This window comes from Leuciscus leuciscus (assembly GCF_965113295.1).
Source record: "Leuciscus leuciscus genome assembly, chromosome: 4".
Taxonomy (NCBI): Eukaryota; Metazoa; Chordata; class Actinopteri; order Cypriniformes; family Leuciscidae; genus Leuciscus; species Leuciscus leuciscus.
The window spans coordinates 44,733,574-44,805,662 of NC_138728.1; the positions used below are offsets into that span (position 1 = coordinate 44,733,574).

At 38.3% G+C, this 72,089-nt stretch overlaps 4 protein-coding genes and 1 long non-coding RNA gene across 5 annotated transcripts in view; 3 read left to right on the forward strand and 2 right to left on the reverse strand.

Annotated features, from left to right (window-relative positions):
* Positions 1–1,173, reverse strand: part of LOC309497272 (uncharacterized protein) — a gene marked incomplete at its 3' end in the record, with an annotated part of 7,564 nt that extends 6,391 nt beyond the window's left edge. The window contains exon 1 of the mRNA XM_082167500.1: positions 955–1,173. Within this exon, the coding sequence (XP_082023626.1) occupies positions 955–993 (39 nt within the window). The 5' untranslated portion in view covers positions 994–1,173. The remainder of the gene's footprint in view (positions 1–954) is intronic.
* A 6,693-nt stretch (positions 1,174–7,866) lies between these two features.
* On the forward strand, positions 7,867–21,228 carry LOC309496039 (protein translocase subunit SecA-like). The gene is made up of 2 exons (XM_082165968.1): positions 7,867–7,907; positions 17,381–21,228. Exon 2 carries the CDS (start codon positions 17,434–17,436, stop codon positions 20,842–20,844), a length of 3,411 nt encoding a protein of 1,136 aa, XP_082022094.1. The 5' UTR covers positions 7,867–7,907; positions 17,381–17,433; the 3' UTR covers positions 20,845–21,228.
* An 8,702-nt stretch (positions 21,229–29,930) lies between these two features.
* On the forward strand, positions 29,931–31,181 carry LOC309496188. The gene is made up of 3 exons (XR_014205045.1): positions 29,931–30,176; positions 30,262–30,369; positions 31,113–31,181. It is a non-coding gene; the product is annotated as an uncharacterized lncRNA (long non-coding RNA).
* Positions 31,182–35,389: 4,208 nt separating this feature from the next.
* LOC309496102 (uncharacterized protein) lies at positions 35,390–39,152 on the forward strand. The gene is made up of 5 exons (XM_082166088.1): positions 35,390–35,449; positions 36,868–37,061; positions 37,147–37,294; positions 37,585–37,789; positions 38,066–39,152. The coding sequence occupies exons 1-5, from the start codon at positions 35,417–35,419 to the stop codon at positions 38,368–38,370; spliced, it is 885 nt and encodes a 294-aa protein (XP_082022214.1). The 5' UTR covers positions 35,390–35,416; the 3' UTR covers positions 38,371–39,152.
* A 21,111-nt stretch (positions 39,153–60,263) lies between these two features.
* Positions 60,264–67,876, reverse strand: LOC309496423 (uncharacterized protein; the record flags this gene model as incomplete). The annotated part of the gene is made up of 13 exons (XM_082166415.1): positions 67,353–67,876; positions 66,250–66,391; positions 65,853–66,072; positions 65,626–65,752; positions 65,045–65,343; positions 64,788–64,878; positions 64,444–64,560; positions 64,095–64,170; positions 63,768–64,019; positions 62,496–62,667; positions 62,207–62,355; positions 60,977–61,142; positions 60,264–60,276 (listed from the first exon to the last, which is right to left on the reverse strand). The coding sequence occupies exons 1-13, from the start codon at positions 67,704–67,706 to the stop codon at positions 60,264–60,266; spliced, it is 2,178 nt and encodes a 725-aa protein (XP_082022541.1). The 5' UTR covers positions 67,707–67,876.
* Between the last annotated feature and the right edge of the window lie 4,213 nt (positions 67,877–72,089).

Consider the following 72,089-nt stretch of genomic DNA (forward strand, 5'->3'; position numbering starts at 1 on the left):
TCCTGTATGAACAAAATGACGCAGTATGTTTTTATGTTTCCACTGTTCGATCGCGCCCGCGCCTCTCCCTCCCTCCCTCCCCTCTCCCTCCCTCCCTCCCCTCTCCCTCCCCTCTCCCTCCCTCTCCCTCCCTCTCTCCCTCCCTCCCTCTCTCTCCCTCCCTCCCTCCCTCCCTCCCTCCCTCCCTCTCTCTCCCTCCCTCCCTCTCTCCCTCTCTCCCTCCCTCCCTCCCTCCCTCCCTCCCTCTCCCTCCCTCCCTCTCCCTCCCTCTCCCTCCCTCCCTCCCTCTCCCTCCCTCCCTCTCTCTCCCCTCCCTCTCTCTCCCTCCCTCCCTCTCTCTCCCTCCCTCCCTCTCTCTCTCTCCCTCCCTCTCTCTCTCTCCCTCCCTCTCTCTCTCTCCCTCCCTCTCTCTCTCCCTCCCTCTCTCCCTCCCTCTCTCCCTCCCTCTCTCCTCCCTCTCTCTCTCTCCCTCCCTCTCTCTCCCTCCCTCTCTCTCTCTCCCTCCTCTCTCTCACACACACACACACACACACACACACACACACACACACACACACACACACACACACACACACATAACAAATTCCAGCATTGCAATCTTGACATCACAGTCTGTTCATTATAGCCACAGAGCTTCAGAGATAAGACAGCTTAGGTGTCCCTAAAGAACCCGCGTATCTAACAGTAGTTTCGCACTACATTAATTAATTTGCACGCGAGTTTTATTTATTTTTATACCTTGTATTCTCCGTGTAAATTCATGCACCGAACCGTGACGCCCGTACCGTTTCGGTTCAATACGAATACATGTAGCAGTACCGTTGCCTAGCTGACTTACCTACATAGAGAGACGAGTCACACAAACCATAGCTATGTGTTCCAAACATAATTAGCAACAACATACTTATGTTCTGTCGAGCCCTGAGTCCGATTGTACATAAACGGCAAACTTACCGGGGCGCCTTCGTTTTCCCTGGAACTTCTGGAAGTCATCTTTACAACATCCTCCGTGCCGATCGACTGCTTGGATCATTCACGACCATAGAGTTCACGACAGACAGGTGGTCGTGCTCTTCTTCTTCTTTCCGTTTCATGGCCGTTCACTCCTTAGGAGTATTACCGCCACCTACTGTAGGCCTATACCTTGCGCGCATGATCGTCGTGCTCTGATCGGCGCTCAACTGTTTTTCCTATCCTGGGTAGCCCGGATGTTACCATGCGAATATTTAACTTGAATTTTGTGATCTGAATTTGAGCAGTCGAATTAGACTGATGTTTTCTTTGAAAAATATTAACTTGAAATTTGAGATCTGAATTTGAGCAATCAAATTTGATCAACTTGAATCTATTTTATCTGAAATTCTGTACGTTGATTTTTTTTTTTTTTATCTGAATTTGTGAGCATTGAAAAATATTCATCGAAATTCAGGTTTTGAGAGGTAAATTCGAAACAAATAAATTCATTACATGGTTTCCAAATGTAAAATAATTTCAAAGGGGTGAATTCAGAGCAAATAAATTCAGATAAATGTTTTTCAAAATAAAATATTTCAAAACTAAGTATTCAGTAGCTGTTAAATTTCAAATAGTTCTGTCTCTTATTTGCTTCCATAGGGAACACATGACAGACAAGAACAAGACACAAAACCCACACCGTGACATATTGATTGTATTTAAAGGTTTTCCACACACAATTTCAATTTAGCAGATACAGAGCTCTATAATTCGCGACCCACCTCGTTTTATTGTAAGGTGAATTCAGCAAGGCATGTTGTATCTTTGAAGGAACAAAAGCTATTTGTTACAGTTTTTTCTTCGTGATTTGTGTGGATGACACACAGCGACATATACAGTATTATCAGCTGTATGGTGTTTTTTTACGCTGAAATGCTTAATTTCGAGAAAGACCCGCACGCGCAGTGAGGGAGACCAAACTTACTAAAAAAAATATCCAGCGCGAGAGAGGCAAAAAAAAAAACGTTTTTGCTTTGAAATGTTGCTTTGAACTTTATTCGTTTTGTACCGTTTAAATTTTTTAATTTAGCTGCAATTTCTTTGACAATAGAAATTTTAAATGTTGCAAGAATAAGATTCTGTGTTTCTTATTTTGCATCACAAAGGGAATAAACTCTATCGATGCAACCCTGTTTAAATAAATAAACTGTCCCGACACTTTATTCGTACCTTGAAATGTGCGATGGGTTTTCAAACTTAATTAATTTTCTTTTACATTTTCATTGTTTATTTTTTAATTGAAAGCAATACTGTATTGAAAGTTTTTTACTGATTTCTTCGATCTGTTTTGAAAAATGTCTTCCGTTGCTATGGCCGGGTATAACTGTCAGTCATCTCAATCTCGTGAATGATTCACACACACAAAACATTTTTTTTAGCAGATTAAAGACGAGCTTCATCATCTTCATTTTCTGGTGCGATCGGCTGACAGTCTTCCTTCATCAGATGTGTTGTCTTTGCAGCGGCTCAACTGGAATGTAGCAAATTTATGTTGTAATGTACAATTGATAATTAAACAAGATGATTGACTTTAATAAACAGATGCATATTTAAGCATCAAGAATGGAAAAACATAAACACTGTCGGCTACACTGAGATTCGATCTCAGATCGTTTGAAGCTCCGAGAGGCTATTGTTAATGCATTGACCACAGAGCTATCGTCTGAATAGCCTAGGTCTACTATTTTCTCTGTTTTAAAAGTTTGTTATATTCTTTTTATTTTTTTAACATTGGCAATTTACTGTCTCGAAATTATGTGTCGAAAAAAAAAAAGTGTTTTTACAAGACCTTGTGCTGTTTATTATTATTATGCAGATGTTAATTCAGCCATTCTGTTGGATAAAAATTGTCCCTAATGTAAAATGGAAATGAATGGTAATTTTATTTTATAAATATAAAATATTTAATATAGGCTATAGGAGGAAAAAAACAATATAGTGTAGCAATATTTTAGAACTATCAAAAGTTTGTTTTATTCTCTGCTTTGTTTGTTTATATTTTTACATATTCAATCAGTCTCATTTTTGTTCAAATAATGAAAAAAGTGTTGTTGTTTTTTTGTTTTTGTTTTTTACAAGATCTTGCGCCGTTTTTTTATTTATTTTTTATAAACAGATAGGAAACGTACCTTTTAAAATGCCGCAGTTGCTGCTGTTTTGCCGTCACTTGCGCCACCCGGTATAGCCTAGTCATTTCGCGAACGACTATGAAATTCGACTGGTTTATTTTTGCTGCGGCAGTAATAGGCATTGTGGTTGATTATTTATTAAAGAATTCAATTGATAATCATAACAACATGTAAGCCTATTTAATTCTGAATATAACAAAGAATGCTTAAACCGACTAACATCGGTTAGTAACTGCAAGTCCTGAAAATGTTTTAATTTTACGGTAAATTATTTTAATTTATTTCACTGTTATGTTTCAGTTAATAAATCTACAAACACATTAAAATAACATGAAGTAAATGACAAGTAACCTATTGACATAGCCTTTCTAAATTATAGAAAAACTGGGCACACAATGTTAACGTGTGTCTACTTTGTTTAAATTTAATGAATTTGAATTCGTTTAACCACAATATTTATCTTGAATTTATCTGTGACCTCAGCTCAGATTACTGCCGCGGCAGATTACGTCATAAAGAGAATAAACTGACACTTTTCAAAGTCTGTGATTACAGTGCCACTCAGCGGTAAAAGGCAGCAAATACACATCCCAATTTTAAAAGTCTCATTCTGGCTGTCCACCATCTGTATGGTCCAAGGTTGGCATGACGGTGGAGGACACCATGCATACTGGAGATGGCAGCGCACATTGTGATGTTCCCACCATGTTGGCCAGGAACATCTATAATGGCTCTGTGGCCAATGACGTTTCTCCCCCTTCTTCTGGTCTTTGCTAGGTTGAACCCAGCCTCATCTATAAAGATGAACTCATGTGGGATTGCATGAGCATCCATTTCCAGTACTCCCTGAAAACAAAGAAAAAAAATCAGTCAATATGGTGTTATCCAGTACACTGGGAAACAATGTTGCGTGTAGTGTACTGCAGTCAATATTGTACTTACATCCACATATGCTCGTCTGACCTCTTTGTTTCTTTGAGAGTTTCTCTCAAACGGCACCTTATAAAGTTGTTTCATTCTGATTTGGTTTCGCTTGAGAATGCGAGCCAATGTGGACAGACTGACTCGTTGAATGTTGTTGAATATGGTGTTGTCTTGGATGATGTGGCTTTGAATTTCTCGTAATCTGATTTCATTATTTTCCAAAACCAAGTTTACAATGCCAGCTTCCTGTACCCCGGTGAACATTTGGCCCCTTCCTCTACCATTGTTTCGTTTCTCAGTCCTTTAGAAAAAAAATAAAATAATTATATATATATATATATATATAGGGCTTGGACAATGTAGCCTAAAGATTTTCCCCCCACAGTAGAGTACATTGTACAGGATGTCATACACTAAGTAAACAGGTGTCACCCAACTGATACACTATGATATGGGGTGTACTACATGTGTACTACATGAAATTTTGGTTACATACCTGTTCTCCAGTCTAAATGTCTGGATGACAGAGGCCACAGTAAAACAGTTTGGCTGCACTCTCTGTCCAGCCTCTCGCATTGTCAGCCCATGGTTGATGACATGATCTACTAAGGTTGCTCTGATTTCATTTGAAAGTCGTTGTCTTCTTTGGCCATGAACTCCTCTACCAGCTCTACCCCTACCTCTCACTCTTCCTCTCCCTCTCATTCTCCCCCTTCCCCTTCCTCTCCCTCTCTCTCTCTCTGCAACTACTTCCATTGTTGTTGTAAAAAAAAGGTGCTCACCTGTGGTCTTTTCATAGTGCTTACATCCTGATTGAAGTGTTAACAATTAACCATTGAGGTGTTTGGCCAGGTGGCACATGTATTGGCCAGTTAGCTTGTGTAGTGTCATTTTGAATGGCAGTGTTTTGAAATGGCAAACATGTGACTTTATGTCAGATTGTTGTGTCTTATGCAAAGAACCGTGTTCAGTGCATTTAAAAAGTGCCATTTTGAATTGCAAAATGTGTGTAAAGCAGAAAATGTGTTTAGACTTTTGAAGACTTGAGAAGAGGTTTTGCTGTGTGTCAGTTTAAATAATTGTGCTGTCCATGTAATTTTAGTGTGTTAGCAATTGGAAAAAACTGTAAAGTCAATGGACTTGAACTTGAAAAAGGGTGTGTATTGATTTCTTTTTGCAGTTCTGATGTTAATTCTTGTTTAATTCGTGCTATAACTAGAAGAGATAATCAGTTCACATGTTGCTTGAACTGAGGCCTACACTTTAAAGCACCACAAAACAGTAATTATTGTTTGCATTTCATAAAAATTAAAACATTTGAAAGCTGAGACTTTATTTCATACCAAAAGTAGCCTGCTCTGTCTTGTCTGTTGGCGCATTGTCAGTGTCCTCTTTGCTCCGCAATATATTTTTCACTGTGTGAGAACATGTGGAGTGAGAGCGGAATGGCTTGTCGGATGTAGTAACAGTAACTAAGTGGGGCGGGTCTTTGTGAAAGGTCAATTTCAAATCATTTAAATCTTTGTGGACTCGGCCGGACTTGACTCGGACTTGGACTCGGACTTGGACTCGGTTGTTAAGGACTTGGACTCACTCGATTGTTAAGGACTTGGACTCGACTCGGACTCGACAAAGGTGGACTCGGAGAACACTAGAGAACACCCGGCCGTGATCAGAGTCAGTCAACACTGCTTGTGTGTTTTTTGTAACTTACAACTTGTAAAATTAGGATAAGAAAAGTGTGAGGCAGGAAATAAGGTTAAAAACACACAAATTACGCTAAAAGGCTCTTCAGGTTGCCATCTAAATTGCTATTAACAAGTCAATAATGGGGCAGTCATGACTTGTTAATAGCAATTTAGTGTAGAATATGTGACAATCGGGTCCAGTCGGGTCTGTGTCTTCTTCCTGCCGAGTTCAGGTCCAGCTTTCAAATAATAGACGGGTCCAGGTCGGGTCAGGCAGTACATTTATGGCGTTTCTCTGATATGCACGGGTCCGTTTCCAGCTTTTGAAATAACAGATGGGTCCGGGTTGGTTCTGTAAAGCCCGCTATATTGGTCCAATCTCCGGTTCGCCAATACACGGGGAAGGTATCACGTGTTCTGTCCTCACTCATGCAAAGTATTGGTTGGTTAAATTTGCAATACATTAATCATATATTTACTCGTTAATTCATCTGACTCCATAAATGAAAAGTTTTAATAATACCTGTGCCTCACTAAAAGTGAGCGAATGTTTGACTATTCCTTTTAACCATTAAATGAACAATGTCAAGATCAGTTAGAATAATCACATGTAAGAATTTATTATATCAGGTAAATGTATCATGCCAATTTCATAATCAATTCAAAGATAATCGATACAAAACATCAAATGCTCTGTGTTAGCGATCGCCCTTGCGATCAGAGGCATAATAAGACCAAGTGCGACAGGAAATCCCAATTGAGGTGAATTTATTGTGCAGACAGTGCAAATCCAATGACAAAACAAAAAAAAACAAAAATTATATAAAAAATAACATAAATATTTACACGTTTTTGTGGGAAGGTAGCCACAACAGCAGTTGTATCGTTTAGTTAATAAACTTTCTGGAACAATGTTCTATGGATTTGCTTCCACTTCACACAACCAACCAAAATTCTAGAGTAACATTTTATGTCTTATTAATAAATGGTTCCAATCGTACCTGCCTCAATGATCGACAACTGCTTGTAGTCGGATGGAGTGCCAGCCTTTCCTATTGTAGTAGTTTGATGCACTGTCTCTGGGGGATAAAATTGGGATATGGGTCCCATCTATCGCTCCAGCGCACTGAGGGAAGCCACTTCTCTCTTCAAACCCACGCGTCACCTCATTCAGTCTCTCTCCTGAGGGTATACTTATGTGCTGAGGAGCGAGCGATTTCTCATGCACACATTGCCAAACTACAGCTTTGCTGACACCGAAGAGAGGAGCAAGTGTGCGGAAGCAGTCACCTTTAGCAATCCATGTGTAATGTTTCTTTACAAAGTTGCCATCTCCTATCCTGCAAGCTTAATGCGGTCTTTTCAGTTGTTTTCATGGTTCCATGTAAATGGGGATCATTTTGCCATAGTTGCACATGAAACTTCCGTATTTAGTACATTGTTGTCAAGTAAACGTATCCTAAAACTCCTTGAACACTTGTTTCAGCAGTAGACCAACAGTTCTATTTAATACAAGTGTATTATTATTTAATAAAAACATGCAGGCTGATAAAAGAAGAATGTCAGACAAAGAAAACATGTGGAAATGAAACCTGCAAGGTAATCATGGCAGTCAAACCAGTCGGTGAAGGAACATATCACCACATCACACCACACCCGAAACAAAAAGAAACCTGTATACTCAAGCAATCTATTGTACCAACACCATTTGGTATTTTAGGTACTTACCAGCACTTAAAGTGAAAGAACACACTGAGGTGACGTCATCAGGATACGTGTCACAGTGTCTGTGTGTGAATAAACTGAGAAGGTTAAACAATATACAATAAATAGAAAGCTGACGGTATACATTCCTTCATGTAATGTACAAGTTTTGCATCCAAAAGCTCAAAATAATTTGTTTAGTTGACTAACAGCTGTGCATGATTCTACAGATTAGCATCAAGCGTGCCTTCTTAACACAAATAAAGGCATACAACTCATGTTCCTTTAAATCATGTGACAAACTAGAGACGATTAATATTCCTGTAAATTCCACAGCAGGAGAGACAGCCTCTTCTTATCAATATATAATGCAACTCACTTCAATCTTTTCACAATTGACTCAAGACATTTGCTGTGACAACTCTACAACAATATGGTCTCGAATGGTGTAAGTATTATAAATTAATGCTCTCTTAGAGGAAAGAGTCTGAATAAAACTCTTTGATTGCACATTTAAAATAAGCAAAACATAATTTTTTATTATATTGGTAGCACTTTACAATAAGGTTCATTAGTTAACATATTAACTAACATGAACTAACAATGAGCAATACATTTGTTACAGTATTTATTAATCTTTGTTAATGTTAGTTAATAGAAATACAGCTGTTCATTGTTTGTTCATGTTATTTCACAGTGCATTAACTAATGTTAACATATACAACCTTTGATTTTAATAACATATTAGTAAATGTTGAAATTAATATTAACTAAGATTAATAAATGTTGAAGAAATATTGTTCATTCTTACACTCTAAAAACTGCAGGGATAAAAAATAACCCAACCTTAACCACACCGCTGGGTCACTATTTTGTGAGAATTTTTTTTGCATTTTAATGTTAAATCCATCAATCTGGTGCACTTTGAGAGTTCAAAATTAAAAGCTCCAAACTATATTCAGTGTGCAAATTAAACAAAGAAAAATTTAAACCTCTTTTAGTTACAGTGTCTATTTACATTACACCTACTACATAATAATAGTTATAATATTAATCCTATGACCGTAATAGCCATATTTTGTAAAAACAAATGCACTAAAAAATAAAGGAAACTTTCATAATTAGATTTGTACCTATTTCTATACTTGAAAGAGATAAGCACATGATCTTTTATTTTGACGCAAACTGCATCAAGCTTTTATTTTGGCGGAAAACATGGTTTACAAACGCCTCTCATTAAATTTCTAGTGAATTGCGGTAATCGTCAAATATGCAGATATGGAAATAATCTGTAACTGGGTTATGGGTTCCTACACTCATGACATGGCCTAAGTGTTTTGAAAGTAGTTATGCTTACCGCGGATTACTCATCTCTCTCCTGATCCTCCTCACTATCATCATCATCACAGCACAGGAGCTGATGAAGGGCAGAAAACATACTGTATATTTTGACACAGTTTACAGTGTCTGCTTTTAGGGCCAGTTTCTATTGTTTCACGCTATTTCTCTGCACATTCCTTGCGTTTCTTCTCCATCTCGCTGAATATTTTGACAGATACACACTGACACTGCTGCACGCTCGCTCGTTTAAAGTTGTGATTGGGCCAGCCCAGTGTCAATCAAGAAAAGAACCAATGGGCCGCTGATCTACATATTTCATGGGCTGGTCTGTCAGAAAAAAAAAAACTACTTTTTTGACCAATGCATTACACCAGCACAAACCCAGCGCGTTCGCGCGATGTTGTTGGTTACCTAGTAACGAACGTACGGTGCGTGCACACTTTGTGTGCGTGCGCCTCGTACACAACGTTATAAAGCTTGCAGGACAACTTGGTTGGCATTGCCTTTTCAGCGTGAGAAATACATGGTGTGGCGTGTGAGCGTGTGAACTGGTTGAATTGCGTGTGTCTCACGGCCAATGCGTGAGACTTGAGAACCCTGTAATATGCAGCAATGCTCCAGTCATCTCATTTTGTGAATATTCAACCATGTTGGTCCCCACCTGTTGATTACACACAATCACTTAGGCCCCGTTTACACGTACATGGTTATTTTGAAAAACGGAGACATTTCCCTTCGTTTGCGCCCTTCGTTTACACGCAAACGGAGGATTCGCCAATGAAACCGATTCTTTCTAAAAACTCCGGCCAGAGTGGAGATTTTGAAAATCTTCGTTTGCACGTTTGCATGTAAACAGAGAAAACCGGAGTTTTAGGTAGCGACGTCACAGAATGTGACTATTTTCGGGATTCTGATTGGCTAAGGTGGGCTTGAGCTTCTCGTTACACTGACACCTACAGGTTTGGCATGCTCTTGACAGCATATACACAGGTTCGTGTGCACGATTTTATTTTTGAAAACGAAGAGGGGTGAAATGTCCGTTTATGAAAATAGCCACCTACGTGTAAACGTAGCCTTAGAGTGTTGCAATATAACTAACATGCAAGTTAAGCTTTTTTTTGTGGAAGTATCAAAAAAATAAAATTGCAAACATTACCAAATATGACTAAATGTGGCAAACAAACAAAATGTCTATTTAAATTCAGTATTTGCAAACTGAATTATAGTAATAAATGAGTACTTAGGACTAATATTGTAAACATTTAGGCAATAAAAGTCCAAATATTACTGTAATGTTGATAGTGTCTCACAAACCAACAAAGCTGCTCGTTAATCTCCTGACTGGCAGCGCTAATGATCACCACGCTTCTGTGATGCTGCAGCGGAGACAAGGAGAAAGCGGGATCCAAATGCAGTGTAATTTATTAAATAGACTCTAGCCTTTACAAACATAGATTCCAGGAACATGACAACCAGGGACATGACAACCAGGGACATGACAACCAGGGACATGACAACCAGGGACATGACAACCAGGGACATGACAACCAGGGACATGACAACCAGGGACATGACAACCAGGGACATGACAACCAGGGACATGACAACCAGGGACAGCACTCAACAATGAAACAAGAACTCACAAAGACTGAACTCAAACACAGGGCTTAAATACAAGGACAAACAAGCTAAACAAGATAACAAGGGGGCGTGGTCAATCTGAAACACCTGGGGAGACTAATCAACATAATGGGGAACAGATAAACACGGGACATGACAGAGGAACACAGACCTGGGGCCCGTTCTTCGTACGTCGCTAACTCAGTTAGCTGGATTTGATTTTTGGCGATTTTCATGTAAACAGGATTAGACTGCGGCTTCATAAGCGGAGCTGATACGGGAAGTCCAGCGCAGCGCGATATAGTGCACTTTCTGAGATTTATATTTTTTTCTCGTGACTCGTGAGATTGTCGTTTACATTATTAATTTGTTGGAAACGCACATTTATTTTCGACTTGTCGGAGTCAGGCTTTAACTTCAGCACAAACTGTTTGCATTGCCCTAAGATTATTTGCGAGTGGCTCTTTCCTTTACACTATTGGAGATGCGGAGAACTTGATGAAAAGTGCTGTCTGTCGTGTCATTCGGAGTTTACCTGGTGCTTTTAGGTTTAAAAAACAGTTTTAGGTTTTTTTGTGGCATTTCCAAGCCACTTAAGACCCAATGTTGTAAAGCAGTTTTTTTTAAAGCAGTTTTTTTAGGCTATCATAATTTTTTTTATGAAGATCATGCAATCATGACCATGCCGATTACAGTATGTGTCACTCAGGCTTCACTAACGTGACTGGTACCATAGACTAGATCAGGGGTCGGCAAGTAACTTTGGCCGCGGGCCAATATTTTTTTTAGCCAGTAGATGGCGGGCCAGCTACACAGAGTAGGCCTATGGATACAAATTAAATACTTTTATATAGGCCTATAATCGCGGAATATGATGGGTCCGTCACCGTCCGTGGATCATTCGTTCAATCGTTTTTTCAAATTAAAACCAAAAATAAAAAGATGAAAAACGACTTGTTTTTCCATTATTTATTTCCTGAACTAAAATGAAAAAAATGAATAACAATGGGTTTTCTGATTTTCTGATTGTGCTCAGATCAAAAATAGAAAAAAATAATTACTGGATTAGACAAACTTTAATTTTGATTTTTAATTTAACACCTTAGGCATATATCAAGGAAATCATTTTAAACAGATCAAGTACTATTGTGGTAACAGATTACAGCCATTTTAATAAAGGTGTGAATAGCAATCATACTAATTCGCTTACAGTCTGGCTTTTGAACTTTATTCCTTTTTTTTTTATTATTATTTATTTGGGACACACACATACACACCTAAGGTTTAAGGAGGTCTGCGCGGGACTGTTTTTTTTTTCCGTCCCGCTCCCACAAGGTTCTATTCAGCAACCGCTTAAAATACACTCGGTGGGATCTCGTTTCCATAATCTCACATTCAAATGTCTCTAACGGCAAGAATGAGCCTATAATAAATGCTATACAAAAATTGTGTTTGTGTCAATATAAATATTAGGCTATATTAACATTGTACTGTCAGCAAAGAAAAAAATGCCACAGAAAAAAATTATGAAATATAAATAGCCTAACATAAATTAAATAGGACAAAGCCTATCACTCAAATTTCTAAGCAACATAAACGAAAATCATATTGCCCTTCTGACAAATGAAGTAGGCTATTTTCTCCCGAACTATTTCAAACATCCTTGCAAAAAAAAGAATGTTGTTGACTGACAATGGTTTCAGTACCAAACAGCTCCTCAGAGCTAGGTGTACAGGCGGTCAGAATTAAGTGCGGATACGCTGTCAAAAGATGTCGGGAGTGCGAGTGGGCTATTGTCAGTCAGACCGCCCGCTCCGTCCAAAGTACACCAGAGTTCTGATCGCTACCGTCTTTTGACGCGCGAATGGACACAAAGTGGTCAAGCGTATAACTAGACGCGGCAGGCGCGAATTTGACGCGCTATTCGCGTCCGGTGTGAATGCACAGTTATACTTGATATACAGTTGTATACAGTTATACAGTTATGCACAGAAAATGTAATCCCGCGCCGCATGATTCCCTATGGGTGTTTCACACAGTATGCGGCGGTGAAATCGCCGCGCGACTACGGCTTTTCTCAAGTAGTGGAAGAGTTTTGTGCAGCATTTAGGACTTCCAAAATAATTCGGCGGGCCAGAAAATATTGCTGGCGGGCCAGTTTTGGCCCGTGGGCCGCCAGTTGTCGTTCCCTGGACTAGACCATAGACTGCCATCAAGGATAGTGAAGGGGATTATGTGAACAGAAAGGGGGTTCACAATGTAAATGTGCAGCCCAGTTACTATTGTGATTCTTAATATTCCAGATTAGTAATATTATATCAAATAAAAAAAAGGCAGTTGACTAAAATCTTCCATATCACAAATGTGAAAGCAAAATGGGCAGGATCTGTGCATGACTTATGAATGTTCAGAGAGTCACATTCATGCACATTATTTGAAAGTGGTAAGAAAAGTTCCACAATTAAATATCAAGCTCACTGTATTACATACACTTATGCTGATCCTAACAGAACTGCACATTTTTTCATAGGTGATTATGACATGTTCCTGCCTGCAGACAGGTGTTTATGACCCCATTCCCTGACCCAAACCAGTTACAATACAGCTCTAGCCAGGACAAGAGCACACAATGAAATGAACCCTGGCTAAAGGGAAGATTTCAGTGTCTGAAAAGTCTGAGGGGTTGCACACCTGACAGGGCCTGTGACATTGTTGCATGTGCCATATTACACAACATTGCCAAAAAAAAAAAACACTTCATTAAATGTTTAATATAATGCAAATATGCTTAGTTCCTTGTTTTATTTCAATTGTTCTTTGTAAAGAAAAGCCAGTGGTCAAGTGCCTGCAACAAGAGATATTAGACACATGCCTCATGCAACAAATAAAAAGGAAAAGTTGGCTATCCAATGCCCACCTGTAGGCCTATGTCTCCTCTGTCTGTGCAGACTCTTCTGTAGGCCTTTCTGTAGATGTGGAATCCTGCAACTTATATTGCAGCCATAAAGCATACACGTATAAATGAAGTAAAGTTATTTATGCACTTGCAGGTAGGCTAGTTCCTCCATATGACAGTCATCTGAGAGGGTTTATTCACTGTCCAGTGCAATGGAAACAAATGGACATTACAAAGTCTTATACTTTTTTTCCTCTGGAAAGTTAGAAAATGTCCACTTACTGCACATATTTCAGCCACCACTTTCTTGGGAACAGATACAAGTGTTGGTGTATTATGTAAAAGTGCACAAAAGAGGAAAACACAATGTCATGACAATGAACTACACTCGAGAAAAATGTGATCAATAACTCATGGCAAAATATATTTACATTAACATAAGTTTATCAGTTTTCACTTTCAAGTCAAAGCAATTCATCATTACTCAAGATTTAACAGTTGAAATGACTATACGGCCTTAATTTAATGCAGCAAAAATTATTTTACAGTGTAGGCTACTAAGATCTTTTCTTTTTTTTTTCTCAGCCTTTTTCTTGGTTGCTTTTATAAACAGACAATCATTTATTTAACAGTGCCTTTTATAAAAGAGACTATAATATAACTAAAAATTACCATTATGTAGAATATTTTTGTACTTCACTTTTATTTGTTCCCATGTTCTAGTGTGGTGACTCTGACATTACAATGAACAAAGTAATTATGCAATTATTAAAATACAAAAATATAGGCTAATAAGTGATAAAAACATCTAACATGGCCACTTCTAACGGATTTAAATTGTCTGCTACTTTTTACCAGCCCTCTCTCCTGGCTTTTGTAGACTTTGAGGTGTTCCCTGGCGTTTTGATTAAACATTAAAATTCCGAATAAACTTCGACTATTAGTTCTTGCTCTGCTGAGGAGAAAAACTGAGCGCGCTCTTTGGCCACGCTGAACAGCCAATAGCAGCGTTGCTGATCAATGTTTCTACTATCATACATATCCCCTTTTAACCAGCACATGAACGCGCAATTATCTCACTAACTCAATCCAGCGATACTAATCATAACCGGCAGGTGTGTTCGAAGAACCTAATTAGCCAGATCATGATTACCACAATGATATCATCTTGGATGTCTCATTAGATCTCGGATGTTTTAAGCAACGTACGAAGAACGGGCCCCTGAATCATTACAGCTTAGATAATGTTACACAATAAAATGAAAGATGACATGCATGGTAGGGTATCATGTAAGTCTACATTTTTAAAGTTTTAAATATTGACGATCATTCTTAATAATTTTCTTCTCAAAACTGGCGCCTATCCATTGACAATAATCCAGGCGGAAATTCCTTTACACTACTAACCAGATCACAATGTGACGGCGCGTGGCCTACTGTGATGTTATTCCTCAGTAAAAAAAATTCTGAACGATCCTGATTCCGACAGACATAACAGAAGACACACACAGGAGACTATGCTGGAACTTACCCCAGTCGCTTCTTCTGACAAGTATTTCTACAATATGCCAGCAGACTTTCCACACACATTAGCTACATTAACCTCGAGACTAATTTCCCGCAGATTTTACGTGCGAGCCCTGTGAGGGTCTAAAAACATACTGCGCTTGTATGGATTTCATTCAAAACGCTTTACTCACTTTTAAATACACAACGTCCACAATGAATACGATAATTACGGGCCTAGCTGGTTTACAATTAAGGATTTAACGATGCAGCATTTTGTCAAAAAATCTAACCGGCTAGCTGTGGCTATTTAGGTTTCACAGAATAAATACATTACCCCTCACACTTCCATATCAAAGACTGTATGTTGAACAGTGAAATTAGCTTGCTGTTACTTACCATAAAACACTGCCTGCTCCCGTGTGGCGTGCTCCTCGAGTCTGAAGTGAAGATCCAGAAAGTTCTGCAAAGAATAAACCAGTTGCTGGGTCAAAATAACCCAACCGTTTATTTGTGAATAACCCCCTTACAACTCATTTGACCCAGCATGAGCAACCTAATAATGTGTTTACAGTACCTCAAACAACCCAGCATTTTGACCCAGCACAATCAACCCAACAATTTGTTTACAGAAACCCAGCATTTTTTTAAATGTAGTTCATGTTAAGGTAGTTAACTAATGTTAAAGGAACACTCCGACTTTTTGAGACTTTAGCTTATTCACATTATCCCCCAGAGTTAGATAAGTCCATACATACCTTTTTCATTTCTGTGCGTTCTGTAAGTGTTATTTGACGCACCCACCGCTAGCCTAGCTTAGCACAAAGACTGGATGTAAATGGATAGTGTTAGCATAGTAATCCCAATAAGTGACAAAATAATTCAAACATTTTCCTATTTACATGTTGTGATCTGTATAGTCACAGCGTGTACAAAAAACAAGGCTATATGAGACAGAGACCATTTTTAATCGTATAAATACTGGGAACTATATTCTCACTCGGCGTAGGAGCACAGCTAGCGTTACTTGGGCGGAGTGGCTACTTGGGCGGAGTGATCAGCGCAGCACACGAGACGCCCTGTGGTGAGGAGCAGAGAGTTCGCTTAGAGTTGGAGTAATAGAGTCAGCAATTACTAGATAGTAAATTTATAGTTTACAGTCATGGGTGTTCGCTGTATTGTAAAGAGTTGCGACAATAAACAGGGGAGACCAGGTAATACTATGATATTTCATAGAATTCCATTTCCAACCAAAAACGCTGACCTGATGAATCGATGGCTACTTGTTCTGGGTATAGATCCAAACACACATGTAAACAGCATCAATAAGTATTTCGTTTGCTCTGAACATTTTACTATAGACGACTATTTTGAAAAAATGCAAGTTACCACACGGACCATGAAACGTGTGCTAAAGGATACAGCCATCCCATCGATAATAAAGACAGGACAAATTGGATCACCTGTTGCTGCGGTAAGTGTTCCGTTATGTTTTGAGATGACTAACATTAGCCATACTGTAACAGTGCCATGCTATTGTAATGTAACCTTAGTAGTGACACTATTACGCGAATAGAGGCTCCGTGTATCCCCTTTATTGTTATTATCACTGTACTATGAATGATCATTATAACAAAATCACTTACTTGGTGGACAGCTGACCATTAGGTTCACTCGGCATGGGGCGTTTCTTCCAGTTGATCTTCCGTGGTAGTGACGCAAATATTTTGATTGTCATCACTCATCAAGCCTTGACATTGATGGCAATAACCCGGTCCCATTCATTACAACAAAGGCACTCGGTTTCTGTCGGCATGTTCCACATTTACACCACCAGTCCGTGTTCGTTCTGATTCTCCCTTCGACATCAATCTGTTCGGCATCTTGTCTTACAGTTTCCAAAGTTTGTAACTCCTCGTCTGTGTATTCTGGCTCAAAACTATGTGGTTCTGGATCTTGGTTTGATACACAGTAAAATTCCTCTGACAATTCCTCAAAGTCAGCCATGATCACGAGTCGCGTTCGCTACTAGCTAGTCTGTCACGCTTGTTTTGTTTACGGAACCATCAATAGTCAGGGCGTCTCGTGTGCTGCGCTAATCACTCCGCCCAAGTAGCCACTCCGCCCAAGTAGCTGTGCTCCTACGCCTAGTGAGAATATAGTTCCCAGTATTTATACGATTAAAAATGGTCTCTGTCTCATATAGCCTTGTTTTTTGTACACTCTGTGACTATACAGATCACAACATGTAAATAGGAAAATGTTTGAATTATTTTGTCACTTATTGGGATTACTATGCTAACACTATCCATTTACATCCAGTCTTTGTGCTAAGCTAGGCTAGCGGTGGGTGCGTCAAATAACACTTACAGAACGCACAGAAATGAAAAAGGTATGTATGGACTTATCTAACTCTGGGGGATAATGTGAATAAGCTAAAGTCTCAAAAAGTCGGAGTGTTCCTTTAACTAATGAACCTTATTGTAAAGTGTTACCATTATATCTATCCTAATATATTTAGTTTATTTATCTTCTGTGTGAATTTCTTTAAACTACAGACAGTGATGCTGCATCGTGAAAAATATCCCTCTGAATTCCCAGAGTTTTGAAAATGGAGGCATCAAGGGAACTGCTATTTTCAAGACTGATTTCCCTGCTAAAGAACGGACAATGGGGAAAAGATGATGTTGTTAAGTTGTTTAAAGCCCTAGTGGAGCAATATAATGGCAGAAATGAACATTTTCACACATGGATGATGAGAATCCTTCATCAAGTTGAGATTCACAAAATAAGTGTGTCAGATTTGACAGCGAATGACAGTAAGATTGTGAATAATGTTGAGGCCAAAATTAATGAGATCAAAAACACTGATAAAACAGAGAAAACACTGAAAGATGTTGTGGAGGAAATTCAAAAACAAGGAAATATCAACGAAAAAATAATGGCACAAGTGCAAGATATTGTGACCTCTGTGTCCAAATGTCTATCAGCTTCTACAGCTCCACATTTAACTGGAATAGAGCAACTTTTGTTCAAGATCTGCAAAGCAGTGCAAAAGAAGAGTAAGAATAAAATAACACCTCGAGTGACACAGATGGTGAGCTGGTGCATTCTTGTCCTTTCTAAATCAAGCCGGCTCGTTCAGGTTTTAACAGGAGAAGGAAAGTCGTGCATCGTGGCGATGTTTGCAGCATATCAGTTCATGGAGGGAAAAAACCCTGATATCATCTCCAGTTCTCCTATTCTCGCTGAAAGAGACGCTAAAGAATGGACTCCATTTTATACAGAACTAGGTATCACTGTTGACGTCAACACCAACAAATCAGAAGAAAAAGAGCTGAAGAAGTGCTATGAATGTCAGGTGGTCTACGGTACAGCTGTCAGTTTTTCTGGTGATTTCCTGAGACAGCGTGTCCTTAGACAAGATGTGAGACCTAAGAGAGAGTTTCAGTGTGTTATAGTGGATGAGGTGGATTCTTTAATGCTGGACAAAGGTCATGAAGTGGTGTATTTGAGCAGTGAGATTCCTCTTATGGAATCGCTCAATGTAATACTGGTTAAAATTTGGTTTGTCGTCAATCAACTGAAGCGTTTAGAGACTGGAGAGATTTTAGGGCCCATTCAGCTCTTCTCTGAGGTTCTGTCTGAAATCATGCAGGAAAATAAAGATGTCGAACCACTTAGTATTATGCAGATTGCTGTGGACACAGGAATTATGCCTAAAAAACTTTCAAAGGGAATTCAAGAAAACATGACAAATGCTCTAAAAGAACCAGACAACACAAGTGTTGTGCAAATTGTGGGTTTTTTAACCATGTTTGTTCAAAACTTCCCTGAGTATTTCTTTAAACTTTACCAAGAAGGGCATGATGGAAATTTACAGAAACTGGATGAGATTGGTTCCACAAGTAAAAATAATAGAAAAGAAATATCACTTCTTCTCATGGGATGTGGACAGTGTCGTTTAGTGTACTATGAGGAAGACTCACTGGTTAAGTCACTGGGTAAAACGATTAAAAAGGGATATCAGTCTGAATCAGCAAAAGTACATGAATATTGTATCGCAGGCCGTCAAGACCTTATCAATGGAAAGATGCAAACTTGGATTGGAAATGCTCTGAAAGCCCAAAAAATGTCTGTGGGCCATGAATACGTCCTTCATGGAGATGGAGTCGCTCCTGTGGATTACAGTTCCACTGGTGTTGTGCAGAACAACATGAGTTGGGGGGATGGACTTCAGCAGTTCCTGGAGATGAAACACCAAACTAAGCTGTCCAACATGACTCTAATAGCAAACTTCATGTCAAATTTGGGCTTATTTAAGAAATACAGAAACCAGATCTATGGGATCACAGGAACTTTGGGGGATCAAACAGAGCTTGAGATACTGATGAAGGTCTATGAAGGCATCGAGACCTGTAAGATTCCCCCATTTAGACGAAGGAAACTTTATGAGCTGGAAGGCATGGTGTTAGCTGAAGAAGACGAGTGGATCAGCACCGTCCGTAATGTTGTTCAGCATCAAGTGACTTCTACAGTCTATCGAGGTCCACGAGCAGCTCTCGTCATCTGTGAAACAATCAATCGTGCCAAAATGTTTCACAACACCTTTGCAAACCCCAACTCAAAACACAAACTAAAACTCTATGTAAATAACAACATGGACAACTCAAAAATTGTAGATGAAGAACTACAAGCAGGAGACGTCATCGTTGCAACTAATCTAGCAGGTCGAGGTACAGACCTAAAGGTCAGTGAACGTGTAAATGAGGCAGGAGGTCTGTTTGTGGTGCAAACCTTCTTACCTCTGAATGTCCGTGTTGAACAGCAAGCGTTTGGACGAACGGCTCGCCAAGGGAGTCCAGGATCCGCTCAACTCATCACATGCACCAGTAATTTCTCTGACTCTGTGAAACTAGTGATGAGCCTGAACACATCTGTCATCAGCTTATTCAGTCCTCTGTGTTGTTTAATGAAACAAATGCCACATTGTGTCATTGGAAATATATTTGAGGACACTGTTAATCACTACATGAAAAATCATAGCTCTCAAAATCATGAGGCGATGATCTCTTCTCTCACAGACCTTTTAACCATAAATTCATTCCCATTTAAGGATAGTAATCTAGAAGAGGCAAAAGATGCCAGAAACAATGAGGTCCAGCTCAAACTCTCACGGTTCCTTAAAAAAGACATTGAAAAAATCATAAAAGAAGAAGAACTTTTTTCTTCCTACCTTGATGTTTTAGACAAGATTTATGAAGAGTATGTTTTCTCAGATCAGCGTGATGTAACTGTGTCCTGTCTTCAAGAGTGCTGGGGTTTGTGGCTCCTGATGCATTTCAATGAAGAAAAGCAGATAGAGACACTGAAGGAACAGCTGAGAGATGCCTTGTTGACTGCACAGCAGAAACTTATGAGCAAACAGTCCCCATCCTCAATGGTCTACTATTATATCAGGTCTGGAAACAATCTCCGTGAGAAGGGACGACTTGCGGAGAGCATTGAGATGTACAGCAAAGCTTTGGAGGACGGTGCATCTAAAGAGATTATTCCTCGCTATAATCGTGCACTGGCCACCATTATGAAGAAAGATGCTGGCTATATTACTCAAGCATTGGCTGATCTGGAAAAAGCTGACAAAGAAATAGATTCCTACAAGTCACATCTGACGCAGATTCTAAGATATGTGGAATTATCAAGCCAAGAGCAGAAAGCAGAAGGCAAGACTTTGCTCGCAAAACACTTCCAAGTAAAATGTATTGTTATAGACCAACTCAGGATGAACATCAAAGATGCTGTAATGAAGTTAAAGAGGGCCGAAAGCAGAGGAGCAGAAGTGAAACTGACTGAAAAACTTTCATTTTTTCTTTTAGAACACATTAATTTCAGTTCTCTAAGAGTTCTGAAAGAGCTGCCAATGGAAATAATGCACATCACATCACTGGGTCTTGACACCATTTTCTCTTTGGACACTACATTTTCTTTCAGTGGCTTTTTGTCAAAGATGGTAAAAAGTTAAAAAAGTTTTTGAAATGTAACACTTCTCTCGGATAACAAGATGTGGTGTCAGTTCTTAATGGTCTAATTTAAATTAGTATCAATGTGCATCAAACCTATAATGTTTATCTGTTGTACTGTATATTAGTAATGTATGCATGTATATGTATAACTGTTTCTGATGACTTCACATTAAGTTAGTTCATGCTATTAGCCTACTTGAAATGCTGCAAACATACAGAACATTCATAAAAATCATTCTGTACAATGTTTATGGATAAAAATAGAAAGATATTGTTTGTGTATGTGTTTATATAAATTATTGCTGATCATCTGTAAATACAGTCTCTATATTTAAGTTTGCATATTTAATGTATGAGAAAAATGAGTAAATGTTATTAAAGACTAGTTCACCCACAAATGAAAATGATTTTACTTTCCCTTATGCCATTTCAAATCTGCTTGATTTATTTAAATATATATTTAAATATTTTTTTGTGGAAAACAAAAGAAGATAGGGTAATAGTTTTGTATTTTATTTGTACAAACTATCATTTTAACACCATCAATATTATTGTCTGCTCAATTGTTCTCGTTAACTCGTTTTCGGACTGTTGGTTATCATTTGTCTCAAATACAACATTGTAAGAATTTAGGGCCAGTTTGATAGGTACATTTAGGCTTATAAATGATGCCGAATTCTCGTACTCAAATGTGAAAACAAACAAATAACCTGCTTTAGTTGACTGATGTGATGAAAAAGACATGCAATGCATAAAACCAGTTTGTCAGTGTTACAGAAGGAGACAACTCAGGTAACGTGATAGTTTATTTACAGGTGGCAGATAGAAAGCTGGTTAGACAGGTGAGAGTTCAGTATCGCTGTATTCAGTTCAGTGACTACTGAATTCACATGTCCCTAATGCTGAATTTATATGAACTGGCAATTGAAAGAACTGATTTTCCTGCTAAAACAAAAGCACCCTATAATAAAGCAATAAAACGCACCCTGGACAGAAGATTGCAAAGAAAGAGCACAGGACATTGTCTTGTCCAAACTTTTCTTCTTCCTTATCTCTGCATCCCCCCCTCTCCCTCCTCTCTTCCTCAGTCAAGTCACTAAAAGTACACTAAGAATGTCTATATATCACATATGATGTATCCTGTGAATCTATTGTTTTTCCTTTTCATGTTTGGTATCATTTTAAATGTCTCAGTGCGATTGGTAAAATTGTCTTAATTTCATTGCAGTCATTGGTATAATGAGAAAGATTGAGAACTTAGGAGAATCATGTTCTCCTCTTTGGGTGATGTCTCTTCAAGATATCTCCCCTCTCCCCCGAAACCAGGTGCTACCCCCTGGGGTACATGAATTGACCCAAAACAACTCTAAAAAATATTGGTATAACCCTTTTGTTCTGGTCTGGGTATTTAAGGGGAAGTGGCAGAGCAGACTTGGGGAACCTGTAACCAGGAAAAAAAACCCATGCAGTGCTGTGTTAGTGTTTTCCCGTTGGAAAATAAGATGTATATTTTCATATCACAGAGATATGATTTTAAATAAATGTTTTATGACACTACAATTGTTACTTTATTTCAACAATGCATAGCTGATACTAATTGCCTATTAAACAGTACAATGTGAAAAAATATAATACAAGAGGTGTAACATTCAGATATAATACATTTAATTACATGTCACTCTTTAAAATAAAAAGGCTATTATGGACATACCCCTTTGTGACCTTTAACATCAAGCGGCCACTGAAAATTGCTCATGAAGCAGCAGTTAGTCCACAGCTGGTTAACAGTTCCAGACAAGGTTAAGGGTACAGTGGTGTCCCAGATGTGAAACTCCTTCACTCTTCTGATGGCTCTCTCAACAAGAATTCGAATACGAGCTATGGCTTGTGTTCTCTCTGCATTTTCTTTGCTGAACTGAGCTGCTGTTTTAAAAGGTGGTATGATGAGTTTGGCCCCCCGTTCTGCCAGCATCTTCTCAATGGTGAATCATTTGTCAGCTATACAAGCATCACCAGGCTCCAGCAAGTCAAGAATCCCTGACTGTTTCGTCAACTCATGATCGGAGAAGGAACCTGTGTACAGGCTGGATACAAAAGTAACTGCTCCGCAAGGAGCAATACCGATCAACCCCTTGAAGGTAGTGGTGTTTTTATATGAAGAGAACATCTCAGACTGGAGCGTGAGTGAAGATGGATTCTGGCATCTTATCTCTGTGCAGTCAATGATGACCCTCACCTCTGGAAAAAACTGCCTAAATTTGTCTGGCATGGTGGCATTCACTTGCTCTCTGCTCATCCATATGGGCAATGATCCAAGGACAGGGGGGGTTCATTAACCAGCAATGTGCACAGTAAAAAAGCACAGGTCGCAACATCTCATTTCCATAATGACCAATGCAATCTACCAAGAGCAGCGCAAATCAGCGTCTGGTTTAACACATGCAATGACGCAAATACCAGTAAACTGATGAGCACAAATATTAGTAAATGTCCTTTCATGACTGATATGTCTGAAATGTCTGATAACCTGTCAGCAGTGATGCACCGATCATGATTTTTCATGGCCGATTCTGATACCGATTTTTTTACAAACAAACTGGCTGATTGTGATTTTTTTATCTTTAAGTGACAAACAAGAAAGAATGAAAGTATACATAACAAATATGTTTATTTGGTATTTCACAGGCCAAACTGGCTTTTGAAAACAATAACTGTAACCATCTGAAATTAACGGCAGTAGCTGCGCAGTAAGCACATTCAACACAAACATAGATGCTACTGACATTTAACATCAGCATTTAGATTTTGTTTTTAAATTTGGTTAAAACCTAAACCTACATAAAACTGCCTTAAATGAAAACATTAAATGCATCCATGTGAAATTAAAGGCAACAACTGCATACTTCTGCAATCCAAACAACACACATTCAACAATCCAAACAAAGATGTTAGGCTACTTAATCAGCATTCATTCAGCATTTGTTTTTAAATTCGGTGTAAAGAAAAAAGGTCTTTACCAGTGATAAAACCAAAATAAATAAATAATTCCAAAATGTTAAATCAAATAATGTTTAGTGCAACAAGTAAAACAAACATGCTACAGCAGGTGCTTTTTAAATCAAATTAAGTCAATATAATTTTTAGTTAAAATAAAAATTATCATCCTATACAGAACTGACGTTTACTTCTAGCTTTTCAAAAGTGCATGCAAGTTCTTCTTTACAAAATGAAGATCCAAGATAACGACAACAACATATAATAATAATAATAATAATAATAGAGACAAATTTTTTTGTTTGCCTGTTTTGCATTATCAACAGATTTTTGATACTCATCGTGTTCTTTTGGGTGATGAACTTTCAAATGTCGGATCAAGTTTGTTGTGCCGAATGTCTTTGCTGTTTATTCCTCCACGATTAACTTGTCTTTTGCAGACACCGCTGATTGCAATCTTCACGTCCTGCTGACAGATTTCAAAATACTTCCACACAAATGACATGTTAGCGAATGATTGCAATGTAGTCTGTGCACGCGGCGCCGGGCATACTGTCGGAAAAATCGCCCGGGAAAAAAAGCGCTTATTTATGGTCGGTCAACCGGTGCACCCCTACCTGTCAGTGCTACAAGAGAAAACTTGAATTGACCCTTCGCAGGGAGTTTGTTTGACAGGCGATCTGACCAATCATAATCCGCCACCCGCCATTTTTGTCCGACAAAGCAGTCAGGAGAGTTAGTCGATTAACATTGGAGGATTTGAACTTGAAAAACGGAGTGTACTGACGTCTTTCTGCGGTTAAAACAACATTCCCTCTTATGTTCTTTCATGTTTATTTGATGCTAGAAATTAACTAGAAGTAAGAGATGATTCACGAGCAGCTTTAAGAGGCTCTACAGTGATCTGTCAGACACATTAATGACTCAATAATGATCAGCCACAAAACGGTATTTATTGTTTAAATTTCTTTAAAAAATGACCAAATTCGAAAGGTGAGACTTTGTTTCATATCAAAAGTAACCTGGTCTGTCCTGTCTGTCAGCGTGTTGTCAGTGTCCTCTCTGCTCCGCGATGTATTTTTCACTGAGTGACAACATGGTGTGGCGCGAGAGTGGCGTCGCTTGTCGGACATAGCAACAGTAACTAAAGGGGGCAGGTCTTTGCGAACGGTCAATTGAGTATAAAATGTTCTACAAAATGAATACAAAAGAAAGCAAATAAGAAAGCAAAAGAAAACACTTGGCATATTGTCCATCGGCTGCCAGTTCAGTAGCATCTCGGTGAATGTGTCAAGGGGTGCTGGTGATTCTGATGCCGCTGGTAAAAAAGTGGTGGTGGGAACAGAGGGGAAACTGGTGTTTGGGGTGACAGTAGGGAATGATACTGGGATAACTGTAGGGAAGTTTATAGTGGGGGCAGATGGCACGATTTGTTTGGGTGGTGGGGCAGACACAGGTGGACCAATCTTCCTATTTTAATAATAAACTAAATTGATCAAAATGAAATCAACTTTATTGACAAATTCTACAATGTTTCATGATAAATATTACTTAAAATACAGCATGAAAGCACTAAGGAATAGTAATGTGCTGAACAAATAACCGTACATTTTACACCTTGTGGTCTTTGCCCAGACACTTCTGCCTCTGACTGGAGATCTGACCAGGTCTCTGCCTTCTTGGCTCTTTGCATCTTCTAAATCTTCTTAACTCTCTGTAAAAAAAGAGTTGCATAAAAGATGAATCAATCCCTTCAGGATCACTCAAGGAGACAAAAATGTATTACTTAGCAGGACTCAATAATCTAATAATTTTACAAACAGCATTCAAAACACATTGTTGAGCCTAAAGCCCCGTTCACACTACAAGCGACAAAGCGAAACGATACCATTCATTTCAATGGGGAGCGGGGGATTTCCGGCGAACCGACAAAGTTGAGATCTGTTTAACTTTATGCAAATGAAGAGCGACTTTCGGGAGCGACAACCAATAGGAGTGGAGCGCGCGTGATCCTTCTCTGCTCAGCCCCTGCCCCTGGGCCTGCAGTGCATTGACGGAAAGATGGAGGAAAAATGTATCCTTGCGGTTAGCAATTTACCAATTTTATATGACACGTCTCTGCCCACGTACAGGGACATATATAAAAAGAATGATGAGTGGAAAGGAGTTTCAGAGATTGCGGGGATTCCAAGTAGGTTTAAATTATTGAATAGCCTGTAAAATTAACTATTAAATAATTTGTTTTGACAATGTGTTACGTGAGAGACAGTAAACAAAACCTAAACGTACTATAGTAGCCTTGCTAATATTTTAGTGCTGTTTACACTCCATTTACACGTGTATATCATGTACTGTATAATGTATATACTATTGAAATTTATACTGGATATTAATACTGTATTAATGTACTGTATACTGATGGATACAGTATATTAATATGTATTCTATGAAATATACTGTATATCTTATATCTGTATATTCAGATCTTATATTGTATTGCAATATATTACAGAATAAAATATAGGCCTATACTATGCTTACTCATTGCATCTGATCATACTTAGTTATACATTTTCATAAAAGTAATATTTGTGTGTGTGCTCATATATCTTTATTTTTTATTGTTAGTTGAAGAATGCAACATGGAACACACTATCTCTTTTTGAGAAACATCTTGTCTCAGCTCTAAATAGGGCAGAGGCAGCACCATCCAATCCTCCACCAGCATCTGAAGACCCAGATGAACTTTGCCTCCGTAGCCTGTTGCCACAAATTAAAACTCTCACATCAAGAAGGAGGAATAGAGTGAAATTTGATATACACCGAATGATCTTTGAGGCACAGTGCAGCCAGGAACAGGAAGAGAGCGGGGTACATCGATTTGATTCATAATCCGTGAGTTTTCTCTTTAAACTCACTTACAACGAACATTTTCTACTTGTTGGACTGCAGCCACGCTCAGCGAAGTCCTCAATAAAGAATAACTTCTGCTTGAACGATATCCCAACATCTCCTGGTTTTGCTTCGCTGAAGGAATAAAAAGTTCCCAACAGCACAACATTCAGTGGTAAGTTGCACCAGATATTATAAACATTCAACAGTCACATAAATCATTACTATTGTTAGCACTTACTGTGACTGGGTCACAAGCTTTGAATATGTGCACGAAGGGGTCACGCGCACGAGGGGGAGGGGGGTATGGTACGACCGTTTGATTAATTAATCAACTTATGGGCAGGATAGTCAAAGTTGATTTAGGGGCAGGATAGTCATGCAACTTATGGGCAGGATAGTCAAAGCAGGATAGTTTGTGTGGGACAATGTGGGACATTTTACCAACACTAAAACATAAACCACCCCTGTGTTTCTGCACCCTTCAGACTGATTATCTTTAAAGATGGACTTTTTAAAAAAGTTTTTTCTATTATTATTATTATATAATGTCTAACTTAATAAAAACATTTGAATTCTGCATTTCAGCTGATAAAAATTCTTTGTCCTTTAGTCCCTTCCAGAAAACACCATTAGCCTACATCACAATGTAACATAACATGTCTTTATTTGACATGTCATTTAAATTCAACATCACTGAGGCCAAAGGCAGCAGCATCATGCAGATAACTATTTTATAAACAGTTCTGACCAAGTCCAACTAAAATCTAACAAAATAAATAATGAACATTGACAGTCTTATATATTAAGAATATATTCAACCCAAAAATTTCATATTTTTAGAAAGGATGTGAATTAAAACAACCACAGCAGGCAACAAGTTGATAAATTCTGTTAAATTAAATAGTTTAATTTAATTAATTATGAATTATTTAGTTATTTAACAATTAAGTTCATTTTAATTGACCGAATTATCCATTTGTTTTCTGACAGAAAACACATGGAACGAATCACCGGTCCACATTTTGATTGATAGCTGTCACAACCTACTAGTGACCATGTTTACTCCTTTCTTTTCAACCATTGGATAGGATAAAAAAAAAAAAGGCTGTTGTGTTTGTACTTCTGACGAAGCGCTGTTAAATATAGGTGAAAAACTACACCGCAAAAAGAATAAATAAAATGCTTTCTTTAAAAGGCAAAAGAACGCATGCACGGTTTCTTAATATGAGTATTAAAAACCAATAGACCGATGAAAATGCGGGACAAGGGGTGAAAATGCTGTGCGGTACAACGCAAAGCAGGACGGGTGGTCACCCTACGGGTGGTCACCCTACTCTTTGCGTGTGTGAATCTTTAAATACAGCAGGCCCGTCTTTTTTCAGCACGAGACCAGATCATTTGCTTTAAATCAATAGCTGGATTGTAAAACAGTGACAGTAAGAGAGTATCAAGAAAGATATACAGATGGAAACAGTACTCACTAGGAACTCTGTTGATGGCTCGTAAAGGTTGGAGAACCCGTACGGTTCTGATGGCTGAGAAACTAACATGACCATCTAAAGGTTCCCACACTTCGGTTAACTTCAAATTCAAGGACCTTTCAAGGACTTTCCAGGTCCAATACCCTCAAATTCAAGGACTTAATTTGGGGACACATTTCAAGTGAGAGCAAGGTTACATCGTGTTACCTTGTAAGATACATCGTTACAGTTTTGCGCGAGAACATGGCAACGTACAACACAAAGTACCTCACGCAACGCAACGCATAAATGCGCGTAACTAACGTAAATCGTGTGCATAGGCCACGAAGTGTGGGCGAAATATTATAAGGGAATAATATGGAATAATATGGATTCCATATTCCATAATATTTTCTTGCACAAAATAAATTCAAGCACTTTCTAGGACCTGTATCTATGTACGTTTATTTTCAAAAACTTTCCAGGGCCTTGAAATCTTTTTTTCAGATTCACAAACTTTCAAGGATTTCAAGGACCCGTGGGAACCCTGTAAAGAATACTCCAACATCCTAAAACATAAGCAACAGAAATTCATTTAATCAAACTTAAAATGCAACACAACAGGGTAATACAGATAATACAGAATATTATATTTAAAAAAATAAATTATATAATATATTATAATACCCAGCAAACAATATGACGTTGTGACGACGTCACGTGCTGGTCATTTTTAGTCACACTTATGTTAGCATATGACGTCGTCACAACCGTCAAAGTGAAACACCAAAAGAGGTCGCTACGACGTCGCCAACCGACGTCGTGACAACGTAGCCAGTACGTTAAGTTAAACGTTATTTAATTTTGGTCGCAGATTCGTCTTTTGGATGACGTTGCTGTGACGTAGCCAGTACGTTGCGTCAACGTTATTTAATTAAGGTCGCCGATTGGTCATTTGATGACTTTTGACAGTTTTTCATATATTCATATATATATTCATTCTGCAGTGGATTTATTGACATCCATTTATACTAGCATTTACCTGCTGTCACAGCAACATCTATAATTGTGGTTCTTGTTCAGAACTTCAGAATTTAAGTTTGTTGTTTCAACTAGCATTACTGTTCAAATCTTGACATTTTACTCAAACAATTGGTAAAAACATGTTTAAATATTCACTAATGTAAACACATGTTAAAAAACATTGTAGAATAATTGAAAGAACTGAAAAGTGTTTTTGCAGATTTTATTTAACAGAATTTAACAGACACTATAGTCGCGTTTCCACCGCAGGAACTTTCCCCAGGAACTAGGAACTTTGGGGTGGTACTCGGTGTGTTTACACCGCAGGAACTAGGGTCTAAATGAAGTTCCGGGTAAAAATTCCCCCCCCAGAAAGTCCCTGCTGGCGAGGTAGTACTTTTTCAGAGTTCAGGAACTTTCGGGGTGGGACTTGTGCGCTGAACATGCTGATTGGTTGAGCTCACGTCACATTTGATTGGTTGACTCCACGCTGCATTTTATTTTAGCCGCCATTTTTAAAAATCGTGCTTCCTGGCTTCATGCAGTAAAGAGTTGTCTGGAAATTAATATGGAGTTTACAAAAAAATACGACCGCTGGACCGACGACGAGGTCCAGGCTTTAATAAGCGTATTTGCGGAAGAAGAAATCCAGCGGGAACTGGAAACGGCAATCTGCAATGAAAAGGTATACCTGGAAATATCGAGTCGGTTATACGAGCTGGGCATTGTTCACACTGGAAAACAGTGCAGAGAGAAGTTAAAAAAATTAAAACAAGACTACAAAAAAGTCAAGGATCACAACAATAGAAGCGGATCCGATCGGCGTACTAACAAGTGGTTTGACCGTCTGGACGCGTTGTTGGGACACAGGCCGGCATTTTCTGGAGCAGCGGTGACAAAAGACTCTGCAATTTCATTTTTGGAATCCATTCATGAATCTGAGGACCAGTCGGTTGAAGGTAAATTATTACACATCTACATGATATCGTCTTAAACCCGTTGCAGTGATAAAACAAACTAACTTTTTTCAACGTGTTTTTACAGATGAAATGAATGGCCCCGATGTGCAGGCAACAGAGACCAGCGTGTTTTCCCCTGCAATCACCAGTAGCCCTCATCCCATGTCTTCCGCCGAAACACACACACGACGAGGTATTAAACAACGTTGTCTGTTGATAAAAATATACTTCAAAACTAGGGGTGTAATAATATATCGTGCAACAATATATTGCAATACAAAAATGCAACAATACGAATCGTGGATAGTTCACCCAAAATAAAAATTACTGTGTGAGAAAAAATTCAGGTTTTCAGAGTTTTAGTGTCAGTACTACATTAAAATGATGTTGATATTAATGTATAATATAATGCAATGAGGGGATATTTGTGGGTCCTGATAATGTCAAACATCTATGTTACCAATGTTAAGCATATTCGTCTAAAATAATTCAGTATTTTATGCTTCAGAATCATGAATATTTTTATTCTGGTGTCTCAATTGTCCTTGGGTTACAAGCACCAAGTCCAAGCTTATTCATTTAAACCCACAATGTAATATCAAAGTTAGCATTTTAATCAACAGTACATTTTTTGTTAACCTTTTATCATATGTCTTGGGAGTATCGCAATAACACTGTATCGTGATATGTATCGAATCGTGACACGAGGGTATCGTTACACCCCTATTCAAAACTGACCTAATTGTAATCCTAATGGTTTTGGGTCATTGTGTTATTTTTATTGCAAACTTAAATGGCCCATGATAAAACATATGGAGCATGATGGCCCAACACAAGTTTCACATTTAAGATTTTGTAGTGAAAACACTTAAAATAAGTATTTTATTGTTTTCAGGGTGGGCTTGTGTATTTATTGTCATGTGTTTCTGCACTTAGGGAAGAGGAAAAGGGATTATGACTTCCTCGATGCGCTGAGGGACATGGAAGATTCTAACTGGACCGCCCTGCAGCTTGGACAAGAACAGCGTGACAAATATATGCAGCTGTTACTTGAGAGCCAAGCTGAGGAAAGAGAGATGAGGAGGCAGGAGTTGGCGTTCCTGCAGTTGGAAGCTGAAGAAAGCAGACGGCAGCAGAGGGACTTTCAGGGTCAGGGTATATTCTGGCAAACCGTTTGCCAATCACGTCTAGCAATCGGCAGAGCAAAATGTGGTACACCCCGTTTACCGACACGCGATGAATAACTCGCAAAGCACAATGTTTTTTGCTGTTTCCCCAGCACGGTATCATAGTACGGCATAAAGCAAGAGGGTTAAGAAGTAAGAGGCGGGGCACCAGTTTAAAGAAATTCAAAATAAAAGTTAACGCAAACCGGTATTAATAGTCAAGATTTAATCAAATAATGATTGTTTATAGCTGAATTATTAGAACGCAATTATATTTGGAACATTAGAATATAGCTATTAATCAAATAAAGAGTAAAACGGCATAAGATAGTGGCATGACACTTATATGGTAACGTTATATCTTAAAATGTCGAATTTCTAATATATTTAAGTGCACACCTCCATTGTGTAATATTATTGTAAAGTCCTTTAACATAGATTTAAACCTAATATTGGTTCTCAAACTGGTCACCATGCCCACTGCAGGTGATGTGTATAATAACCTTGATTATTTTCCAAAGAAGATGACTTGAGTCAATAAATATATCTCTAGCTACACTAGACAAAGGATATAGTTTTATTTTTCACTTTGTTTTGAACATGAGAGTGTAGGCTATTTACAGTTTTAATAATACATGTTTGTTGTAAATGTTATTTTATTATATGTTTTATTTGAATATTTGATTCAAAATCTGTCAGTTGCAAAGGCTGGTGTGACTGGGATTGCATGAGCAGACCAAACTTAGATTGGTCTGGGATCCCAAGACCCTTGTGTGTTAATGTGTTTGTTAAAATAAATGTAGCTCTTTTTTAATATTATTAAAATTTAAACTCTTATGATTTACTTTTATCTTTGATGTTTAGATTAAATGTGCAAATTACTACATTGGTCTATTTATTATTTATGTGAACATTTTAATTGTTAAAAAGCCTTTAGAATAGAACTAAAACATTTCTTTGTGAATATCAGCAAAATCCCTAGTGTTGAATTAACACTCTCTGTGTAGGCTACATATAGGTTAAATGGACCTAAAAAAAAAACTAATCCTGATTCACCGTGCAAAATAATTTTGAATGTTCATGTTTTTTCATTTTCTAAACTAAATGCATCGTTTTTGGGGGAAAAAGCTTGGGAATGGTTTTTGATACTAAAGAAATAATAACACTTCACTTTAGGATTTAGATAATTTTGCTTACCAACTGAGCAAGCAATGTAAAACTAACAGAACAATCACAGCAGTGTGCATAGCCTATGTCAAATTACCATATTATTAACAACAATCCTCATACTTTTGCCAATCATGTCTTCTCCATATACATTTGTAAATAAAATAAAAACCATTAGTAATTTTTAGGTTTGTGGTTGATCAATTTAACCACTTATAATAATTTTAACATTTTAATTGTTGTCGTAAGCTAGAATGGGATGTTTTTCAGACAAAAATGCTTAAGTGTAGCAGTATTGCAATAAAATCAGCTTTGCAATAGTTTGGGCACCCTTTCAATTGCATGCTTAGTCACTTAATACTATTGACTGCACCAAAAAAAATTTGATTGGCTCAATAAACTTTACACTGCAAACAGAAGTGCAACAAATCATGAAATTGTTTTATTTAAAGTAGCTAATTTAGTTGTGCTTCTCCTTGATTCTCTACTGGTAAACAACATGGGAACCTCAAAAGAACTCAACAACTTAAAAACTAGGATTATTCATCATTATGAATTAGGAGAAGGATAGACAAAGTTTTTTTAAAAAGGTTTAAGGTCTCTGTCTCGACAGTCAGAAAAATTGTTACAGAATGGAAGGCCACAGAAACCGTCCTTGTGAAATAAGATGTGAAAAAAAATAGGCAAAGGTGAAGAATTAGAATAGTCACAGACAAACCACATAGCACCTCCAAGCAGCTCCAAGAACATATTGCTGCTGATAGTTATTGTACACTAGTGCACAGCTCAATTGAAGGGTGATGTGAAAAAAGCTTATACTGTAACAAGCATGAGTTGTTTGAGTTATGCAAAGGCTCATCTTGACAAGCCAGAATGATTTAGGAACAATGTGCTGTGGACAGATAAACTAAGATTCTGGTCACAATCAGAAGCACTTTGCATGGCATAAAAAGGACACAGCATCACAGGAGAAGAACCTGCTCTTTATTGTACAAATTGTTGAACCATGCTATAGGGCTCTGTTGGCAAGCACAGGTCATGGAATCCTTGTCAAAGTTGAGGGTCGCATGGATTCCACCCAGTATCAGAAGATTCTTGAGCAATGTTAAAGAATCAGTCAAAAGGTTGAAGTTGTGCCAGGGTTGGTTCTTTCAGCAGAACAATTGATCCAAAGCATTGTTCCAAATCTACCAAGGAATTCATGCACAGACACAGATACAATGTTCTGGAATGACCATCCCAGTCCCCAGGCTAACATCATCGAAAATCGATAGAATGATCTGAAGCGGGCTGTCCACACTCGGAAACCATCAACCCTGACTGAACTGGAGACATTTTGCAAGGGAGAATCCAAAATACCTGCAACTAGAATTTGTGAACATATCAGTGGCTATAAACGTCTTCAGGCTGTTATTTCAGCAAAAGGAGGATCTACTAAATATTGATGTAATTATTCCATTTGGGTGCCCAAATTTTTGCACCTCTCTGTTTTTGTTATGATTCACATTGCATTGTTACTGTTGATTCAATAAATGTTGTTTTAGAACTGAAATGTTACTGTTTCCATATAAATTATATCCAAATGAAGTTACTGCTTCGAAAGGCCAGTTGATTATTAATTGAAATTATGATTTGTCAGGGGTGCCCAAACTTTAACATAATGCATTTATACATGTAAAAAACATAAACTTTTCTCATTGTGTTTAATACTTATGTCTGGTTGAAGTTATGCATGCTATCAAATGACAAATTTTTTAAAAGAAATCACAAATCTAAAACTTTATTATGCCACCACAGATAGGCCTACATTCATACCAAGTATATCAAGTCATCAAATTTAATTACTAAAAGACCATCAATGCAAATTAGAATAAAAATAATAATAATAAAAAAAAAACATGATGTCTGTTGGCTCATCATATTACAAACGATAGGCCACTAATCATTAAATTATATTCACTGTGTACAAACTATTGAGAATAGCCTACAACAGTTATGCAACCAAAAAAATAAGTTTAACTTCATTCAACATTGAAACAGACACAATCACTTTATGTGATTATAGCCATGAAGAGAGTAACACTAATATTTTCAATAACACAAAACAGGAAACTCCTGAATATTCAAGTAAGCTCCGCCCAGACACCGGAAAAGATTGTACCATTGGATTTTACCGGAAATTCGAAGGGGGCGCACAGTGCATATGAGTGCAGACACTACGTAAACTGTATATCCCGCGTAATTTAAATACAGTCTAGTTAGTCGGTAGCTCGTTACAATGAGTTTATTAGCTTATGAAGACGTTATAAAGAGCATGTATGAAGATGGACACACAGACACGGAAATTTCATATCGTTTATCAGAGCTTGGTATGCAGAGGGGAAATTCCGAACGAAATGTCCGGAAATTCCGTTCTGAAAAAGGCCTTAAAAGAAAATGCATCTCCGAAGACGAGTTGGAGTTGGTGGTTTCGCAAGCTGTTGTAGAGGTGAGATTTTTTTTATTGCTACTATTTGCTACAGAGAGTTGTTCAATTAAAATTGGTTATTGTAACGTTATAGAGAATGTGAACCTACGTCACATTGCGTTATTCTGGGGCGGCGCATATTGTATATAACGTTACCGGTAAACATTATTATTATTATTATTATTATTATTAAAGATTTATAAAAATATGCCTAAACATCTGAAATATTTTTTACTACTTGAAAAAGAGAAATTGAGTTTTGCAATGAATTGCTTTACATGTATGTAATCATCTTGTATCTAAGTGACTATTATTGGTTAATTTTGACTTATTTGTCTATACAGACTGGACCATATTACGGACGTAAAATGATGACAGGTTATCTTGCTGCACAAGGAGTTCGTGCATCAGAGGTTCGAGTGGGTCGGACATTAGTACAGATGCATGAACCTTATCATCAAGCTCGATGCCAGGTAGACTTGGGTGCCATAGTAAAAAAAACAATTATCATTAAAAATAATTGTCATGTGTTATCAATTTAATATATTAAACATTACATAATAATACATCAATGTCTTTTTAGTCTTTAACTTTGTCTATTTAGTCTTTAATTTTCAAAAGTAGAGATAAAATCTACATTTGAAAATGACATGGGTGCAGGATGTGTATAGAGTCGGTTTCCTGGGCAAGGTTTATTTAAGCTTGGACTAGACCTTAGATATATATTTTAGGACTTTTAAATAGTTTTTTACCAACATGCCTTACAAAAAAAAAAAACATTATTGGTGTGCATCTTGAGGCAAAACAATGAAAATAATATATTTTAAGATATGTCAGTGCAAGCTGTTTTAAGTTAAGACAGCTCAAACATGCATTTTAGTCTGGGACTTTTTTTCACCGCTAGGGGTCGCTAACCTCTTACAATAACAAAGGCGTAGTTTGATGATGCAACACTTGCTTAGAAAATTATGGATGTTGTCGTCAAATTCAAGCCGGCCAATCTAATATTGTTTATGGATGAGTAAATACATCAATATTTTTATCATGACTGTGATATGAAGCAGGAGTGATTGCTAAGAGACAGCTATCAGCTCCACACGCGACGTAAGTTCCACGGATATAAAAGGAATATGGACATTTCATTCTACCGAACTACACGCAAGTGCAGAATTACTACTCACAGGTCAGTTTATTAGACGAATGAAACTTGTGAGGTAACGCAGCGCTGTTTCACTTGGTCTAACATTACACTATCACACTAAACTGCATTTGAATGTGTTGAAATTTATGTTATTCTATGTGTTAGTTTCTCTGTAGGAGACTGGCAGTAAGCTAGATCAACATTAGAATAACATACAGATCATATTCTAACATTTTATCAATGTTGAACTATATAACATTGATTCGTTTTATATAAATGTGCTCACCTGTCTAATAAAGTACATGTAGGAGCGGTTGAAGTTAGTCTCGGACGTGGAGCTCTCGGCATCTCGAAAACGGCGCGCTGATATTGATTCTCATTTTAGTTGTCATTTTTTATCCAAAGTCTGCTTGCCATGGTCCATAATGTTTGAACGAAACAACAACCGCGTGCAGATAGACATTACGAACTACACAGTTGTCCACGTCAGTCGCCTTGGTTATTATCAGAGGGCTCTGGTTACTATGGCAGTACGAGCGGAGTACAAACGTCGGGATATTGTAAGTAATCAACTTAACAAAATATATAACATTGGCCTAGTGGTTTTGGGATATTTTACTGCAAAATTATTACATATTGTGCCTTTAAACCCTGTCCATGAAACCACCCCATAATCTCTACACCAGTGCTTCTAAAACTAGGGGCTGAATACTTTCTATATGTAACCTAATTAAATCTGTTTTGTTTCAGGGTGCACGTAATTTAAATCCTGTCCCATATAATGCTGAGTACGTGGGTCACAAACTTCATATGGACCAGAACGAGAAACTTTGCATGTTTGGTGTGACCCATGTCATAGCCATTGATGGGTTTAGTAAAAAACTTGTTGGACATTCTACCATGGCAATAAAAAACAATTTAACAATTTATGAAGAGGTGTACAAGTAAGTCTAAGATTTTCTACTCTAATCTTACCATATTTTTGCTACACTCAATAACATCAAAATTAAATTATATTTTATTTCCTAGAAATGCTGTCCTTTCCCATGGGATGTGGGATCAGGTCAGAGTGGACCATGGTAGAGAGTTTTATCTAACCCTCTTCATGCAAGACATCTTGTCAGAATACAGGCATAACCAGCAACGACTGCCTTACCTCCAGACAACATCAACTAAGGTGAGATTGAATTATTTATTATTATCATTTGTATGACATGTATACTGTTCTGAGTAAGGTATTGGTAACAGTAAGGTTTTATTTGTTAACCTTAGTGGATGCATTAGCTAACACAAGTTAAAAATGAACACTTCTACAGCATTTATTTATCATTGTTTATTGATTTCAGCATTTACTAATACATTTTAAAAATCAGAAGTTGTAATGAACTAACATGAAAGTGTATTTTGTACTTTATACTGTAATTTGAGTTGTGCTTTACATAATGGGAATGCTCTTTTACTCGACAGAACCACACCGTAGAGAGAATATGGCCTGAAGTCAATAAGCGGGTAAATTTTCCAATCAAGACTGCACTCATTCAGATGGTTGACCAGGAGGCTTTGGATATGGAGGATGTGTTGACCAGATACTGTGTATCCAATCTCACATGTGAGATCAGCCAGATTGGGGTACAGAGATTTGTTCAGGCATGGAATAGCCATAATATTCTAGGTATGTGAGATATTGCTTTGATATCACTTCTAAAATTGTGTTCTAATCTAACTGCCAATATATACACAATGTTTTGGAGAGCTAGTTCCTACAGTTTAGCTCCAACCCAAATCTAACCTCCAACCCTAAACCAGCAAATGAAGGTCTTCAGAATGACTTGACAATTAGTTACAGTAAGTGTGTGCAAGGCAGGACCTGAACTCTGCAAGACTGGTAGGATGTTCTTACAGTATTTTTATTTATTTTTACTTACAATTCAAATGTTTCTATCTATAGGCAAAGGCATTCCCAATCTGCTGGCCAGAGATGGCTGCAAGTCAAGGATTTTAGAGCAACTGCTGCCGAGGGCTTCAGAAGCTGCAGAGCTTTACAGACAGGAAATGGGAAACAGTTTGACCACTCCATCAGCATTTGGCATTGACCCATTTCAGTCTGAAGAGGACAAAATTAGGGCGGAGACAGAGTTTAATTCACTTTATTGTGACCTGGGAAATGTGTTCAACTACACTGTAAATGAGCATTACAGGTATTACCAAGACTGTTTGACTGACCTAATTAACATAACAAGAAGATGTGCATAGAACTGCTTTATCTTGTAGCACTACCTTGACTACCAAAACTGATCTTGTCATGCATTATTTTTTTTTATACTGTAGCATGAACTGTATACTATATTACGAGGGGTTAAAGTAAAAAAAAAAACCTGAGCATGAACCTTTTTGTGTGTGTGTGTTGGGGGGATTTGAAGATTGATCTTCAATGTCACCACTTATGTAAAAAAATAATTGATGACAGGCCGTCAAACTATTAGAACAATAATGCACACCTGAGGTGGTACAGAGGTCATGAAGCGGAGTGGCCGTTATCTTGGCTGTGCATTATTTGTTTAATAATTCAACGGCCTGGAGTCAATTGTTTTGCTTATACTACCGTTATATAGAATCATCGTATTTTCTGTTGTTGACTACGCAAAGTGATATGGAACAGTCCTGCCTGGAACTACTTTAGCCGTGCGTTTCCCTGAAAATAGTGCACACTTTAGAACGTTTATCAAACAATCAGATTCAAGCATTCAACGGCCCTGTAGTGTAATTTCGGCTATATGTTAATGGATCTTTTTATGAATGAAGGCCAGTACCACTGATATTAGTATAGCTACTGATGTATTGATGAAATTTTACTAAAAAAATTACTAAATTTACATTTGCTAAGCTTCAAAAAATATATTTTTTAATTTAAGTGAACTTAAAACCATCCTCACTTTAACCCCGTAATAAATGTAATTTTTACTTGTACCTTTACTGTCTGTCATATATAGAAAATGAATACGGTTAAAAAAAACACAGCTGCAAAAAATATAAATTAAATTTAGATTAATCCTTAGATGAAAAGGATTAATCGATTGCTCCTGTCTGCCGTGAGTGTTTTTGCTTCGGTGCTGTAAGCTCCGTCTTAGCCTCGTATTTCCTTGTTTTGAACCAGAATTTACTACAATTTCTAGTTGTTTATACTACTACTAAATACGGCTTGCCCAACATCGCTGGCTTCCGTTGCTACTAGCACAACACGGTAGTAATTCGCTAGCCTGCTAACGCGCCACCCGTGCGCTCAGCTATTTTTATTTATTTATTTGTCTCTCGCGCGCTCGCGCCTTTGAGTTCATAAAAGCTCAGGTGAGTAAGAATCACTCAACAAACACGGTGAGTAATGTCTTGTCCTGTTATTATCATGCGTCGCGTCTGAATGCGTTGTTGTTTTTGGAGCTCTATCGATTTGATTTATAATTCTTGATTTTTCTCGCTGCCTGCTGTGAGTGTGTTTGCTTCGGAGCTGTAAGCTCCGTCTTAGCCTCGTATTTCCTTGTTTTGAACCATCATTTACTACAATTTCTAGTTGTTTATATTACTACTAAATACAGCTTACCCAACCCTGACGCATAACACGCTAGTAATTCGCTAGCCTGTTAACGCGCCACCCTTGCGCTCAGCTATTTTTATTTATTTATTTTCTCTCGCGCCTTTGAGTTCATAAAAGCTCAGGTGAATAAGAAACACTCAACAAACACGGTGAATAATGTCTTGTCCTGTCATTATCATGCGTTGCGTCTGAATGCGTTGTTGTTTTTGGAGCTCTATCGATTTGATTTATAATTCTTGATTTTTCTCTTTAAACCCGCTTACAACGAACATTTTCTACTCTTCCTCACTGAGAAGCACTACTGCTCAAACCTCATTGTTACAACGCGGACTGTTGAGCAGACGCGTCTCAAGCCTATTAGTGATCCAACGCTGCATACTCTTAAAGGTTACGTCCGTGGATCACGGCTGAACGCGTCTTCTCCACACTCACTTATAAACAAACACTTTTTTTTCGCCTATCGTGCGTCTACTCTACACCCCTACCACTAAAAAACCTCATAGTTACAACGCGGACTGTTGAGCAGACGCGTCTCAAGCCTATTAGTGATCCAACGCTGCATACTCTTAAAGGTTACGTCCGTGGATCACGGCTGAACGCGTCTTCTCCACACTCATTTACAAACAAACTTATAATATAAATTAGTATTAATATTGATAGCATCACTGGTAGCTTCGTTGCTAACTCACTGTCCATCTGTTAAAATGGCGAATATATCAGATGTAAGTAGTCTACCGCTTGGTGCAGGTGAGGACACATTTGAGCTTCACGCACTGCAGTCTGAGCTGGAAGCTGTTGAGAAACAGATCCACAACCTTTTATTGAGACAGGCCGAGCTGAGAGACCGGTGTTTGGCTCTTGAAACATCACGCGCCGACGCACACAAATCAGTGTTTAACGTTACTAACCCGCTGACTCCGACCGCGTCTACTCCGTGCGTTCCTCAGCATCGGTCGCAATCAGCCATGGTCTCGTTCACTCCGGCTCCAACACGCCACCACGAAGCCTGGGTGGTTCCGCAGCGGAAGACGCGAGTCAGGTTTAGACCAAGACTTTCTCCGACCCTCCCGGTTTTCGAGTTATCGACACAAAACCGCTTCTCCCCTCTACGCGAAACAGAACGCGATGCTGTGATCATCGGCGATTCCATCGTTCGGCACGTACACGCTACGTTAGGTACAAGTAAGGTGCAAAGTCACTGCTTCCCTGGTGCTCGTGTTTCTGAAATCGCTGCTCGCGTTCCCGAGATCCTGAACGGTGACGAGCGCGTCGGAACTGTGGTCCTGCACGCGGGAGTGAACGACATCAGGCTGCGCCAGACGGAGATTCTGAAGAAAGACTTCAGGAATCTAATCGATACGGTACGCAGCACATCAGTGGTGGACAGTAACGAAGTAAATGTAATTCGTTACTGTACTTAAGTAGCTTTTTTGCGTATCTGTACTTTACTGAAGTATTTAAATTTGGGAAGACTTTTACTTTAACTCCACTACATTTCAAAGTCAAATATCTTACTTTTTACTCTACTACATTTTCAAAATCAGTCGTTCCTTTTTATTTATGAGTAGATAAAAACTTAACTGGTCAAACGAGCCACCTATCACAGTAGCCTACAACGTGCGCGCTTTGTTTTGAACTTGCCTTGGTGGTATCTACTAAGCGCGAACCAGAGCCGTTAAATATGAGAGTTGCGACCATAGACAGTATATAAGAGGTTGCGACACACACAAGGTTGTTCGACTTGAACCGGCGCTGCACAGACCGATCAGTTTATATGACATCAAAGTATAGAGCGAAATCGCGAGAGCGATTGAAAAGCATACAGAGCCGTCTACTCTCTAATCGCTCTTGCGGTATTTTAATGTCATTCACCGATTGGTCTGTGCAGTGTGCCGTTTCAAGTCGAACAAGCCTACTGTGATCTCGCCGCTGCGCGGTCACGTGATTCGTGTAGCTCTCAATAGTTCCAAACAATTTGTGTTGCCAATAATTTTAAGCGGGGCAGAGAGCAGCAGCTATTATTGCAGCAATTATCGGTAAATACTGACGCATAATGAACATTGCTTATTACCTTGACACTAAAATTACTTGCATATAATAGATTTTTTTTTTCTGAGGAGTAGCAGAAACACTGCATTAATACGTTTTGGTGTTTAATTTTGTAGGGAAATTGGCTGGTCCCATAATGTAGTGTGTATATATATATTCAATGGCATTGTGCAGGTTTATGTGAATGTATCATAACATGAGGATGTTTATAATTATGACCATAGACGCTTGTGAAAAATATGTACAGTAAATACTGTAAATGTATTATACCTTATGGGATCAGTCCCCTTCTGTCCAAAATTAAACACACAAAAAATGTATTCAATTCAAATATATATAACTAATTAATGTCATTTTATTAATAGATTGATGTGCCAAGAGTGACAGTCTTCACGTAGACTGAGTTAAGCAAGAGTCTTGTGACAAAAATTATAATAGGACATTATAGCATTAAAAAAATCATAGTACTTGGATACTTAAGTACATTTGAAGGCAAATACTTTTGTACTTTTACTCAAGTGAATGTTTAAAGGCAGCACTTCTACTTTTACTTGAGTAATATTTTACCTTGAGTATCTTTACTTTAACTCAAGTACATGGTATGTGTACTTCGTCCACCACTGCAGCACATCGCCTGAAACAACGATCATTGTGTCAGGACCGCTTCCCACGTACCGACTAGGGCATGAAAAGTTCAGCAGATTATTTGCGCTAAATGAATGGTTAATGTCATGGTGCAATGAGCAGAAACTGCTCTTTGTAAATAATTGGAATCTGTTTTGGGAGCGTCCTAGGCTTTTCCGTGCTGATGGCTTACACCCAAGCAGATTCGGAGCGGATCTTCTGTCAGATAACATCTCCAAAATGTTAAATACCCTTTGACTAGTAACCAAAAGTCCAAATCATAGTCTCTGCTGCACCAATTCAACTGATATAAATACTAGTGTAGAACATTGCATAGAAACCGTGTCTATTCCTCGTTTAGTGAGATCAAATAATAAATCTAATGCAGGATCTAGGAAAAATCTAATTGTTATTAAAACAGAAAATGTTGCTATTAGTAAACAAAAACTATTTCTAAAGCTAGGTCTTCTAAACATTAGATCACTCACACCTAAGGCAGTTATTGTAAATGAAATAGTCACAGATAATAGCTTCGATGTACTTTGCCTTACTGAAACCTGGCTTAAACCAAATGATTATTTCGGTATTAATGAGTCTACTCCTCCTGGATACTGTTATAAGCATGAGCCCCGTCTGATTGGCCGTGGCGGAGGTGTTGCAACCATTTATAAAGATATTCTAAATGTTACTCAGAAAACGGGTTATAAGTTTATTTCATTTGAAGTACTTGTACTAAATGTTACGCTCTTAGATGTTAGAAAAACATCCCTATTATCTCTAGCCTTGGCTACCGTATATAGACCGCCAGGGCCTTACGCTGATTTCCTAAAAGAGTTTGCAGATTTTCTCTCAGACCTATTAGTCAATGTCGATAAAGCATTAATTGTTGGAGATTTTAACATACACGTAGATAATCCAAATGATGCGTTAGGAGCTGCGTTTACAGATTTATTAAATTCATTTGGGGTCAAGCAAAACGTCACCGGACCAACTCATCGTCTTAATCATACACTCGATTTAATTATATCACACGGAACCGATCCAACCGATATAGATATCATTCCACAAAGTGATGAAGTCACTGATCACTACATGGTAACTTGCATATTACGTACTGCTGTAATATGTCATGCGGCGTCGCGTTATCAACCAGGCAGAACAATCCTCCCATCCACCATAGATAATTTCTCAAATTGCTTATCTAATCTGTCTCAGCTGCTGCCTGAACCCAAACAAACAGATGAACTAGAAGAACTAACTAGCACTATGAGCACCATTCTCTCTAGAACATTGGATGTGGTTGCACCTATTAAATTAAAAAAGGTCAGAGAGAAAAATAAAGCACCATGGTATAATAATACTACGCATGTTTTAAAGAGAGAAACCCGTATTTTTGAGCGTAAATGGAAACAAACTAATTTAGAGGTCTTTAGAATCGCGTGGAAAGACAGTATGTCACGTTATAAAAAGGCCCTAAAAGCTGCCAGGGCTGAGCACCTCCGCAAACTAATAGAAAACAACCAAAACAATCCAAGGTTTCTATTTAACACCGTGGCTAGACTAACAAATAAACAGACGTCACCCGAACAAAATATCCCGTTACAGTTCAGTAGTAATGATTTCATGAACTTCTTCACTGAGAAAATAGAAAGCATCAGAACCACAATTATAAACGTTCAATCTTCAATCGCGCCTTACAATTCAGCTTCAATTATCACCCCGAAAGAACAATTACAGTGCTTTACAACTATAGAACAAAAAGAGTTAAATAAACTTATCACTTCATCTAAAACAACAACATGTTTATTAGATCCTATACCAACTAAACTACTGAAAGAAGTGTTATCTGTAGTGGAAGAGCCTCTCCTCAATATTATTAACTCGTCTTTATCTTTAGGTCATGTTCCAAGAACATTTAAACTGGCAGTTATAAAACCTCTCATTAAGAAACCACAATTAGATCATAATAATCTAGCAAATTATAGACCCATTTCAAATCTTCCATTTATGTCTAAAATATTAGAAAAAGTGGTGTCCGCTCAACTGGGCTCTTTCTTGCAACAAAATGATATCTATGAAAAGTTTCAGTCTGGATTCAGACCGCATCATAGCACTGAAACTGCGCTCGTTAAAATCACAAATGATTTACTTTTAGCTTCTGACCAAGGCTGTATCTCAATACTAGTTTTACTTGATCTTAGTGCTGCGTTCGATACTATAGATCACACAATACTCTTAGATCGACTACAAAATTATACTGGTGTTCAAGGACAAGCACTAAGCTGGTTCAAATCATACCTATCTGACCGCTACCATTTTGTCTATTTAAATGGAGAAAAATCGATCATAACTCCAGTAAACTATGGAGTGCCGCAGGGATCTGTATTAGGCCCTCTGTTATTTTCAATATATATGATGCCACTTGGAAATATTATAAGGAAACATGGAATTAGTTTCCATTGTTATGCTGATGACACTCAAATATATATTTCATCACGGCCGGATGAAAACGCTACATTTTCCAAATTGACAGAGTGTGTTAAAGATATAAAAGATTGGATGACGCGTAATTTTCTTTTATTAAATCCAGACAAGACAGAGGTAATACTTATCGGTTCAAAAAACCGCCCACAAAACCTCGCACAATACAACTTTAACATCATAGGATGTCCTGTTACTTTATCCTCTACAGTAAAAGACCTGGGTGTTATACTCGATTGCAACCTGTCTTTTGAAAATCATATTTCTTATGTTACAAAAACAGCCTTTTTCCACCTTAGAAACATTGCTAAGCTACGTAATATGCTATCAGTTTCTGATGCAGAAAAGTTAGTTCATGCATTCATGACCTCAAGACTGGATTACTGTAATGCTTTATTAGCTGGTTGTCCTGCATCCTCAATAAACAAGCTACAGTTAGTCCAAAATGCCGCCGCTAGAGTTCTTACGAGATCAAGAAAATATGATCATATAACACCGATTTTATCATCACTGCATTGGTTACCTATAAAGTTCCGTATTAATTACAAGGTATTGCTACTGACTTATAAAGCCCTAAACGGCTTAGCTCCAGTCTATTTAACGGATCTTCTATCGCCCTATAATCCATCGCGCTCTTTGAGATCACTAAATTCAAGGCTTTTGGTCATACCTAGGATATCCAGAACCACCAAAGGAGGGAGAGCATTTTCACATTTGGCTCCAAAACTCTGGAATAGTCTTCCTGATACTGTTCGTTGCTCAGACTCGCTCTCCCAGTTTAAAACTAGATTAAAGTCGCATCTCTTCAGCCAGGCATACATATAATCCTACAGTTCAAACTACAATCCGGCCTCTATCCAATGCCAGAGGAGAACTGGCCCCCGACTGAGCCTGGGTTCTCCCAAGGTTTTTTTTCTCCATTAAGGCACCTGATGGAGTTTTAGGACACCATTAGGTCACTTGATGGAGTTTTTCGGTTCCTTGCCACTGTTGCCTTTGGCTTGCTCAGTTGGGGATATTTTGGGGATATCTAATTTAACTTTATCAATCAATAAATTCCTCTTGAAACAAACTTTGTTGTATTATTTTAATTTAATACTGTGAAGCTGCTTTGATGCAATCTGTATTGTGAAAAGCGCTATACAAATAAACTTGACTTGACTTGACTTGACTAGATGAAATGGACAGTTTGGCTTAAATCTGTTATTGGTCGTTCAAGCACAATACTGCCGCGCGTGTCTTTCTGTGCGTCGTGTGTGTGTCAGGACAATCACAGCGCATGTTCTCTTTTGTCTTATCGCTCATTACTGACTTCCTGTTATTGTATGTGCATTCCTGTTAGACGTGATTACAATGGGTGTGGGTACCTGAGACTTTAGCTGCTGGCAGCTGGTGAATGAGATGTTTTATTATTCTATATTGTTTCCATTTTTAGTAAGCTACACAGAATGTTCTACATTTAATATTCAGAAGTTACCTATCAGAAGATTTTCACAAGTGTCGGTCCCCATAGGAAATTACGCCCGTGGGGACATCCTCCCCAAGCTTCATGAACTTGCGCTCCACGCTTTAACAGACAACGCTAACGTGCGTGTCAGGACCTCCCCTGCTCTGCTTGTAAAGTATTAGTTTGAGCTGCGTCCCTCTCATATGATTGGTATGTGAAATTAATTGACTTGAAAATATTAAACAACATGCAAGTCTCCCAAATGTTTTATTAAAAACAAATTCCTCACGGCCGCACACCGGAGATCCGGCACGGTGCCGGAATACTTTAGTTATATTAACTGAAAAAATGAACTAAAAATAACGCTTCTGGTGGCATTCAAACATGCGCTACAATATTAAGAGACCACAATTATATTCTGAGTTATAATGAAACATTTGAACAGCAACTGAACATTTGAAACAACTACCACAGCAGGAATTTTAATCTGAACTGAATTGCTCTTCTAAGGCCCTGATAACATTTAGCACTTCCGAAAGGCCAGCTACAGCAACCAGGGATTCTTCTGTGATTGCAGACCGACATTTAACACACCCTTGACCCTCCTGCAGTATAACGTCGACACATTGTCAACAGCCAATTAAACTGCGACAGCAGCGTGCCAGCACAGGGTTGTCCATCACTCCTGTAACAGACATTATACATACATAATTAAGAATCAGATTTTAAAATACCATTTGCAATAAAAGAAAACTTACAGGACATTATTACACAGCTCTTTGTGACATTTGATGCTGATGGTTATTTGTGACATTCAGCAGTCAGATATCTTTTAATATACAACACTATGGGGCGGTTTCCCGGACAGGGTTTAAGTAGTCCCAGACTATAATGTATGCTCAGAACTGTCTAAACTGAAAACAGCTTGCACTGACATATCTTCGAGCCATTGTTTTTTCTCAATATACACAACCTGTTATGTTTTTTTGTAAGGTAAGTTTGTAAAACCTCTTTAAATGCCCTAAAAATACAAATGCAAAGTCCTGGCTTAATCTAAGCCCTTTCTGGGAAACCACTGTGATAGCAATTTTATGATATTCATTGATCTTTAGTAAAATATAGATGATTCAAAGAATGTCACATATGAGTCTCTCACTTGTAGTGAGAGAAGATTCTGTTTATGAAATTTATGTATGTTTATACATCTGAAGTGAAGGAGCGAGACACTGGGAACGGCTGGGCAGAGGTCAGAGGTCATCTAGTTTGTGGGTGGGCTTAAGGGTCAGCTAGCCATAAATTGAAGCTAGCAGTAATGGGTCCTGGCCTGTGGAAAACTACTAGGAAGAGCAACTGAAGCTAACCTTGAAATGGGTATAAAATGTGCACAGCCCTCCCCATCTGGGTCTCACTCACTTCACAGGGCACTTCTGTGTGGTGACGGGGAACTTCTTGCAAGAATAAATCATTTTAAAAATTACAATTTGATTCAGAGTGTCTCTTACGCAGTGATGATGTTTAAGGAGAAAAATTGCCACAACACCACACCTAAGTGTCAGACTAATGATCCAGGTAACTGACATCAGTGCTACTATAAATCACTTGTTGGGATCCTGATCATCCATTTTGGGTTTATTTTGTAATAATGACCAGATGACAACACTGTCCCTTACATACTGCCCATATAGATTATAGGCATTATGTGTATGAATGAGTGGGTGAAAGTGAGGCAAAATGTAAAACGCTTTGGTGGCCATTAGTCTGTGAAAGCGCTATATAAATACAGTCCATTTACCATTTATAGTTAATATTAGGGCTGTAACGTCCCAGTCGATGATCCGATTAATTGGTCGATACGGTCTGGTTCGACCAAAATTCTGATTGGTCGATTTTTTGCCGCGCTCATTTCATCAGTTTTGCCGCGCTCATTTCATCAGTGTGGAAAAAAGTGTGGAATGGAGACTGATTGTACTCTCTGTGAGTGAGTAGCCATTTGCTTATTTAATTGTTTTTACATTATTTCGTTTTGGACATTAATCAAATGTTATAATTTTGCACATTTATTTAAAGTATTATTGGATTTGGGCACTTTATTTTTATTTGTTGTAGCCTAACGCGCAATTGCGCTGTGCACACTGTTTGTTTTAGTTTTGAGCCTATGCTTTATTTATTTTTTGCACTTTATTTCGTTTTGGACATTAATAACATTTTATAATTTTGCACATTTATTCATTTTAAACACTTGTGGATTTGGGCATTTGATTTATTTATTTTTGTATTTGTTCTGAGTGCAGCTACCTTGTTGTTGTATTCACTTTATTTGGTTTTGTTTAAAATTTGGATGATTATGTCATGATTCTGCCATCTAGTTCTTGTTTATCTTTAGTCTTGAGGCAGGATCATGACAGATCCATGTTTCATGTGCAAACACATGGCCTTTTGTTGGGCCATGTGCTTGTGTTGTCTCGTCATTTAGCCCCACCCTCCTTGTTATCCTCGTTTAGTCATTATTGCTTCCCGCTATCATCTGTTCCCCTCATTAGTTTCTCCCTATTTAATCCCCCGCAATTGCGCTGTGCCCACTGTTTGTGTTAGTTTTGAGCCTAAGATGCTTTATTTTTCAGTTACGCACTTTATTTGGTTTCTGCTCTTGTTTGTTTAATAAATATTAAAAAAATTATTAAAGTGGACGTGCCTTTTGTGTTTATTAAGAGTAAAAGCTTTAAGTCTATTCGTGTCTCAGCCGCGAAGCTGAGCTCTTATGTTCAGCCTCGCTCTGTGCGAGCTGCGCAGAGCGGCTGAAATGATAGTGTCTGACAGTTATAATTATAACATATGACAAAAATAATTTTCTAAATTATGTTGCACATTCCTCAAAAGTTCTTGTGATATCACTAGTTGACAACATAGTACTGTTTTCAGAAATCACAGGCTATGATATTGCACAGGTGCATGTAATGCACCGCTGTCAGAGACGTCACTCATTTCAGTGCAAAATAATTAGGTCAAAAACGATTTAATATACTGCAAATAGCCTATTAGTTTGTTTATTTATAAATAATTTAGGCAGACAACAAGGCTAACAAGTACTGAGCACAGTGCGCATCTAATTAATGTAACATACTTTATTTTTTTCTCCACAACGTCATTTTTAGTCGAAAATTTCAGGACTTCAGTCGACCAAGATTTTCTTTGGTTGATTACAGCCCTAGTTAATATTATATGAAAGTGCTTACCCAAGGACCAAAGAATGGTTGCTCTTTTAATCTACAAACATGTGATGTCTGGGTGATTACTTGCCTCTGCATACGTTGCACTTAAATGAGGTCCTCAGAATTTCGCTTTGATGCTCTGTTAGACCCTTACTGTGTTTGCACAGCTCCCTGAGCTTGGCTGACACAGCTGGTAACCCTTCTGACGCAAGAAGGACCTCCTCAATCTTGTCTCTTAGTTCAGATAGCTCGGATCCCTCATGTCGAGAAGCTTGCCTTTAACAAATGAAAGACAATCAACAGAAGAATCTCAAACCACATTTAGACATTGTTTTAACAACATTTGAGTTCCAATTCCTATCAACTGACAGTGATGAGTTTGCCGAAAAGTATCTAAATTGTAAAATAATTTGTATAGAGATTGTGCAAGAAATAACAGACTTGGCACATTCGGATGGGTTTAAAATGAGAAACTATGTATGTAAAACAAATTTCTCTAACCACGTTAATTAGTTTACTAATTCATATATATTTTATTTCATTTCATTTTCATTTTATTGTCCACAATGTGGAAATTTGCCTTCGGTCTCAACAATCAACAACAATCAAACCAACAACAACAAAAACAACAAGAACAACAAGACTAACACACCGACATCTTCAGGGCAAAATGCAGTACAGCAGTAGCAATTACGTTACAATACATCAACGGGACGTGTTGTTCAGCGTCCGAATTACATTAGGAATAAAATAATTTTTAAAAATATTACGATTTTCCCTAGGTACTTTGTAACGTCTGGCAGAGGGAAGAAGTTCAAACTCCCTATTCACCTTATTTTTAACGGAAATACGGACGCAGCCAGTTGACGGTATTTTGTGCGAGACTTCCGGTCAGGCACTTCCGGTCACTGGCGCGCTAACTCACTTTTCACCATAGCGGTTAATCAAACAAGTGTTCATAACAACTAACTCATCGTTATGGGTTCGAGGAAGACCGGGATTGTTTGTGCAGTTAGAGGTTGTCATAATAACTGGTACCAAAGAAAGATTTACTTGGAGCAGGAGTGTTTTAATCATCGAAATCATTGACATTTTAATTATCAGGCGCCCTACGACCGACGACACACTGGCTGCGTGGCGTTTCTGTTGCGTGGCGTTTTACATGTCTTTGCACACCAAAAACGTGTCTGACGCGGCACTGCTGCTGCTAGGTGACATATGATAAGCCTCACTGGTGATATATTCGACATAATGGGGAGAGAGTTGTGGAAGGCCTATACTTAATGTTAAACATAAATATATAGCAGCAAAGACAACGTCGGCAGTATTGACGGCAAAATAGGCTACAGAATATTTCGTTCTGTATTGACAGGTGCAATATTAGAAAATAGAGCTTTTTTTTTTTACATTGCATTTATATCTGCATTTGTCAAAACCTAAACTTTCAAACATCAAAATGTCATTTATTAATATGTATTCGTGTCAAAATGACATACAAACATCTTTTCCTATTCTATTTGGCCTGGAAACGCTTCCAAAACGCTTGCGTGTCTCGTGAAAAATAGGCGTCGATTCTATTTCTAGCATGCACACGTTATTCCGCTCGGCCTGAGACGTGCGTCAGACGCAGGCAGTGTGCTAGCTCTAACCTGTTAACAATGTAGCCGAAATAAAAACGCAGCCAGTGTGTCGCCGGCCTGAGGAATCCCTTCACCTGTGGTTAAAAGCTTTACATTTGAAGAAACTATCGAAACGACCGTATGTTTGTTCTTTTCATTTCGTGAACACAAGACCTACAGAAGACCACCTGATACCAGAAAAGTGGCTGCATGGGCTATGAAGTCTCAATAAAAACCATGATAAAAACTCCAAGGAGAAACAAAATCATTATAGTAACCCCTGTATAAAATCTAGTGATAATGGCATGATCATGGCATTTATTTTGTATGATTTACAATTATTTATAGCCATCTATTGCTACTTTGGTTGCATTCTGATGGCATTATTAATACATTTGACATGACAAAATACCTCCATAGATATATTAGTCCAGCATTGGCTCGACCGTGTTTAGGGCGGTGCTGAAGGCGCCCGCGAAGTTTTGGCACTCTGCCAGCTAGATGCATGAGTGTTTTCAACCAGGTCCGGTACCCTAACTGAGTGAGGTGGGGCTTTAGTTCTTTGTTGTATTCATCTGCTATGGCATGTGTAACATTTTTCTGTCAACTCTGCATAATCCTTCGCGATCAATATCGTTATTTAGCCCAGGGAAGCGAGGAAACGGAAGTGCCGCACAAAAACCGGATATTGGACCCATGTTTACTTCCGCGTTCGAAAATAAGGTGAATTGAGTGGATGAGAGGGATCGTTTGCTATTTTAAAAGCTTTTTTCCTGAGAACTTCCTCGTACGTGGAACTTAATTGTTTCTGAATTGTCCCTATAATTTTTGAGGCGAGGTTTACTTTTCTCTGCAGCTTGCTTCTCCCTTTTACGTTTAAATTACCATACCACATCGCCATGATAAAGGTTAGAATACTCTCTATCAGATTCTTATAGACTATTTCCATAATGTGCTTGTTATCCTGATTTGAAATGACTTATTTATGTTTATGAGATCAAAGGTGATTTAATGTAATGTCCAATCATCTACTAACTCTTAACCGCTGCCAAACACAGAATTTTCCGGGTTTTATATATAAAAAAACCCGCTTTTTCGGGTTTCCTTTTTTGGTGGGATACGTTAAGGAAGACCTGTGCGCATGCTCTGAACGATTTTATATATGATGGAAACGACATCTGAATGTATTCTGCTTGAAAATGCACTTGTTTGATAAAATGCTCAGCTTTTTTGTCCAAAATGTTGCGTTTTTGGCAAAACCTACCTATGTTCAAGTGGCAATAAAAAAAAGAACAAATTAAGATAAAATAGAATCGTTTTTTTGTTGTTGTTGTTGTTTAAACGCAAAATCTCAGATCATTATTTTGAATGTTAGAATGTTCATATATTCATAGAAGAAAATATTCTGTTGGCCATTAAAGTTTAGCGAAAATCGTCAAAAACCCTGGCGCTGGCTGACAATTTTTTTTTTAAATGCTGGCGGTGAAAGAGTTAAACATGCGGTTTCTCAACTTGGAGGAATGGCATAACCTACTGATCTCTGTTAAAGTATAAATATTGCTGTATTGATTGTGGGATCAGAGCAGCCAAGGAGTGTTGAAGCTAACTTCTGCTGAGTGAACTGCAAAGAATTCTCTTCAGTAAAAAAAAAGATATATTAATGGTCTGTTTTGTACATCTAGTCCAAATCTAACTTGTACATAAAATCACAGATGTCAATTGATAAAAAATTACAGTCTATGGACTATACTAATTGCTACAGTTAGGGATGGGAATTTATAAGAATTTAACGATTCCGATTCCTTATCGATTCTCATTGAGTGAGGGAATAAGTACAAATGTGTTTGTTTGTATTAACTCGCTTTAATATCTGATCAGAAGACACAGCACAGAGTTTACACAAATTATGTTTAGCAACCTCAGAACTAACCTAAAAGTATGTGAGCTACTTCTCAAAGTAAAGTCCAGGGATCTAAAGCCTGGGGCAGTGTTTCTCAACCAGTATGCCATGTACGCTAGTGTGTGTCTAGAAAGATTATCAAGAAGAGTGCCTTAGAATTAGGAAATTGTTAATTTTGACATTCATTGGTCCAGAGAAAAAAAATAAAAAAATAATAATAATAAAAACTGCCATTTATGCGCCATAAAAACTAAAAACACAGACTGAAAACAGTCAAGGAAGAGCTTGTGCCTTTTGGAATATTAACAGCTCATTCGGGTTAGGCTACTGAGTTGCTAAAACAATCTTTGTCAAATAATACATGGGTTTCTTCACAGTTTGAACGTTTTTGTTTCCATTTGTTTAATTTCAAGATCTGATGTGATTTATCCATTGTTGCTTTTACAGCTAACACTAAATGATATTCAGTCACATTATACACGCTTTTAACATTAAATAAAACACATAAAAAGTACGTTGTCGTTACCACTTACCAGTGATAATATCATTGCCACACTTTGAGTTTGTTGTTCCAGCACGAAGTCAAAGAAATAGGATCCGTTTCTAAAATAGAATCGTCCCGGCGTGGCTGGTTAGGACAAAAACTCTGATAACATGGAAAATATACCTTTTATCGTGTGTCGCGCCGCGTGTAACGTTAGTTAGGACACAGTTTAGAGCGCTTCTGGCTCGATGCCATGTTGCTGCGTTCTGAACCAAAACAACATAAGCGTGTGTGTGACGTCATTTGCAACGAACGGAACCAATAAGCGGAATCGTTAAGCAGGCATGCTAACGGTTCCAAAGAATCGATTCACTGGGCACCGGTTCTGAAGAATCCCGTCCCTAGCTACAGTACTTCGATTTTTATTTGCATGAATATATGAAAAGTTCAAAGAAAACTACATTCTTCTGGTGAGAGCATTCTCAAACTTACCCTAGTTTTCTTTTCTTTCTTCTCCCCATCTCTGCAAACACATCCTCTTTTATGGCAAAAAGGCGTCTGGAGCTTTGCTTCCAATAAGAAGAGCCTGTGACAGAGGGGAATAATGACAGTCAGAATGGTAATAAACTAAGTTGTAACGTGCATGTGGATGAGTTGTAATGAATATCATAATAAACTAGTTCAATGTTCATTCTAACCTAAAACCACAAACCTTTAGTCCCAGGGGTGTCAAGGAGTAGGTTCCCTTGACTGTCTGTTAAAATAATTGTTTCATCCGCACCCATGGCAAGGGCTTCTTTAACTTTGACTGCCATGGTCGTCAAACAGGCTTCTGATTCCTCAAAAGGGATAATCAGGGCCTTGTCTTGAACAATTTTCTCCCCCTCTAGTTGTCCAAGGAAAATTGTTCTGTGAAAACACAAACACACACACACACACACATTGTGTTTGACTTTTTTTTTTTTTCATATACATACTAAACACTGACATTTACATTGCTTTGAAATTGCAACAGAAATAAATGATTTCAGCTAACTATTAATTTATGTAACCAAGAAACCAGACTCATACATTCTTGTAATGTGTTTTTTCTCTACATACACGTACAATGTACTATTGGAATATTTTTCATTACATGTTTGCAATTGGTAGACGCTTTGAGCCAAAGCCAGTGCTTCCGGGCTTCACATTTTATCACCATGTGTGTTCTTAGTATCACATCCATTAACTTGGCAACTAACAAATGCCCTACCAATTAAGCTACAGGAACAGCAACAGGTATGCATGAGCAAAATTATGTATTTGTGTGTCATATCTATCTGTTTTAATGGACTTTTTCAAAGTTGGGTTCCTTTTCCTAAACACTTTCTTGATACACTTCATTAATGTGTATTTTATCTTGATGAATTTTAAGTAAGATCTTATGTTCTTTGCATGCTTTGTCAGATTTGGTTGGTTTTCACCATCTTAGGTTAATTATTTTAGTTTCTGGATTTGTAGCTTCATCTGTGTCCTGTTGTTTTGTATTAATACACATTTACTGTAGTATTATTACAGATTATAGACGACTCAGAGATGTTATCTTTTCAAACATAGGTTGCTTTTTTTTTATTTTTAAACTCAGGCTATATATTATTCTTAGAATTTATATAGTTAACAAGTTAACTGAAGTTCAGGAGCAGGGCCACGCCTCAACTAATCAGCTCATTCCCCGTCTCTACAATGAACCCACCACCGTTTGTCTCAGTATCTCAACCCCCCCCCCCCCCCCCCCGCCTCATCCATCCATCCCCCCAACCTAACGCTCGACCACCCCTCCCCTTCCAACTCATCCATCAACCCCACCCCCACGACCCCAATTCTCTCTCCTTCAATCTCAGAGTTTAACATCCGCTATTTTACTTACACAGGCCGCATGGAACAGCTTATTAACGTTACGTTACCTACCGAGACGAAGCCCCCACTCTGAGTTTCCCTGATCAGCCAGACGGAGAACCATCTTTCTCCATTCCTTTCGATTTAAATAAATTCACCCGTATTCATTCAATAAAGCAATAAAGCTAATTCTGCGCAGTTGTAGCGTGGTCCTTGCTAGTGAAAGCCAATAAACATTTTAAACCTGTAATGTTACATAAAAATAGTGATTTATATTTCATTATTTATTTTACACTTACATTAAAACCTCCTGAGACCCGAGAGTTTGCCTGGTGTGTATTTTATAATTGTTCTTGCTATTTGGGATAAGTAGGACCTAATAAGTATAATAACTAAAATTTGTTTTTGTACAGGAAGTAGTTTTTGCAGAAAATGATGTCCTCGTGTGAGGACAGTGGGTCTATGATTTACCATAGTACTAGGCTACCAATTATGTGAAGTGTCAGTACAAATGAAGTGATAAACTGACAAAATCTGATTGTGTTATAACAGTAATGGTAATGGCCAGCAGAGAGCAGTAGAAGACCACTTATTGGCTCACTCTCATTTTAAACTTCTTGATTTTTACCAGTTTTCTGCACTAAAGCAAACCTGTTTTTCCATGTTAACTCAATAATGCATGCTCACACACACATTACACATACACACTTACAAATGTTGTTGTTTTTCAATACTATTGCAATCCATCTAAATATTCCCAAGTTTAGCTAACCACATGGTAGAATAAATAATGGTATATAGTCCCAATGTCCTCAAACGAGTGTTTCACATTTACTGATGTCCTAGAGTGCTACTATTACTAAAATATGTCGAATTTTAATCCACATATGATCATAGAGACAGTATTGTACATAAATACCTTCGTTTCATCCATATAATTTGAATAGATTTTTTGGATGGGTCATTTTTCTTTCGGGAGCTGGTGTAGAAGTGTTTTGTGTTAAAACAGTTTAACGAGAACAAACCTTAAAGATTCTTGCCAAGTTGTCCACTGTAACGTCATCCTCGCGAAGTACTGCAGACAAACTGCCCCTTCTTAGTGTATAAGTTGTTGCCCCCGATGCCATCTTTAACTTGCGTCTTGCAGCAGGAGTCAGGGCCGCGAAGAAAGTCAAGAAACCGCGAAAAAATTTTTTAGAAAAAATTACCGCCTTGCTTGCGTCACATTACATTCATTTGACGTGCGATAGCGCCAGTACGCCGATTAGAGGTCGTTTTACGTCAATACTTTGGTAAAGCATTTGACTGAAATAATCGGAAATAATATTGTTTATGACAATACAGCCCTTATTAAAGGTATTTCTTAAATAATTAAATAAATGTATTATTTGACCTAGACATTTACAATACGTTGGCATATGTAAATGTATTCGCTTATTTATCCGATTTAAGTAACTTTAAAATTTTATTTTTTTACATGCAAAACCACACACTGCAAATGTTTCGTATTCTTAAAACTTCTACGTAGTGAGGAAAAGACAAAAACTTAAAATAAATATATTTTTATATAACTTTGGCTGATAACTTTCAGGCCAAACAGTAAATGGACAGTAAAGCACGGACACAATTGGAACTATCACAATGCAGTTATTAAAAGTATTGACAGTCAAAAAAGCGTCTTGAAAAAGTTTTGCTTCTAAATGTATAAAGAAATTACGATTGTTGTAGGTGGTAAAAAGACGCCCTCCCCCAAACACACACTCACACACACGTACGTGTAACGTGCCCCCTCCACAGAAAATGAATAACACAAAAACTATTTAAAACTTAAACAACATACATAAAATAATACATTATAATGCTCTATGCAATGATTTTAAAGGAGTGTAAATCCCTTTCAATAGGTTTCAGGGAAATTATTATTTTTACCTAGACCCACACATTTAGTGAATATTCATTTAATCCTAGTAAAAGTTTTTTTTTTTTTTTTTGCTGAGTCTTAACATTTTTTTTTACAGTCTATGGCAGGGGTGGGCAAACTTTTTGGCTCAAGGGCCACACTGGGTTTTAAAATTTGACAGAGGGCCGGCCCAGTAGCAGATTATGAAACACGATCTCATGAAAGTGCGTATCTATTCCACGAATTTAATTTCTCGTGCCATCTATACGCCAAAAATATTTTTTTTTTTGTGCATATGCTGTGCACTGTAAACCCCTTGGTTAGGATTAGGGGTGCGTAGTGCAATTTTTGAAAAATATTTGAAATTATTTGAAAGAAATTTTGAAAAATGTCGGTAACCAAACAGTTGATGGACCCCATTGACTTCCATAATAGGAAAAGAAATAATAATACTATGGAAGTCAATGGGGTCCATCAACTGTTTGGTTACCGACATTTTTCAAAATATATTCTTTTGTGTTCAGCAGAAAAAAGAAATTCATACAGGTTTGAAACAACTTGAGGGTGAGTAAATGATGACCGAATTTTAATTTTTGGGCGAACTATCCCTTTAAGTGCGTATCATATGCACGCGAAAACTGCGTTTCATAAGAACTACAAATACAATTCGTCGTATTCGCACTTTCATGAGATCGGGCTGAGCAAACACATTTACGTTGTGGCAACGTCTGCGCGAAATTCAACAACTGAGAGGACATTCTGACAATACATTTTTTTATGCTAGATATCCCCCATTTAGCATGTTATGTTTTGAGGTTAATTTTTAATTATGATTGATAATTATAGCCTATACTTTTTAAATATTGTTTATCCTTATTATTATTTAATGGGCCTAACCGTAAATTAGAAACAAAACACCTAAGTGTACACTTAGAAGAGTAAAAATTACAGAAGGTTACGTTAATTCAACTTTATTAAAACTGCATGGCAATCAATTTGCACTTCCAAAAGACATACATTTGTGAAAAAAAAAAAAACGAAATAAACGATTATACAAATTTATTTTAAGTATAATAAAATAAAACATAAAAAGCAAAGGCAGATCAGAACATTTAATGAACAAAACCGGGTTCTGTAAGTTACATGGCAGACAGGGGAGCGTAACGTTAGTCGAAAGCCGGGCGAAGGAGGATACATCCACAAATCCAGAGTAGCAAAAATAAATAGCAGACAAATCAAAGGAAAAACTAAACATGTGTGCAAGCGGTTACCAAACATTTTTTTCTCTGTGAGTTTTCAAAAAAAGAAAAAAACATTAATGTGCACCAAATCTATGCGCTTAAAGCCCATGGTGCAGGTTAAACACCACTGTCGATTAATGGGTACATAAAGCAGTCAAGATATGTATATAAAGTTAGAAATGTCTCCAAAATGGTGTTAAAGTCCAGTTTTTGTAGTTTTTGGTTAGTAACGGTTATTTTTTACGCAATTCGGCGATGACGTCACATGAGGCAGCCGTGGTGGAACGTAGCCTCCTCAGCCTTGCTCAGCTACTAGAACTATTTCTAACACTGACTATGGCGTCTAACTGGGATGAGGAAGAGGTGGCAAGACCCACAATTAACATTTATGATGGCCCACAGCCATATAATTTCGAACCGTTTAGACGTGAGAGGGCGAATGAGGAAATACCGAGAGCCGATGGCCGTCAAAGACAAATAAATGCATGGTTAGAGGAGAATGACTGGAGAGTTGGTGAAGTGTCCTGGTGAGTTGCTACCATTTAGAAACCCAGCAATGACTGCTGGAGATAGTAGTCTATGAACAGCAGTGCATACAACAAAAATCTTTTTTGCGTTCAGTGAATAGCATCGAGTGAATGTCAACGTTTTCTTTATATCTAACGTTATGAGAGTGATTATGTCGTTGGCTCAGATAAGTAAACTTAGTCAGACGATCTATAAATAGAAGGCATATTACATTTAATAATCACCTAGTGTTTATTTATAAGCTTTTACCTCTTTCTCCGGTGAAAATGTTGTTTGCAAACGTAGCCGACGCCGAGTAGGCTGGTCATGTCTTCAGTGTGATTATTGTTGATAGTGCTAACTAGTTTTCCTCGTGATTGATTGTCATTGACATCGTCAGGCTTACCGGGAGAGGGAGTGAGTAGTAAGCGTCTGTGTCGCTGTGTTTGTCAGGTGTCTGTGTGGGCGGTGTCGTCCCATGGAAACGGTGGTGGAGAGCTTGTGTTGTAGGGAGGTGAGCGCGTTTTGGTCGCTGGTCGAGGACCTCACCCCGCGGCCAGCAGATGTAACGTGCCTAACGCAGCATCCTGGATTTGAGGCATGCTGCCTGAATCCGTTTGTGCTACACATAGCATACTCACACTTCAGGCAGGATCATGGTCCCCTTCAAGCCAGCACGCACGAGTATGTTCATGGTTTATGTTTACTTTACCAATCTTTTTACACTGAGTCCTTTGAACAACAGCTAATTGGTGTCAGGAGATGTGTTGCATACACAATAAACATGCATAAGAGACAGGCTTAAAATGACGTTTACAACTTAGAGTTTTAAACTTAAGAATCTTTCCTACTTATTCCTAGGCAATACCGGTACACTGCGTACAGACAGGCTATACGCTGGGCTTATGGAGTTTTAGGCAGGAGTATAAGGAAGCCTATACCCTCTTGTGTGGTTTCAACCATCAGACAAAAATTCCAAAGTGGTGACCAGACCTATCAGGGCTTTCAATGGCCTCGTTTGGATGAAAATGAATAAAAATAATTGCTTATTCTGTTGTGATCACCCAATTACCCTTAAAGTGTTATAAAGTACACAGAACACATGAATTTTGATAAGAAAAAACTGTTTATTGGCATTTCTTGTAATGGTTACTGAACATTTAAACATTTACTGAACAAAGACACAGGTTGGAAGTAAACAAATCTATATAAAAAAAATGGTTAGGCACAAAACCTACAAGGAACACTGATGAAGGGCTAGACCTGAAACGTTTGCACATTATTTCTTTTGCCTGCAATATTGTGGTCTTACCTGAGGGTCAACTGATCTTTCCCTTTCCCTTTCACTCTCTCTCTCACACACACACACACACACACACACACACACACACACACACACACAGTGATGCATGCAAAAGCACATCAAGCAGACACACAGTGAGACCGCCCCCCCCACCACCACCACCACCACCACCACCACACACACACACACACACACACACACACACAGTGATGCATGCAAAAGCACATCAAGCAGACACACAGTGAGCCCAGACAACACCGCACACAGAGGTTGACAAGGCACAGGTAAAATGATTGGTAAATTATTTTTAATTACATACAACAAATTCCATGCAAATAACAGACCGAGGAGCAGACATGCAGCATGCAGGACCCCTTGAATGGGATACAGCGACAATTATTGCCACTTACAAAGACGAAAAAAAGTAATTTTGTGCAAAGTAAAATCAAAGCAACAGCACACAAAGAAAAAACAAAACATGCAGCATGCAGGAAACCACCACCAAATGAGAGGACAGGGACAGAAGGAAAAAAAGATAAATACTTACCAATGATAAATACAAATCATTGGACTTGTCTGTAAAAAAAAAAAAAAAAAAAAAAAGTGAAATGAGTTTTTTTTGTAGCGTGACTGCCGGGCTAGGTAGAGGCTGACGGCCTCCTCCTTAGGAACCTGTTCGAAGGATTTGGCGATGGGGGCGGGTGCATCGGAGGACAAATTGGCGCTAACCTCTCGAAGAGCTGCAGGTGATTTGGTGTAGCTTTCCCGAAGGGCCTTCATCAATGATGTTGCATAACCTGTAGACATAATAATAATAATAATAATAATACTGTATAAAGATCATTGCCACTGATCACAGATGTCTCGTGCAGTATAGCTTTAATTCTCTGCCCGAGCCAGGACTCGACCCGGTCCGCGGGCCGATATTTCCCGCCACTGTCCTCGGGCCGGGTCGGGTCGTGCCCTTGATAAAGCACGTCACGTATCATGCGCAGCGTCTAGTCCACTCGCACTCGCAGTCTCGCACGCGTGATGCATCACACCTGCTGTGCGTGCTGTAGGCTATTCTGTTGCTGTTTTAAGTGCGACATGGATCTTGAAGAAGCAAAGAAAAAAATTAAAACAGGAGAATTAACTTTGAGCAAGTTTGGAGGAAAATCGGAGGTATGGACACATTTTAAACTAGTCGTGGGGAGTGACAACATAATGTGTTGGCTTTGTCTCGTGCATTAAATGCACACCTATGACAGCAAAACAAAAACAAAAAACGGGGACTTCCATGATGAACAGACAAGCAGTCTTGCCATGACAGAAATTATTATAGTAGTTAGCCTCAGGCCTCAATATCCGCTTTTGTTACTTTTCCGATCCATTCAACTATTTCTGAATAAACAAACAACGCAGTTTGTGCTTCTTCCTTGTCGCATTAGGTCTATTCATTAAGATAATAATTAATGAATGCACGCACAATTATGAACTTGATAAATGTTACAGATATGTTTTACTACAAACAAATGCCTTTCAACTTACATGTGCAAAATTCAGAATTAAATGAATGTGCTGCAATTTGTACAAAAAGAGAGTCTGTAGTACGTGTTTTAGCCATTAAATAAACACATAGTTTCAAGTTTGTTAAGTTTTGTTTTGAAGAAAGCTTTACTTTAAAGTGAATTTCGTTTACGTATAAATTGTGTCTTAATTTTAATACATTTTCCATCAACCAATTGCCTGGTTTTAATACATAAAAAGCAATATAGCAGATATTATAATCATGACGAAGTCGCCGGCGCGCCACGGTCACACTATTTGAAACTCGTAAAACACGCTGTCAAATATGATAGACCTGCATGACACTGCTTACCGTATGAGGCTGCCTCTTTGATGGGACGCACCACATGGGCACCTTTTCTGAAGCGCGGATACCGCACGCAGTACTTCTCCGTCCCATCACTTCTCCGTGCTGTCTCGCGGTTGGCATTGTAATTGTAATGCAGCGCCGCTAAGAGAAGCCTACAAAATAACACATTTGAGAACATTTTTGAAACTTGGTGTATGTATGACAAAATACTACAATAGGCATGATAATAGGTACTATTATTACTATAAAAGGCATAATAATTGTCAGTATTATTCCATTGGATAGCACTGACCTGCTATACATGCCAAGGTATGAAAACCCTGTGTGCTTGGGCGCGAAGTGTAAGATGAGGGAGTGGTAAGCCTCAAGGGAGAAGGTCTGATGCTGTGGAGACAGCTGTCGAACATCTTTTAGTAGGGCAGTCCTCGTGATTATGTTCTCCAACTTTACTGCTGCCAATGAGCCTGCAAAGACCAAGACAGGTAGGCAGACAGACACACAGATGGAAAACGTACAAATAGACAAGAAGTAGGGCTTGCATAGACTAGTCGAGTAGTCGATAGATCGACTACTTCAACCACTAGTCGACGCTGTCGGAAACAATCGACTACTCGAGCGTCCATCAACCATAAATGAATGAAAAATGGCGCACGTCACCAACAGACACCACACGTCAGATGTGTGGAAGTATTTCATCAAGGATGACAAAAATATTGTAATTGACCAACTCTGCAAGAGGCCGTTCACATATTGCGTCTAAAAACCATGCTAAAAACGTGTGGAAAGCGCGCGCGGCCGTGCCGCTGTCTCCTACAAGCGCTTGCGCTCCCATGGCGTCTGTCGTTGCAATGCAACCAAACTGCGCTCTCCATGATGACGACGAAGAAGTATCATTCAGCAAAAGATTAATTGATTTCTAGCCCTTGCATTAGCTTTACTACTAGATATATTTCTGGAGATGAGAAGGAAAAACCCGCCTGGAAAAACTAGCGCACCATGTTGCTTTCATTATGATCGCGCGCCTACATTTGAAATAACGACCTTGAGCGCGGAAAAGACGCGATATGTGAACGGCCCCTCGAAGCAGACGTCTGAAATGAAAGGCAATAACGGCTATTTATTTGGCTTTAGACTGTTACATTAAAATGTAATAAAATGTCATAATTATAATGTTTTGAGAGTTTACTTATGTAATTGTTGCATTAGGCTATGAATTAATAAATGTTTATTGATAAGATCTAGCTATTTCATGTCTTTTCATTTACAGTAGCATGAACGACGAGTAGTCGAGTAACTCGAGTATTGTTTTGATAAGAAATCGACTAGCAGAAATCAGTAGTCGTGCAACCCCTAACAAGAAGATAGACATTTTTTTTTTTAATGGAAACACATGAAATTGTCCTGCATATGAATTATAGCAAACAGAATGTTATGAGATTGCCAGGAAATGAAAAAATAATTTCATCACAAAGGTCACATGTCAAAGCATCCAGACATTCACTCAGACAGCAAATACAACAAAACTGTAGAGCGTGCATAATACCACATACTGTGTGTACTGTACCTGGGTCCAGCCACTCTTTGTTGCGCTGATCCCCGTCTAGAGGGCCATGGGCACAACTGGAGAAGGCAGGGGTGTCATGGTCATGGATGTCCTGGATGTGGTTGACTAAACTTTTCCATTTGGCCTCCATGACCGCTGGGTTGCCATCTGGGGTTGAGGCTGCAGTCCAATAGAGGTGATTCACTATAGCAGGCCTCCACAACTGTAGTTGGTCACACTCTTTCGAAGCTGCATCCAATGCCTTCCCCAGACCTGTTTTAGAACAAATGGTATTAATTGATATGCACTAACAAAAACTGCTTCAAGGTTCCAACAATGGATACATACTTTTGGCAATGTGCCACACATCAAAATAATGCTGTGTCCCTTCAGGGCTTAGCTCCTCTCTCACCCATTTGGCAACCTAAGGAGAAATAAACAAACTTTTGTGGATGATTGACCTGTGTGGCCCTCAGTGCATCAGCAAACCACAAACATCCAGCTTCAGTGCAATTCAGATATTTACATTCTATACTGCATTTTTATTGTAAATACCCGTCATCGCCAGGTATTTACAATAGAAATTCAGATATTTACATTCTATACTGCATTTTTATTGTAAATACCCGTCATCGCCAGGTATTTACAATAAAAATTCAGATATTTACATTCTATACTGCATTTTTATTGTAAATACCTGGCGATGACGGTCCGTGATCAGCATTGCCAAATGCAGGTCCTTTCCCCTCAGCAGGCTAACACTGCGCTTAAGCCCTTCAAGCTCACACCATGAGCTGTTGGGAACCTCTGAGCTCTGCAACATGACATAACAGTGTAAGTGTAGAATGCTGGTGTTGTTGAAGGAGGCGTCAATGAACCGACGCATTGCTGGTCCAGGCATTATGATACACTGTACTCTAGTTAGGCAATACACAATAAAGCTCTATGCATCGTTGTACTAGTGGAAAGATGTTATATTAAGATACAATCAGTTTACCAAATTGCAGAGTTCATTTCTTTGTCTAATAACATCAGGTTTACCTGAACAAGCTGAACATCCACCACCTTGTTCACTCTGTCCTCTATCAGAGAGTAGGATCCATACTTTGCGCAGTGCCCAGGAGAATCTGACCTGGAATTAATTACAAATTTGAATTATGTTTCAACTTTTTAATAACCAAGGTCTGTAAAGACAATCCACCATGTCATCTGAAAATGCCAACTAAAGCCACCCTACATGATAACAACTAACAAAATCAAAACGTGCAACTGGTCTATGAGCTCTCACACTGGTTTACCTGCAGTCACCAGCAAGAACTAGCCCACCATCCATTGCCCGTAGGTCACTAAAATTCTTTGCTTGATCGTTTTGCCAGGCCTGAACGATTACAGGGATGGTGTAGCGGCGCTGATGGCGAAAGAAACTGCTCGCACTGATGCACTGCAGGCCAAACAGAGTCAACATTCTTAATGTCTGGGTGGCCAAACATCCAGTGAAATGAATGGCCCCACTTAACAGGAGGTTGCAGGTCGGCATGTTCCTGTGGAGCATTGGCTGGTTTTGCCAGAAACGGTTGTAGCCACATGATGCACAGTCCTAGATATGTAGAAAAAAAAAAAAGTAATCAACAGTATATCAGGATTCAATATAGATTAAGTACTGTACATTACTGGTCAAAGGTTTCATGTTTTCAATGAAACACACATGACCAATACAGTATAACACTCAAATATGATGCCATCACAAACCAACAGACTAAACCCAGCCTGGTACATACATTGTAAATTAACTGGCAAGACAGTCAGAGCTATCAGATTGCAATTAGATATTCTGATTTATTATATAATCAGATGGCCTGCTGCGTAAACAAAACCGTACCTGCTTGATCTTAACAAAAGTTCCTTCCTGCTGCACGATGCTACTATCTGACCTCTCACAACAGGCCGGACAGATGGCAAAAAGGGCCATCAGCTCCTCTTGGCATACAATGAATTTGTCAATGGCACTACAACAACAAAAAAATGGGGGGGGGGTCATTCAAACTACAGTACACAAAAAAAAAAAGAGCATTCAAAATGGTATATGTTGGTTTTAAATTATCTCACTTGTGGTGGGGGTCACAAGTGTAAGGTGGCTCCTCATCAAACAAGTCCTCATCCTCCTCATGCATCGGCTCTTCGGGCGCCCATGATAAATCACTGATGACAGAGGCATTATCATCTTCATCTGTGTGTTCTGGACTAGCGAGGGGAGTGGAGGTTTGTGGGCTAAATGACGTCTGTGTGCCCACACTGACCATCTTGGGCTTCAGGTTAACCTGCACAGCTGTGGAGAGGCAGTAAACATACCCAAACATGTGACAATTATGGCAAATCTAAGCGGCTATGTTTTGGTGTAGGCTATGTATTAATTTAATCAATGTGTATGAAAAATGTCCTGCTTGCATAGATACTGGCAATGTTTTAGACAGAATATCTACCCCTTAAAATACCCAAGATTTACCGTGAGACCATCGGGGGGGCTTCAGATAACACTGTGTCTCAGCGTCAGAAGTGGAGGAGGGCAATGGCTGATCCCCAGTATCGACACTCTCCACAGTGTCTACACTGTCCACGGTCTCCTGCTGTGAGACGTCTGTCAACATCTTGCGAAAACAAATATAAAAAAGGGTCAGCGAAATGCAAGGGTGTAGTGGTGAAATAAAAGGTGGGTACACTATGAATACTTAGATCAGTGATTCACAACCAAGGGTACACAAGCACATTGAAGGGGTACATGGAAACATTTAATCATTTATTTTCAACTTGGAAGTACTAAGAATTATTTACTTAGCATCTTTGAAATGCCAAGACGATAAGTAAATATTCCCAGTCATTTCATAAGTTCATCAATAAAATGGGACGTGTGTGCTACAACTAGTTTCCCAGTGGAAACAATAACCTATGGCACAGCTGTACCAAAATCAAAACAGTGTGAGTGGGTGAGAAAAAGGCTAAGAGGGTACACAAGAGAAAAAACTTAGATTACAGTACAGTGGACCCTGATATGCGCTACTCAATGTTTTAAAAAATACATAAAAGACATTCAGAACATATTTGATGATGTTGAAGTTTACTGTTAAATGTTTACACCAATACTAGTGGTAATAAATGTCTAGAGTACATGTGGTGCATAAACTCTATGAGGTAGTGAATTTACTGAGAGGTAGCTAAACTCTGAAGTGAGAAGTGGATAAACTGTTTCTGACATTTCAACGGTGGGTAAACTGCGTTTACTTGCGTTTAGCCTCCACTACAGCCCTGGCGGTCACGGTAAAATATATGTGAAAGAGAACCGTAGCAGACTAACACAAAACGCAAACACACTATTGTGAAAGCCGCTTGATGATCATCACCACTGATCCAAACACTAGCCATGAAGCTTTCATGACGATATGGACATTTACTACAGGGCAATTTGGTTTTGGCTCATATTCGTGAATCACGAAATATGCTCTTCTAACGTCTGAGTGATCTTGTTTGTAGTGGAGGCTGTGTCAAAGGGAACATACACACAGAGCTAGCTAACACGCAACTTGTAAACATTAACGTTAGCATGATGCTTACCGTGGCAATAGCTCGCTTGCGGCAGACGGTGGTGTCTCTTGACCTCGGGACAGGGCAAGCAGAGAGGTTTGGATTCACAGACGGCACGGCGGTAGGAATTAACTTTGCCATCCTCTCACTCTTTAAACCAAGTGCGACCATCTTGGCATCCCCTGAGTGGTAATCCTCCTCCTTGAAATGCGCGCTGCATATTCTCGAGTAGGCGGTGACAGAGCTAGCTGAAAAATCTGCCCGCCTAATCTTGACAAATTGCACCCAGCTTCGGAAGATCCCTTTGTCCTTAGGGAAACAATGGACCCTATGTCCAGTTTTGCTGGAGTTCTTGCACCCGGCACAAACACAGTGGTACACCATTTTATCTATTTATTATCTAACGTTACTATTTCTCTAAGCTATCTGTTATGCTATGCTATGCTATCTCTCACTATCTATCTATTTTATGTTATGTTATGCTATGTTATTCTATCTATCTATCTATCTATCTGTCTATTTACTTATATATCTGACACTGTCACTCTTTCACTAGCTGCTAACTTACTCTCACTACTCGTCTCACTCTCTCTCAACGGTATCAAGGCGGGCTTTCGTCTGCTAGCTAGTGCCTCATGTGACGTCATGGAATGCATGCGGGAGAAATAAGAATCATCGCTAACCGCTAAAATATCACCTACTTTTCCTTATTATATTTCTTTTTTGTAATACCCTACAACATCAAATACAATGGATAACTGTTTAAATGTTTATTACCAACTAGAAAAGTGTCAAAAAAAAAAAAAAAAAAAAACCTGCACCATGGCCTTTAAGTTGCTGTCTGTTTGGTTTCCATGGTGACGCGTCTAGCTTGTTACGTGACACACCGCAGCCACAACAGCGCTGAATGAATGATGATCTGCTTTTATGTCATTTTTCCTTTTTTACATTTGTTAGCTATGGCATGAAATATCTGATATTCCGATTGTCAAATATTTGCAACGCAATATATATATATATATATATATATATATAAATAAAACGCAAAGTATTGCAAGAAAGAGGCAAAATGAATGCGATCTTTAGACAATTTTTTAAATACTCGACGGGCCGGATTAAACAGCCGGATTAAATAGTTTGCCCACCCCTGGTCTATGGTCTGAACATGTTGAACAATGATTATTACATCAAACAATATTGTTGTTGAAAAATTCATACCATACTAGCCTACTTTTTTTCCTAAAACGCTATAAATCCATCACATTTTTCACATAATTCAGCAATAAACAATCAATATTTGACTAAAACTGGTCTATATATTAGCCCGGTTGCAAACTTTTACTTTGAAATGTTTTTAAACTGGTGCCCCGCCTCTTACTTCTTAACCCTCTTGCTTTATGCCGTACTATGATACCGTGCTGGGGAAACAGCAAAAAACATTGTGCTTTGCGAGTTATTCATCGCGTGTCAGTAAACGGGGTGTACCACATTTTGCTCTGCCGATTGCTAGACGTGATTGGCAAACGGTTTGCCAGAATATACCCTGACCTTTCAGGCCGGGTTTCTGTCTGTTCTTGGACAGTTTGCCCAGTCATTCAAAAAGTAGCCACTTGAACTCTGAGATTGCACTTGAAATTGCACATTTGCATTTTTTATTTTTCTTTGCACAATTATAATTTTTATATATTGTTTGCATTCCTGCGGAGGGCCGGGTTTCTGTCTGTTCTTGGACAGTTTGCCCAGTTGTTCAAAAATACATTTGTATTTATTTTTCTTTACACAATATATTACTGTTCTCGTAATTTATTTATTTTCACATGATTGTATATATTTTTTTAAATATATATTTTGTAAGCAGTACTTGTCTTGTGTTAAGTTTGTAAAATGACACTTGGAGATCAAGTGCCTTTTCATCTCCATGGTAATTTTAGCTCTTACGGTAAGGTTTGGAAGTGCTGGTTAGATGTAAAACATTTCCGGTGAAAGTGCACATGTTAAAATAAGCAAAGTGTTGGTAATTTAAGTCACTTATGAAATTACATTTTATATTTGACAGCCAAATATACAGGTGAAACTCAAATTTAGAAATATTGTGCAAAAGTTATTTCAGTAATTCAACTTAAAGGTGAAACTCATATAAAGGGCCCTATTTTAACGATCTGAAACGCAAGTATAAAGCGCAAAGCGAAAGTAACTTTGTGGGCGGGTCTCGCTGTTGCTATTTTCCCGGCGGGATAAATTACTCTTGCGCCAGGCGCAAATCTAAAATGGGTTGGTCTGAAGTAGCTTCATTATTCATAGGTGTGGTTTGGGCGTAACGTGAAATAAACCAATCAGAGCGTCATCTCACATTCCCTTTAAGAGCAGACACGCTTTTTCCATAGCGGATTGCTATTGTAACGGCGGATTTGTCAGGCGCGCGCCAGGAGCGGTTCACAGCCGAGGAGACCGACGTTCTCGTCAGGGACATTGGGGATGGAGAAACCCACCCAAATTAACTTCGGTTAAACAGGTGCATGATAATTTGGGTAAATGTGTAAGCTAGATGTATGCTTTTATAATAAATTGTCTATCTATCTATCTATCTATCTATCTATCGTAATAATGTATGATTTGCAAAAATGAAAACTGCTGCTTCTGTGTAGATGAGAGAATCAAAGTGCTCGTTGTGCACACGCTACATTGATTATGGCCAAGCATGCGCCCTTAAAATAGCATATGAATAACATGCGCAACACGCCACTAACTTTAAACAATTTTTTCCTGGTTAGTGGCGCAATTGTTTTCTAAACCATCAAAATAGCACAAAGGAACGTTTACGCCGGAACACGCCTCGTTTTTTGCGCTGAACCGCCCAGGGAGTGCAAGTTCATTCCCTAGTTTAGCGACGTGCTTCTGTGGAGGGAAAAGTCCGCTGTGCGCGGGTGCAAAATAGGAATGATACATGCGTCGGTGTACAAAGTCAATTGCGCTGGGTGCAAGATAGGGCCCATAGACTCATTACATGCAAGGTGAGAGATTTTCAAGCCTGTTATAATTTTTATGACTATGGCTTACAGCTTATGAAAACTTCACATTTATTCTAATTTTGAATTTGGTTTTCATAGCTGAAATATCTCACTGTGCATGTAATGAGTCTATATATTAGTTTCACCTTTAAGTTGAATTACTGAAATTAAATTTTGCACGTTATTCTAATTTTTCAAGTTTCACCTGTAAACAGAAGGTGATAACACAGGGAACTACACTAACCTTTTCCACTGGTGCACTTGCGCTACTAACTTTTTCATAGTATTATAATAAATAAATTATTTATAGTAAGCCGCTCTGGATAATAATGAACAATAATGAAACTGTATTGCATACAGATGTGCTTTTTATTTTACTTGCCATCTTTTAAACCACATGCCTTCTTGTTTTTGTTTTCTTAAACATTGGTTGGGATAGATTTACTGCAATAGAAAATACAGTACACAATAAAGTGCAAAATGGATTTCAACATGCTATGGTTGGCACAGATGGGCAGACTCCTGAACTCTTAAGTAGTGATGCACCGATGTGAAAATTGTGGCCGATACCGATAATAACCGATATTAATATTGCTGTTATGGCCGGTACCGATATCGATATCTCTGTATAGAAAACAAATTTACTGATAATCAAATACAGAGATATTTTCTAAAACATGTTTTCTTTTTTACTTTAGAAATGACTTATGTTGGGCACCTTTACCTGTGTGCAAAATATGTCACACATAGGACACACATGCATTATATTGCATTGCATTGCATATAATGTGTGCTGGTCAACTTGTCTAAAATTAAGAAACCCCTAGAAAACAGTAAAAAAACAAACAAACAAAAAAAACAGGTGTACAATAAAGATAGGCTACTTAATTTATTATTCCAATAACCAAATATGATACTAAATAGCACAGGGAAAAGGGCTTCTATTTGTGACGTGCTGTCTTTGCATTTGAACATTGCACATTTTAAACAGGACACTCATTAGCTGCATAAATGTTAGCCAGTACAAACATATTTATAGAAAACAGTTGACAATGAATAGACAGGAGTCCAATAATAGCATAACGAATCACTTATTCTAAAAATAATATCAAGTAGGCTAAGTTAGACGAATGCGACATATAACGAGGGCTGTGTTGTAAAACGTCCGTCATTTAATGAATTTTAAAAAACACGGATGGATAATACAAAATGCTTTCCGACATTTTGACAGAAAAAAAACAAGCAAGAACAAAATTTAAACTATTGCCCGTCAATTTTCATTTTACAATTATCTTCTCTCTCTGTGTGCGCGCGCGTCCGTATTTGTGTGAGAGAGAGAGAGCTCGCGCAACAGATACAATGGTACGTTTTAATCTAAGTAACGGTCGCGCGGCTGAAGCCAACTTGATGTGTTGAATGCTCAGAGCACGTTATAAAACGTATTCTTAAAATACACATTTCTGTTTTAATAAATGCTCATAGTAAATCATAGAATATTGCCTAAAACATAGGTACAAAAATAATCAGTGATACATTTGCGACCCATTAAAAAATTTGGTCGCAATGGCATTTCAAAAGGTCGCATATGCAACCATTTTGGTCGCAGTGTAGTTCCCTATAACAGAATAAATTAAAACCAAAGCATGATTCAGAAGTAATCATTTTTATTTACAAAAAAAAAGTGTGACACAGCAAAAACAATGTACAACAGGTGTATACAGCATTAAAAAAAAGCGCATTACAGCACCTGAAGGTTATT

Coding starts and splice junctions, on each gene's coding strand:
- LOC309496039 (XM_082165968.1), top strand. CDS start 17,434: ATGGAGGCATCAAGGGAACTGCTATTTTCAAGACTGATTTCCCTGCTA.
- LOC309496102 (XM_082166088.1), top strand. CDS start 35,417: ATGCATGAACCTTATCATCAAGCTCGATGCCAG. Junction 35,450..36,867: donor ATCATCAAGCTCGATGCCAG/GTAGACTTGGGT, acceptor GTTTTGTTTCAG/GGTGCACGTAATTTAAATCC. Junction 37,295..37,584: donor TCCAGACAACATCAACTAAG/GTGAGATTGAAT, acceptor TTTACTCGACAG/AACCACACCGTAGAGAGAAT.